The sequence below is a fragment of the Microtus oregoni genome, unplaced genomic scaffold (genome assembly GCF_018167655.1).
Source record: "Microtus oregoni isolate MIOR12 unplaced genomic scaffold, Mior012 000033F_ref0000390, whole genome shotgun sequence".
Classification (NCBI taxonomy): Eukaryota; Metazoa; Chordata; class Mammalia; order Rodentia; family Cricetidae; genus Microtus; species Microtus oregoni.
The window spans coordinates 27,953,469-28,025,557 of record NW_024543092.1 but is presented as its reverse complement, the minus strand read 5'-3'; the positions used below and the strand labels follow the sequence as shown (position 1 = coordinate 28,025,557).

General features: G+C 35.7%; 5 protein-coding genes and 2 pseudogenes across 6 annotated transcripts; 4 read left to right on the top strand and 3 right to left on the bottom strand.

Annotated features, from left to right (window-relative positions):
- Positions 1–4,442: 4,442 nt before the first annotated feature.
- LOC121466505 lies at positions 4,443–5,359 on the bottom strand (annotated as a pseudogene).
- A 13,164-nt stretch (positions 5,360–18,523) lies between these two features.
- On the top strand, positions 18,524–19,459 carry LOC121466581 (olfactory receptor 4P4-like). The gene has a single exon (XM_041680362.1). It carries the CDS (start codon positions 18,524–18,526, stop codon positions 19,457–19,459), a length of 936 nt encoding a protein of 311 aa, XP_041536296.1.
- A 13,710-nt stretch (positions 19,460–33,169) lies between these two features.
- On the top strand, positions 33,170–34,099 carry LOC121466512 (olfactory receptor 4C13-like). Its single transcript, XM_041680253.1, has one exon. The coding sequence runs from the start codon at positions 33,173–33,175 to the stop codon at positions 34,097–34,099; it is 927 nt and encodes a 308-aa protein (XP_041536187.1). The 5' UTR covers positions 33,170–33,172.
- A 2,759-nt stretch (positions 34,100–36,858) lies between these two features.
- LOC121466457 (olfactory receptor 4C46-like) lies at positions 36,859–40,367 on the top strand. 2 transcript variants are annotated; one of them, XM_041680183.1, is made up of 2 exons: positions 36,859–36,870; positions 39,450–40,367. In XM_041680183.1, exons 1-2 carry the CDS (start codon positions 36,859–36,861, stop codon positions 40,365–40,367), a joined length of 930 nt encoding a protein of 309 aa, XP_041536117.1. The 2 variants fall into 2 exon arrangements, with proteins under 2 accessions (XP_041536117.1, XP_041536118.1); XM_041680184.1 differs by lacking the exon at positions 36,859–36,870 and having other exon boundaries at positions 39,426–40,367.
- Positions 40,368–46,839: 6,472 nt separating this feature from the next.
- Positions 46,840–48,541, bottom strand: LOC121466416 (annotated as a pseudogene).
- A 7,119-nt stretch (positions 48,542–55,660) lies between these two features.
- Positions 55,661–57,981, top strand: LOC121466415 (olfactory receptor 4C46-like). Its single transcript, XM_041680110.1, has 2 exons — positions 55,661–56,558; positions 57,869–57,981. The coding sequence occupies exons 1-2, from the start codon at positions 55,661–55,663 to the stop codon at positions 57,979–57,981; spliced, it is 1,011 nt and encodes a 336-aa protein (XP_041536044.1).
- A 6,186-nt stretch (positions 57,982–64,167) lies between these two features.
- Positions 64,168–65,097, bottom strand: LOC121466570 (olfactory receptor 4C6-like). The gene has a single exon (XM_041680351.1). It carries the CDS (start codon positions 65,095–65,097, stop codon positions 64,168–64,170), a length of 930 nt encoding a protein of 309 aa, XP_041536285.1.
- Between the last annotated feature and the right edge of the window lie 6,992 nt (positions 65,098–72,089).

Below are 72,089 nucleotides of genomic sequence, written 5' to 3'. Positions count from 1 at the left end.
GCCTAATCAGGTTCTTTAGATAAAAAGAAATTCTATTCTGCATAGATAGATAACCTTCAACCACTTCAAAGAGCTGTAAAATATGACATTTAAATAACTTAGGGTTCTGTTGATATGAGACACAATTGCCCTTGGCAGCAACACACTGATGTATTTCCAAGAGAACGTTGAGCACCAAAGACACTCCACTTGGAGCATGTTTTCTTTTTGGCAAAACTGGTCTTTGGGCAAGAAATTGTCCATTCATCAACCACTGACAAAATGCACAAAGTCCAGATAGGATAAGTAGGATATAAGAAAATGACTGACAATTTTTACCAAGACATGGTAAGATGGTTTTAAGAATTTTCTGCCTCTGAAAATGGTCTGTCAGTTACTCTAGGCCTTATCCAAAGTTGGTTGCTCCAGCAATGCAAATGAGACTTTGGGTGTTTGCCCAGGTAGCCAGTCATTTGTTGCACATTTTGGAAGTTGCATGGACTCTTGTACTATAAATGCCGATGTAAAGTGCTCATCTGGACCTGTTCCGGCTGCTGGATTTGGTTTCTGCTCCCCATTCAAACAGAAGCAACAAGCATGAGAGTTCTTTCCCTGCCCCCTCACCTACATGCTGCAACACTCAGGAGAGCAGACCTTGCACTTCTCCAGGGTAGCACAATAGACCCAACCCTGTTGACAAAGTTGTCAGTGAGCCAAACTTGAAGGTGAGAGCATGGAAGAGCTAACCCCATTTCTCATCTCTCTGGTGACCACATAAATAATGAAAGATGTTCTTCCCCAGTCCACCAACACCTGAGACAGGTGAGAGAGCTGGTCTTGAAGTCAAAAGAGCTGAAGAGCAGGCCCTATACGTTACCAGGGTAGTACAATAATTCTACTTCTGTTAGAGCAGATGTGGGTGAGGCAGACCTGAATTTATAATCATGATAGAGCTGTCCCCATGACCCATTTGTCTTGTGACAGCATGAGCACAGGAGAGTTGCCCTCCTCCCTTCTGCCTATCAATGCCTGTGGAAGGAAGTAGAGCAGGCCTTGTGGTCAAAAGAGATGGAGAACCAACTGCATCAGGTAGGTGTGGGTGAGTCAGCCAAAAAGTTGTAAATATGGGAGAGCTTCTCCAATTGCTCATTTGGCAGACCAACCCTGTAGCTGCCTAGGCCCAGACCCATATTTATGATTTGGACTTCCCCACCATCTACTCCATCTATAACAACCTTCTGGAGCACAAGAAGGAACCTGACCACTGATCCAAAGATTCAGGACCTCTATAATATAGGGCAAAAAAAAAAAAGAATACCCAGGAATATTCTTAGTGAGCCCCAGGTTGATAGTGTAATATCAACCAGAGGTCTGAAAGCAGACCAATGATTCTTTGCAGTGCACATTGTAGTATACATTGAAAAGGGGGTCTACAGTGTAACTCATTGTATCACACTTCAGTTTCCATGATGACATTTTCTATTTTTCACTTTTTAATTCTTTCCTTTTTTCTTTTACCTCAGAAAGTAATACTTTATCTTAAATGAGATACAGTATAGTAATCACCATTTTGAAATCAATATTGTTTACTTTATTGGAATGGAAGCATTACTGACTTTCTCAAAAAAGTTTCTTAATGAGTATGGCTATTTACATTCTTCTGACTTTAGCTTTGCACAGTTGGTAATTGTCAAGACATTTCTGTATTTAAAAACTTAGTTTTTATAGGATTCACATTATCTTGATCATGTAGAATACCATTTACTAGATCAAATAATAATTGAAAAACACTGACATTTTCTCCAGTCAGTTGCTAAGTAACATGATTTAAAGCCAGCTGTGAAAATACCATGTGCTATTGATACCTTGGGTTCAATTTTTTCCTAGAGTACCTACAACTGTGAAATAGATCAAGGTTGCCAGAAAGCATGCTGCTTGCAGACATACTAGTACTGCTTGTAACATACAGGAGTGATGTTCTCTTTTTACTTAGATTCAAAATAAAAATTGAAATTTTAAATTTATGAAATCATATGTTACAATTTACATTAAACCAATAAACGTTTAACTTTAGGAAAATATATGGTTTTGTAACTATAGTAAGGATTTCAAAAAATAATGGCAAAAGTACAAAGCTAGGGATCATTCAATGAAGACTCTATTAAATGTGGCTTTTATAGGTGCAAGGTTCACTAAACTATTCAATGAAGTATTTAACTGAAGTATGAACCTATGATACTGAATGTTAAGTTACAGTTATTGTCAAATTAATGAAAATGAAACTAAATATTGAAATATGTTGCAGAGTTTATTTATTCTGTGTGTCTTTTACATCTTGTATCTTGATCCTCTTAGCAACAGCCTGTGGTTTCTAATCACTTTCAATCCACAGTTAGAAAGAAGAAAGTAAAAAGCACAATATCTTCTCCTCTTTTTATTGAATCCAAGAGATCCCAGGCTATGGAATTGGGTCACTCACAGTTAAGGTGTATCTTCCCAACTAAAGTAATGTAAGATAGATCATCCCTCATTGGCATGCCCAGACACCTATCTTCTAGGTGACTCCAGTACTTTGCATGATGACAATAAACATCACAGCTGGCATTTCTGCGCATAAAACGAGCTTGTAAATTTCTGGTGGAAGCATTGTTTACTATCTGGGGGATTTGGAACTCCCTGTTAACTTACAGTGAGAAGACTCTTCATAAAACCTTGTGAGTTTGCATTTATAGACAGGTAAACCGATTTTTCTTGCTATATGAAGTTTGAAGAAACAGGCAATGGTAAGAAATAAATGTCTATTTGTTTTCCGATCTACTCACTTAAGAGGCAATTACATTTAAACATCTTCATGGGTATTGAAAAGAAAACTCAGAGATATAAAATAATGAAAATTATAAATATTCATCTTGAAAAGATATAGACAAATTTGACATTAGTGGATGGGAAACTAGAAATTTTTAGAAATATCCTTTAAAGATATCAATGCCTACTGTGCTATCAGTTGTTCATAATAAAATTATTGGAAAAACTGGTGGTGCTATAACCCCTTGTTAAAATGAGAAATGCTTTTATGGAGATAGTACAGTGACTTTATCATCATCCTTTATCATTTTTGTTTATTTGCTGGTTTCTTTTTGTTCACAGTATGGAACCCATGGCCTTCTGCATGCAATCTAACCCACCTAGCTATGAATTTTATTACAGCAGACTATTATCACTTGAAGTGGTACTTCTATATACCAATGTAATCTATAACCTTTGATATGGAAAAATCATGGATATGTTTTATGAAGATTCCAGAGTATGAATTATAATATTATTGATTAGATATCATTAAATTTGAAAATATACCATTTAAAAGTATATTCATATAGCTAAAAGTCCAAAGGGGATAAACTATAGCTTTGACTTTCATTCTTGGAAATATGAATTCTAAATTTAAATGTACTATTTAAAGACAGAGAATCCTCCTCCCTCCATCATTTCTTGTACTCATGAGGTGCTAAGAAGTTAATCTATCTTAAAATATATTCACATAGCTAAAACAAGCAATAAGGAGTATGATGTTTGTTCTCTCCAGCCATAATCAGTGTTTCTATGCTCCTATCTTTTTCACCTTATTATACAATGGTCTTCCTTGATCTGCATATTCAGGCTGCCTAACTTTCTCTTTCTCTGACCCTACCTCTCCAAAAATATGAAAATCATTCCAATTCATATCCAAGTGAAAGGTTTCCCCTTCCATCACCATTGACAAAATTTGGCTAGCTTTTCAAAAAGGGTCTAGGTTTCACATGTATTTTCAAATTTTTCTGATAGTTCAATATGTATCACTGCATATCCACCAGCTAAGTAATAAGGTACACAGATTATCATTTTTAAAATTATGATTGATTCTTTGTTTGTCAAAATGAGAAATTTGCTCTGCAAGGTTTCTTATAGATTATTTTTATAAATATTTAAAATAAACTAGAATAAACTCTTTTAAAAGATTTATATACATATTTTCAAAAGCACAAAATGTTTATCAATTAATTTTTTACCTATTTATATGTACATGACTAATTATTTATTAATTTTTCTAACTGTATGTGAGGATTGAATTATATTATTATTTTAAGAACTTTTATTGCATATATTTATTGATTTACGGATTTATTTACTTATATCTGTATTTGTACACAACATGACACACGTGAAGAGGTCAGAAGACAATTTATGGGAATTTATTCTTTCCCTAATCATGTTGGTTCTAGGGATTGTACTCAAGTATGCAGGCTTGGCAGAAAAAAATCATTTACTTATTAAACCATCTCACTGGTCTGAGAGTATTATTTATACGAGACAGGTACCTTGTTTAAATAATCTCTGAAATACTTGGTCTTTCTAGTCCATGTATCTAAACAAAACTCTTAAGGAGCTATACTCTAGAATCATCATATATTGTTTATCAACTGAAGTCATACTTTATAACACCATAATTTTTTCATTGCATTTTTTACTTTTACATTCCTCAGAGTATAGATAAGAGGGTTGAGCAAAGGTGTCCCAATTGTATAAAACACAGCCACCATCTTGTCAACTGGAAAAGTGGTTGGGGGACGAGTGTATATAAATATACAGGGACCAAAAAATATGACCACCACAATGAAATGAGAAGTGCAAGTAGAAAGGGCCTTTCGTCTTCCTTCTGCACTGTGATTTCTCAGAGAGTATAAAATGATAATATAGGATATAAGCAATAGTATGAAACTTACCAAGCATATGGCACCACTATTAGACACAACTAGCAAATTTATCACATAGGTATCCATGCAGGCAAGTTTCAACAAGGGCTGCAAATCACAGAAATAGTGATCAATAACATTTGGGCCACAGAATGGTAATCTTAAGGCCAAGAAAAGCTGTGCTGAAGAGTGGATACAAGAACCTACCCAGGCAAGAATCACTAATACACCACAAATACGTTGGCTCATTAAAGTTGTATATCTTAGAGGCTTACAGATTGCTACATAGCGATCAAAGGCCATGAGGATGAGCACAAAGATCTCCATGCACCCAAAGAAGTGAGCTGCAAAGACCTGAGTCATACATTCATTGTAGGTAATGGTTTTTTTTTCTTAGAGAGGGAATCCACGATCAATCTAGGGGCTGTAGTTGTAGAAAAGCAAGCATCAGCAAAGGACAAATAGAAAAGAAAAAAGTACATGGGACTCCCAAGAGTCTGACTTATCTTAATGGTCACCACAATGAGAAAGTTCCCCATTAGTGTCATAAGGTAAAGAATCAAGAAGACTCCAAATACTGCCTTCTGTGTTTCTGGATCCTGTGTCAACCCAAACAAAATGAAGTCACTCACACTATTGTTATGTATCATGTTTGTGGTTGTAGTAGGAAGAAAGTGGTTGACAAATGTTTAACCTGCCAAAAAAAAAAATGGCATATTGAAATCAGTGCTCAGACCTTGATATTTTTGTTTCTACTGCAGGCTATTAGTCCCAGCCTTCTTTGTCATTAATTCCCTGAAGATTTCAGTTACCCCAATATCCACCCTTTAAAATTCCAGCATAGATCACTAGGTCTCAATGAGATTTACCATTGACTCAAAAGCTTATTGTACTGGATCAAAGCTTTTGGACTTTAGGGCTGAGAAATACAAATGTTGTTCAAGTGCTTTGGTCTTCATTGATGTTCCAAAGTGTAGAATTTGCTCCTTTTGTAAAAAAAAAATGGCTTACTGATTGGAAACTTATGAAAAATTTGTTTTGTTGGTTGGGTATGAGAACAAATACTTCCTCTACCTTATCCTGAATGTTTTGAAGAAATGAGAGTCTGCATGCATACAGAGATGCCTGTGTATGAAGAAATGTGTACATGCATGCATACTTACATAGACCCCATGGCTAATTATCTATTAGTGATTCCATCATATATTTATTTTTGTAATTATAGACTGGACTTTCATTTCCCTGTTACACAGAACTAAATAATCAAATACAAACTTTATTAACTATAACACTGTTTGGCCAAGGCTAAGAAATATCCTAGTTAGTGTTTATATCTTAAATTAACCCATTTCTATTAATCTATGTATTCCACAAGGCTGTGGCTTACCAGTAATGTTCTGGCATCTTTCTTGACTTTTACATGGCATATCTTTTAATATCTCTCTCTCTCTCTCTCTCTCTCTCTCTCTTTCTCTATCTCTGGCTTTACTCTGCTAATCCATTGGCCAAAACAACTTTATTCATCAACCAATAAAAATGACACATATAAAGAAGGACATCCCACATTGAATATTTATGTCTATTTTCCTTTAGTCATTTAGCCCCTGGATAAATTATACTCTGCAAAAATTTATTTAGTCATATTTTAATATTACATCTTATTTAAAAGAACATATTACTATGACCATGATCAAATAAGGTTTTTTTTAATACTTTAAGGCTGTGATAATCAAAGAAAACTATGTGATAATACTTTAAATAAATTTTTATTGAGTTAAAAATTAAAGTTTTGTACCTGGAAGCTTGAAATTTAATTAAATTTTTTTGATATCTTTAAACTAGAAAAAAATGTCCTTTAAAATGATAAATGTCCATATATACTTGTGTGTATACATATAATATATATATGTATATATATATATATGATTTCAATAGTTTATGAAAAAGCCCATTGTTGCAATGTTAAGTTTTGCATTTTCTTTCAGCTGCTTATTTAAACATTTGTAACTTATGTGATTGAAAAAAAATCTTCAATGTAATTTAATATTATTATTTTGACCGAGAATTTCTATAAAATTATTACCATATTTAATTGTGTTTATTCATGTGTTTCTCTCTAGGTGTGTATGTATATGTGTCTGTGTCTCTGTATGTTCTCATGCTATGGCACACATATGAAGGTCAGTCGACTTAAGTCTCTCCTTCAACCATGTGGGTCTAAAAATGGATCTCAGGTTGTCAGGATCTCTTCAACTGTTTCATCTCACTGAACTATGTTTTTATACCTTAGAATCTTATGTATTAATTGAAATTTAATGATGTCATAATATAGACATGTTTTCTTTTGAGAAACATGTTGCTTGTAACTTTTTATTTCATAAATAATAATTTTATAAGACAACAATTTCTGAAGTAGTAAGAATGTTACCTAATGCTAAAGGAATCATTGTTATTTGTAAATATTAACTGTTTTTCAATACTTTATATTACTTGGTTAGCTATTAACTTACCTGGAATAATTCATGGGCTTGATAAAATCACCAAAGCAAAGTAAACATTTAAATAGAACTAAAATGTAACTAACTTTGGATTTCACACTTGTGTTGTGCAGACAGAAGTACCTTAAATTTATTATAAATACTTCAATAGAGATTTACAGGTATATTTGTATCTGTGGTTTTGTGTATCTTACATACAATATGGCCATAATTACAAGACTGATGAATTTTCAGAAATGATAAATTTTATAACAAATTTTTCTTGTGACATCATTTTGTTAGTTGACTAATAAAAATTAATACTTATTTTATTATTGTTATGCAAAATTTCATGTAAATAACTTACATTTTAATATTTGATATATGTCATACTTCTGCTCATCTTTTTAAAGTTAATTTTCAATCTTGATATTTGCTTGAATAGACATCAATCTAGCAAAATAATGAAAGTTGTTAGTTAAAAATAATGTTTACAGTTATTTCTTTTGTTGTGACATCTTCACATGTCATGTAGTACAATTTGCTAATGCCTCTATTTTCATTTAGTCCTATAAAATATTTTTTAAAATACAATACTCATTCTTTACTCTTCCAGAATTATCTTCTGTTTCAAAGGATGAACCAAAATTTCTTGGAAGAAGACTATCCTGTTGTAACAATTGAGACTTGGCACATTTCTATTTCTGTTTGTTTATTTGTTTTGTCTTACTGACATTTATATGTTTTTATTTTATCTTACTTTATTTTATAATTCTTTCTTCTAGAAACCATTTTTCTTTCTAAGGAGAGTAAGCAAGAAAGGGTATAGGTTTGGGTGGATAAAGAGGTGCGTAGAATCTGGGAGGAGCTGTGGGAGGAGAAGCTAATGAGAATATACTGTATAAAAAACTCTTCAAGAAAAATAGATAAATGTAAATCAATTAATTATTTATTTAAGGTACTATTGGTTAGCATTAGAAGAACTTACATCAACTTCTTAAAAAAAAATAATGCCCCAAGTGCTATAATGTTCAGACATGAACTTGACATTACTTAAAGAAATTGAGGGCTGATGAGAAGCCAAGGACAATGGCACGGGTTTTTTTTTTTTTTTTTTTTTGAGAAAAGAGAAAAAAAAAACAAAAAAAAAACCAAATTTCCTCCTCCTCCCAGCCTCCCATTTCCCTCCCCCTCCTCCCACCCTTCTCCCCCTCCCCCCACTCCTCTCCCCCTCCCTGTCCAGCCCAAAGAGCAGTCAGGGTTCCCTGCCCTGTGGTAAGTCCTAGGTCCTCCCCCCTCCGTCCATATCTAGGAAGGTGAACATCCAAACTGGCTAGGCTCCCACAAAGACAGCACATTACGTAGGTAATCCCAGCACTCGGGAGGCAGAGGCAGGTGGATCTCTGGGAGTTCGAGGCCAGCCTGGTCTACAAGAGCTAGTTCCAGGACTGGAACCAAAAAGCTGCGGAGAAACCCTGTCTCGAAAATTAAAAATTAAAAAAAAAAACTGACATACCATTATTAAAGGCAAGGAACTTTTCAAAACTATCTTACCCTGTCTTGGCAGGATATGACAGTCCTGTTTTATCCATTGATGCACGCTTTGTATCTCGGTCAGTGGTTGAGGTATGGGCATTTCTTTGCCCAAAGGCCAGGTCTGCCAAAAAGAAAGGCTCCAGGTGGAGTGTCTTTGGTGCTCAACATTCTCTCGGGAATAGAGCAGTGTTATCTCTTTCTACCTATTAATACAGAAAATAAATTTGAATATCCCAGGAATTAATTAATAAAATCACTGACAGCCTTTAGTGATTTGTCTTTGCTATATCTCTAATCAGAAAACAAGGACCAGCATTTAGATTTTTACCTTCAGTTTTCCTATATTCTCTCCCTCTTTGCCTTTTCCCTGTCATCACTGTAAATGGACAAAGTAGCTTGTGAAATGAAATGATTCATGTGCTATAAAATTATTACTGTTTCAAATCACAGTGGCTGAGATACTCACTCTCGCTTTCAGCCTCACCGTTCCAGATGTGTCTCGCCGCTTGTCTCCATATAATCACTCCTGGACATTTTCTTTTTTCATAAGTTTTGCATGTTACAGTCTGATCAACTTTCCTTTTTTTGGTTTTTCGAGACAGGGTTTCTCTGTGGCTTTGGAGCCTGTCCTGGAACTAGCTCTGTAGACCAGGCTGGGCTCGAACTCACAGAGATCCACCTGCCTCTGCCTCCCGAGTGCTGGGATTAAAGGCATGTGCCACCATCGCCCGGCTCAACTTTCCTTTTCTAAAACCACTTGTCTCTCTTTTTGTCTGGACAGAGAGCACAATGCAAATACCATTTCCTCAGAACACCTACGTAGATTCACATAGTGGAGGACGGTATTCTAATATACTTCTGCTTTACAGTTTGTATGTGTGAATTTGTTGAGTTTTGTCATTCCTAGTCATGCTTGTCTCCTTTTTGTTTTAGCATTGTTTATTCAGTCCGTTTACTCAGTCAGTTTGAAATACCCAAATAGGACAAGTTTATGCTGCTCCAGTCTGCACACAATACAAAAAGTTGTGTTTATCAGGCATCAGCTAGAAAAGACCCAAAAACAGAAGCCAAGCTTTTGCTCTTCAAGTTTTATAACTTCTGTATCTGTACTGCAGTCATGTTTATCATAATTATGTCAAGAGTCATAGTGAAAAGGAAAAGTATATCGTTGCCAGTTATTGTCATAGGAGGAAGAACAGAATGTGAATCAGGGCAAATCTCATGAACGGGTAAACAAAGTACTATACACTGTTTTAAGATTTAAGTAGAGCCGCTTTCTATCCTTTGTTCCTTGTGTTAGGCCTTACATCAAATCCACGGGGAGAATTGTAAACAGAAAGTTTACCTGAAACCCCAACACTGATTTCATAGGCATTGTCATATGATCTCAGCAGCTTCAGTGCTGAGACCCATACCTCTTCCTGTCCTGACCCATCACTTTGCAAATAGGAAGTATGCAGATAACATGAGACACTGCCTAGTCTCAGAGGCCAGTCAGTGTACAATAAAGAAACACAAACTATTACCAACTTCTGATCAATGAGAAAAAAACATGTTTCTGCTATTTTAGGCTTCCCAGGATTCAAAATGAAGACAAGATGATCCTAAATGAAGAAAAGATAAATAAAATACTTAAAGTCACATCATAAAACTTACCCTCTTTTTTTGAGAGATAAAGATATTGTTTCCAATACTTTGCTCATAGTTTACTCTTCTTCAATTCTGATTTACTCTGATGACAAATCATAAACAAGATTATCAGCATCATGCAAATGGAGTACTGAGAATTTCAAGACAAAACTGTCTTGTAGATTCATTCACTGTTGCTTTCTGCTGTAGAAACTCTAGAGAAAAGAAAAAGTCCACAGATTCTCCTTCAGAATACCTGAGTTTGACAATCTGAAAGAGACTGAAATAATCTCTCTAGAAAAGAAAATCACTATTATCAATTTTACTATATAGAAATATTTGAAAAGTCAAAATAAACCTTACAGTGAAAAATTCACTGAGAGTAAAAGGGAAATGAACATCATTTTTCTTTACACAAAATATTTATAGGAATAAGGTATTTGGTAACATGTACAAATGCCCACCCTTGAGGGACCAAGACCATCTTCCTTTCTATTCACTCCTGAAGGATTTGCTAAATGAGCTATTAAACAGACTTAGTGTACTATCATAGCAACTTCACAGCCAATTATTTCTGGGAAATATTGTCACAGACATATTCTGCTCCCTACCTCTACCTCCTTGTTCTGAGGGACACTTCTCACATAATTTACTGATTATTCTTTCAAATGATACTTTCAAAGTCACATTGAAGCTTAGTACATAAAAAAAAATGCAGTAAACTTTTTGAATGGCTAGGAAACTCTAAGCCCAATTTAAGATTTGAATATGTATAGATATAGATATAATGAAATTGAGATCAGTATATTAAAGTATTTCAAACTCAGAAAGAAAAATAGACATATTCTTTATATGTAACATTTAGTTTCATTAATAGTAATATATTAAGCTTATCTTTACAAATGTATCTGTGACATGAAGCTAGAAGTGGACCATAAAGGAGAAGAAAACAGGTAAAGGGCGTGTATCTGGAACAGAGTGTGATGGAATGTATCTGACCTGACTAAAGCAGTAAAGACATTTGAATACAGGAAGGGAACATTGAGAAGGGTGGGAGAGAGAATAAAGCAACTGAGAGAAATAAGAACAAACTATACAAGCATTCATGTTTAAAAAAAATCACCAAGAAACATTCAATAAAATAAATAAGACCAAAATACTAATAATCTTAAAAATTCTAAGAATTTCTTAGCACTATGCCATCAGATAGTGAGTCGATTCATTTTTTAACTCTACCAAGGCTAATATGACATGATTTACTCAAATATGTGGTCTTAGGGCCTTGAAAATAATAAATGTTTACTGGAAAGGTATCAAATCTACTATTTCCCATTCTGTTTTTCCATAGATTGAATACTTTGGTTAGATATACATGATATAATTTAACTAAGATTGTCACAATGCAATATTTATTTACACATATTATTAAAATTTATAACATATTGAAAAAAGTATTTTTCTGAAAACATCAAATTTGTTTATAAATCACAGTGACCTTGTAAATATCAAAATGAAATAATATTTGAGATTATGCAATAAAGTGGGAATTTATTACCTATTCTGGTAACCATTCGATTAACCCACAAAATTTTAATATGTATGTTATTGATTAAGTTAACAAATGCTGCATAAACAAAAGTCACACCTTTTAATATTCCCAACAGTTTTAAAAGTTTTCACTCCCACTAATAATGGAGGAGCATTATTGTTCCATATCTTCAGGAGCACGAGCTGTCTCTCCTGTTATTCTTCTGAGACATTCTGACAGATGTAAAATAGAATCTCTAAGTCATTTTGATTTGCAATTCTCTGATGGTTGAGGATGTTGAACATTTCTTTAAGGCTTTCTCAGCCATTTGTGTTTCCTTTATAGGGAGTTCTCTGTTTACATCTGTAGCCCATTTTTATTTGATTTATTTTGTGTTTTCTATGTCCAGCTTCCTGAGTTCGTATATTTTAGATATTAGTCATCAATCATCAGAGAAGTTGGATTTTTTTTGTATTCTGTAGGCTGTCACTTTGTCTAAATGATGCTGTTCTTTACCTTACAGAAGCTTCTTCAGTTTCGTGAGGCCCCATTTATTAATTTTTGATACTAGTGCCTATATATGTTTCTGTTCAGAAGGTTGTCTCCTATGCCAACAGATTCAAGGCTATTTCCCACTTTTTCTTCTATCAGGTTCAGTGTGTCTGGTTTTATATTGAGTTATCTGTCCCACTTGGTCTTGAATTTTGTGGAGGGTGATAATTATGAATTTATTTGCATTCTGTTAATTACTGAAATCCAGTTTGACAGGACCATCTTTTTTTCCATTGTTTTTTTCTGGATGGACTCTCTCTCTCTCTCTCTCTCTCTCTCTCTCTCCATATATATATATATATATATATATATATATATATATGTTACTATTTGGATTGTTTAGAAGTGTGCTATATAATATCTAGGTATGTGAATATTTCCTAGGTTTCACAGTAACATTTCTATATACACACACACACACACACACACACACACAATCCATTACCATTAGTATTTTTTACAATATTACCGTACTATAACTAGAAATCAGAAATGGTTAAACTTGTGACAGTTGTTTTTTGTTGTTGTTGTTGTTCAGACTTGTTTTAGTTATCCTTTTTATTTTCTTCATGAAGTTGAGAATTGTCCTTTCAAAGTTTGTTAAGAGGTGTGGTAGAATTTTGATAGAGATTGCATTGAATCTGTGGACTGATTTATTTTTATTTATTTTACTATTTGGATTGTTTAGAAGTGTGCTATATAATATCTAGGTATGTGAATATTTCCTAGGTTTCACAGTAACATTTCTATTTAATTTCATTTTGGTCAAAGAGTCATTTACACCATATAAATCTTGTCTCATGACTCAGTCTTTGCTGCTTCATGGCAAGTATTCTGAGAGCTTTTGGAGCAGGTATTGCTTGCAGCTGAAAGTTATTGAGACAACTAGGTTAAGTAGTGGGTATTTACAAATCTTTTACTTTGTTACTTTTCTGTGTGTTTTTAGTGTTGACTGTGTAGAAATCTGGACCTATACCTACTAATTTGTTTACCATTAAGATTCAATGTTATTGGTTCATAAATTTAAAACTCTGCTATAATTATTTTAAACATTTATAGATAGAAAATCCAGATTATTTGAGTCTTTTACTACTGCTGTGCTTATAAAATTCTTTTTTTAAAATTCGATAGAGTTGATTTATTTTTAACACATATCAAAACAATAATACTTTAGATATATTATGTTAAGATAATAAATTTAATTTCTATCTTTCTGTGTTTCTTCTACTCTCCCTCCCTTCTTCCCTTTTCTTTTTTTTCCTTTTCCATTCAAAAATTTACATTTCCTTCCCTCCTCCCATTCCCCTCCTGCTCCTCCACTCACCCTCCTACCTCCTCCTCCCTCCTTAAGAGAGGGCAGGGAACTCTGCTCTGTGGGAAGTCCAATCCCCCCCCCCCCCCCCCCACACACACACACACATTCAGGCCTAGGAAGCTGTGCATCCAAATAGACTAGGGTCCCAAAAAGCCAGTACATGCAGTAGAAACAAGTCCCAGTGCCTTTATCAATGGCTTTTCAGTCAGCCCCCATTGTCAGCCACAATCAGAGAGTCCAGTTTGACCGCATGCTCATTCCCAGTCCAGCTGGATTTGGTGAGTTCCCATTAGAACAGGCACACTGTCGCAGTGGGTAGACCAACCCCTCATGGCCCAGACTTCCTTGCTCATCTTCTCCCTCCTTCTGCTCTTCAACTGGACCTTGGGGGCTCGGTCCGTTGCTCTGATGAGGGTCTCTGTCTCTATCTTCATCCGTCGCTGGACGAAGACTCTATGGTGATATTTGAGATAATCTTCATTGTGATAGTAGGGCAAGGCCAGTTCAGGCACCCTCTCCTCTGCTATCCAAGGACCTAGCTGGGGATATCCCTGTGGACACCTGGGATCCCCTCTAGAGCCAAGTTTCTTGCCAACCCTTATTTTTTTTCTTCTCATGTGTACATGGACACAGTGTGTAAGGTAAGGGTATATGCATGTCTTAAATTGTGTGGATGAAAGAAGAATTTAAGAAGAAAATATACTACTATTCCAAAAGTATTGTAGTTTCCAGCTGCCTTAATAAGTTATTTTATATACATATATATGTATCTGTGTACTGTATTTCATATATTCTCTCTCTATATATGTATATATACACTATACATATATGAGTATAATATATACACATATATGATGTATTTATACATATATGTTCATATATACATAATAATAAATGTTTACCTTAATTTCCCATAGAATATAATTTAATTTATATTTAAATTTATATTTTATATTTGTTTTATATTTAATTTTTTCCTTTCTCAATTCCTTCCAGAACTCCTTACCTGCCTACCCAATCAATTTTTTGTTCTCTCCACCCTTGAAAAAAAATGAGAGTATACAAGTAAAAAAAATTAAAAACAAGGTATCCATAAAAAAGAGTGCCAATTGGTTAGCACACACCATCAACAGTGAGCCAACAGTGAACACAATATTAAAATTGTAACAACTATACACACAGACACACACACACACACACACACACACACACACACACACACGTTATTGACTTTTTTCATCATCTACTACTTCCCCAAATAAATTTTGATCATCTCAGTAATCATTGGAATGGTGGTGCATAATAATTTTAACATGCATATCTCCTTTTTATTATTTTTCCATCTTTATTGATTTTCTTTATATACTGATTTTATTGAGCTATACCGGTTTTCCCCTCCCCTCCCTTCCTTTCCCCATGCTCCCAATTTCCTCAGGAGATGTTTCTTTTTCTAATCTCCATGTAGATTAGATTTAATATGTCTCTCTTAGAGTCCTCATTGTTGTCTAGTTTTCTGGGATGGTGAATTGTAGGCTGGTTTTCTTTGTTTATGCCTAAAAACCACTTATGAGTGAGTACATATGATAATTGTCTTTCTGGGTCCAGGTTACCTCACTCAATATGATGTTTCCTAGCTCCATCCATTTGCCTGCAAATTTCAAGATGCCATTATTTTTTTTTTCTGCCGTGTAGTACTCCATTGTGTAAATGTACTACATTTTCCTTATCCATTCTTCAGTCGAGGGACATTTAGGTTGTTTCCATGTTCTGGCTATGACAAGCAATGCTGCTATGAACATGGTCGAGCACATGTTCTTGTGGCACTATTGAGCATCCCTTGGGTATTGCTGGGTCTTGAGGAAGGATGTTTCCTAATTTTCTGAGAAATCGCCACACTGACATCCAAAGGGGCTGTACCAGTTTGCACTCCCACCAGCAATGGAGGAGTGCTCCTTTTGTCCCACATCCTCTCCAGCATAAGTTGTCATCAGTGTTTTTGATCCTGGCCATTCTTACAGGTGTAAGATGGAATCTCAGAATTGTTTTGATTTACATTTCTCTGATGGCTAAGGATGTTGAACATTTCCTTAAGTGTTTTTCAATCATTTTCCATTCCTCTGTTGAGCATTCTCTGTTTAGATCTGTACTCCATCTTTATATTGGATCATGCATTTCTTTTAATCTTTAAGTCAAAAAGAAAAATCAGTGAAGCCCATTGCTGTTCTGTGACAGCTGGTCAGAAATATCCAGATCCAAATTACAGAACTCATAAAAGACTGTCGTGTGTCTGTATATCCCTTTCTGATACTTCTTGATAGCATTCTGAAGTCTTTTTCTCTATCTTTCTTTTGGATACACAGGAACCTCCCCCCGTCCCCGCTCTCTCTCTCATCTTGATCTCTCCTTGTCAAAATCAAGAACTCCTCCAAAGGAAAATCAATGTTCCTTCAGTGATTCTCAAGCGTTCTTCATGTTCTTTAGAGAATATTATTCAAACAAGTGAAAAGTCCTTGAGGCTCTGTGAATCTCAACGATTATAGTGGCCTCTAGGGACACAGTGCTCAGAGAGTAGTTACTAGAGAGGAGGAAAGTAAATAGCAGCCTCAAAATTCACAAGAGGCCAGAGAGAAGAGTACCAAGTTGGACAACTGAGTGGTGCTGCACTGTAAACATCACTTAAGGAAAGCTCATGAAGAAAGTGGTAGCCTTGCATTCAAATATAAAGGTGGTATGATATATTTTGTTTATACTTGGTTCTTGTATACTTACAGAGCTAGCTATATATTGGTGAATATATGTGAACGGTATTTTCAAAATATTCTCATTATTCTTCTGTAGATGTAAATATAAAGGATTAACAGTTTTTAAAATACAGGATTATTTCCTTCTAGACTGAATAATACAGCAGTATGAACTAATAACTATTTAAATCTTATTCTTCCTATATATCAGTGGAATTTTACATATGAAAAAATAAATGAATCTTGACAATTTTTAAGAATTTGCATTTGTTAGACTGTTTAATTATCTTTTTATTTCAGGTATTTATGTCAAGCAAAGTCAGCAAAATGAACTACTGAGAATGGCAGATGTGTTATAAAGAGTAATAAAAATCTAATCTGAAGAGCATCTGTAATTCATGTGCAGGTAATTTTCATACTACTGCCACTATAGGTATTTAATGTTTATTTTGTTATTATTAAGTTATTAACTTTGGTGCTAACATAAATAATTGAACCAATGGACTTAGGGTAGTGTTTTTATTTGTAAGTTATTCTAATTTCTAGACATTTTATTTGCTTGTCCTCTGGAACACATTAACTCCACAAATAAAACAAAAAATATCAACTATAAATTTGATCCAACAAACTTAAAGATATAAGACATTGATATAATTTTCTGAGGTTCTATATCTTGCACACATTTTATTTTGAGTTAATTCTGTGGTTAAATGGTAGACAAAGAATTGTTAGGGAGATATTCCCAGAATGTGACTAATTTCAGACTTTCCATTGTTAATGTTAATATAAAAGAGCTAAAATTAAAATTTTAGTTAAATGTTCTACATAATGATATATAAATCTTCCCTTTTTAAGGCTTAGATAGTTGCAAAATAAATATTAGTCAATTTGTAACATATGGAAACTGTGCATCAATACTCCTTGCATGATTTGCAATGAATAGTTCTTCATGATTAATAAATTAGCAATTTAGGTTTCACGTACAAATTCCTTCTAGATGCTATTTAACTTTTGCCTGTAGAGCCAGATGGAGGAGTGTGTGCTTCCTTCCATTCTAATATTTTTACATGAATTGTTGCTGGGTAATAGAAAATAATAACACTTATTATAATATATTAATATATTCACACACAGATATATAAAATATTCAATAGCATACTATGAATGCACAAATGAGTCCTGAAATAAATACAAGCTAAGAGATATTTTTATCACACAGTTTGCACTTAGACTATGTACTATCAACTTTTCAAGTTGTTGTTTATGCATACATTCTATAGATTTTAAATTATCTGTGAGTTTCCACCACTTTTCCTAATGTGTTTACAGCCTCTAGAGTTTACTTAATGATAATATATTATACTAAAGTATACGTGAGAAATACAAGGAAATTTTCTTTCTTTTCAAAGTATCAACAATGAAAATTTAACTATATTTTACCCTAACTATCTTTAACTACAATAGTTAATTCTCATCTCTTGACATTTCTGATACCATGTTTTATTGGAATACTTCCTATCAGTGAGATAATTCACATTTAAAAATTTTAAACTTACAAACATAAATATATTCCTACAAAAAAAGTTCAGGTAGCTATTCTATTTCATGTTGGAGAGAGAATATAGTCCTAGAATTCATCATTGTTTCAAATCAAACATACAACTTAAAACAAAAATTAAATATATTCCCTATAATAAATTATTTTCTTGTTTCAAAATTTTGTATACAGCAATAGCACATTTTATTTTTATGGGGAAAATAGTAATTATAATTTATATTTTAACAGATAAGATTATTTTGATACTACTAATAAGACAAAATGTTAGGGAAAATTGATAAAGAACTGTTTAAAACATCAAATTTAATTTCCAAATACTAAGGCAATTTTAAATGATTTATAGGTTTTCTTCTATGTTTTTTACAGTAGTATCCAATACTTGTTTATGATGCTGACATAGCTGTGATCACACTGGAAATATTTTACTTACATACTTTTCCCATAGGTACTCAATTATTCTAGCACAGACTAAATGCAAATGGAATGCCAGAGAAATATATCAGAATTCATTCTCATGGGTCTGTCTTCTAAGCAGAACATACAAGTGTTTTTCTTCTTGTTCTTCTCATTCTGTTACCTCGCTATCTTGTCTGGGAATCTGCTGATCCTTATCTCAATTAGATGCAGTTCTTTGTTCAACCAACCAATGTACTATTTCCTGAGTCACCTATCTTCCATGGACATCTGCTATACATCCTGTGTGACACCCAAATTGATTGGGGATATGTTAGTGAGAAGAAAAACCATCACCTATGAAAAATGCATGCTACAGGTCTTTGCTATGCACTTCTTCGGAATTATTGAAGTCTTAATCCTGACAACCATGGCCTTCGACCGTTGTGTGGCCATCTGTAGACCTCTACACTACATGGTCATCATGAGCAGACCCAGGTGCCATGTCTTAATCTGGGTTTCCTGGGTTGGTGGAGCTTTCCACTCCTTTTCCCAGGTTTTTATGTTAATATGTTTGCCCTTCTGTGGCCCCAATGAAATTGACAACTACTACTGTGACATTTTCCCTTTACTGAAAGTTGCCTGTACTGACACCTATATCACTGGTGTCCTTGTGGTTGCCAATTCAGGACTAATTGCTTTGGTAACCTTTGTTCTCCTGTTTGGTTCATATGTGGTTATACTGTTCACGTTAAGGAACCACTCAGTAGAAGGAAGACGCAAAGCTCTTTCTACCTGTGGATCTCACATCACTGTGGTTATTTTATTCTTTGGGCCCTCCATCTTTGCCTACCTTAGACCTCCTACCACTTTCCCTGAAGACAAAATCTTTGCCCTATTTTACACCATTCTTGCTCCTATGTTCAACCCCCTCATCTACACCCTAAGGAATACAGAGATGAAGAACGCCATGAAGAAGGTTTGGTGTCAAAAGACATTTTCAGGAGAGAAACAAAATTAATTTGTATTATTCTAGGATGTAAAATTAAAATACTGCACAACTATTAAAGTGCCTTATTATCCAGGAGAACAAGTAATCTTTGAACTGTTCAAAGCTTTGCTCATTCATAAGTAGCAAATATAAGAATGTGGATACTAATTAGTAACAAATATTTCACTGTGCAATTGTAAGAAATTGTAAGAAATAGTAAGAAATTGTGTATTCAAATTATTCAAGGTTAAAAAATGATAGTTGTCTTGTATAACCAATTTCAGTGCTAATTTAAAATGTTACTAGTTATTTAATTTTATAAATTACATGATGATAAGGGTTTTTTAGCAAATTTTAGAAATAAATGGAAATTGCCTTCAAAAAAAGTAGGTTTAGTGATGAACGTTATATTCTGACAGGATTTGTAAATAATTTTTATATGGTGACCCTCTGAAAGAAATCATTCTATTGTTCTATGAAAAAGTGAAAAAAGAGAATTTGAGTGATTATAACACAAAAGGTTCATCATAAACCACCTGAAAGCTGCTAGCCTGTCTTCCTCTATAAATATCATAGGCACACAAAACAGCCTTATGGATGGCCACAGTCATATGCACGTATAATGGGTTTATAGATATTTCTTAGGTTTAGGGCGAATTTTTGAGTTGGTCTTTTCAACTCTCCTCAGCTTCTGGAAACAGTAAATGAGAAAATAAAACTTTTCTTCTTCACAGTAAAATTAAATTAGTTTAACTGTTCTGAGATTACACTACACATTTGGGAAGTACGGCACATGTCAGATTGTGTAGATACCCTTACATATGAAATGATTCAGGTCACCTTCATCAAATGATACCATGTTAAGAATTTATTTTCTGTTTTTCTTTTTATATTGTTTCATGTATTTGGTAACATATGAAGTAATGTTTTACAGTGTTGTATTTTGGTTCATTCCCTTCCTCTCAGTCCTCTTCTGGCCTCCTATCTACTTTCTATTTTTCTTTTTTTTATATACAATTTATTTTGAACATATTCTTTCCTGTTTCCACCTCCTCACAGAACTTCTGTCCTCTTTTTCCACTCAACTCTTCATGTTCTTCGTCTCTCTCTATCTCTATCTCCAAACTTGAAAATCCAAATCAAGACAAAACAAACAAACAACCCAAAAATAAGACAAAGATGCCAAAAATAAACAAAAAGCTTACAAAGAAACATGAAGTCCATTTAGAGTTGGACAACTACTCCTGGTAATGGGGCCTACATTGGAATTTGTTTGATATACTCAGGGACAACTCAATTGGGGAAAAACAAAGCAAAAAAGAACTTTTTCCATTTTCCAGTGTGTATCAATTAGAAATAGTCTCTTTGTTAAGGGAAATTTCATATCTACTTGTCATTTACCATTCTGGGATTTTGTCTGGAGTAATGTTATGCAGATCTTTAGTTGTTGTCATAGTCTCTGTGATTTGTGTATTAGTCCTTTTGTATCTGAATGATGCTCTTCTTAGCATCATTTGGCACCTCTGGTTCTTATAACCTTTCTTCTTGTCTTCAGCACATTCCCTAAGCCTTGAGGGGAAGAGTTTGATAAAGACATCTCTTTATGAGTTTGAATATATCAAAGTCTCTCATTATTGGCACATTTTATAGTCTCTCTCTCTCTCTCTCTCTCTCTCTCTCTCTCTCTCTCTCTCCCAACTAGTATAATAGGGGCTTTTCTGAAGATGCACTCACTGGTTGAGTGATTCGTTGATTTATAGATATAGCAATTTGTAATGGGGAGTAATTGCTATGTTCCCTTACCATAATAATTGTAACTGGTTCTCATCTTTCAAATGTTTGTTGTTGCATTGCCCTTGTTTGTTCCAAATTCCTTCTTCCTTTGCAGCTTATCTCTTCTTTTATATTTGCCTTTTCATGTTCCTATATTTATGTCATTGTCTGGGTTCATTCTTGATCCTTTTCTCTAAAACCACTTTTCCTCAGTTTTACTGTAGATCACTTACTTGCCAGATAACATGAAGCAACACACACATTTCATGGTTGAAAGTACCTTTTCACCAATTTGCAGAATATTCCATAATTGCTATTCCTAGGATCTAAATGAGCCCACTCCATCATATATCCAGACAGATATAATTAATTATAATAATGTAACAAAAGGATGCATTGTATTTACTTATATGGAAACTCTTACATTATCCAATACTGTATAAGTTTCCATCCCCTAGGATCCGCTAACCCCAGCCTATAGACATTTACTTTATTATCAATTTCAATTCCTATTCTCATAAATGTAGCAGCTTATTCTATTCATGTTTCTCAGGAAACATTCCACAGAACATTTAGTTCAATAGTCAGGCTCTTGAACATGTTGAACAAATACCTCATGTTGCTTAGAGCTAATTAAAAAATGATGTGTTGACAGACCATGGGGAGATAATATTGAGAACTTTCTCTCCCTATATTTCAGTAATTCTCTCATCCATTCCTTCCTTTCATTTCCTTTAGTCAGAAGGATAATGAGGTTTCAGTATAGAAGATAAGATAGATATGCCACTTCAGATTTTATGTATAAGTAGCAATTAAAACTAGAACAGGTGCTTATGAAAGGAAATATCGCTATAATATTTGGTAGTTGAACAAAGTATTCATTAAGCATAAAGATATTCACAGCCTACCAAGAAATTTAAAAGGAAAAATTGAAATATGAAATAGATTCTGAGCCACTTTATCTCTACTCCTCAGAGGCAAACATAGAGGAAAAAAAATCTCAAACTCAAATAAAAAGGGAATTAACTGTAGATAACCTAAGGAAGCATTAATTAGTCAAATGGAAACACTATAAACTTATCTGTTTTTAGTTGTCTCGTTTATTGTTAACTGTGTTGACTACTATTCAATTATTGAATAATATTTACACACTAATTAAATATCTGAAGTGATTTATTTTCATCATTTAACAAACATTTAAAGATTCATACTTAGCATTACTGAAATGATATCCACAAAAACAAGAAGACGGGGCAGAAATGTTTTAAATATCCTTACTGGACTGAGTTCCTCTCTCATTGATTTATCTAATAATTGAGTTAATTGTTTCAAACTAGCTAGTGCTAAAAGTGATGATTATAAATGTTCTTACCAGTACTCCTATTATCGAATGAAAACTATTACATGAAAAAAAAAATAACACAGAGACATGAGAGGTGGCTGGGATTCAAAAAGAAATACGTATAATTTTCTTAGTGTTTGTTGGATGCATGTAAGACATACCTCTTTTGTATGATTAAAATCATGAAAATAAAACACAGATCATGCTTCCAGCTACAAGGACATACAAGTAAATTCTTGGGGCATTCCACCTCTGTTCTATGTGATAGTAGTAATATATTTATTATACCATAGGTATCTAGAAATTTATGTTGCATTTCTTTATATTTAATTCTACTATTTAAATATATATAAACACAAGAAATCATTATATTATTCATGATTTAGTATGCACTTTGGTAAAATAGGTTTGCAAGCACTTTTTAGTGCTGCTGCTTTTAAAGTATTAATTCTTTTTATGATCTTAGAAACATGGATTATGGGAAGGATTAAGTACCAAGGTGTAGTTGTACCAACTGGTGCTTTAATGTTTTCAATAGCCTTTAAAGTTTGAAGGCTTTTTTTTATTATTAAACATATTTTTATTAATAATTTCCGCCTCCTCCCCGCCTCCCTTTTCCCTCCTCCTCCCTCCACTCCCCACACCCCACTCCCCTCCCCCTCCTTCTCCAGTCCAAAGAGCAGTCAGGGTTCCCTGCCCTGTGGGTAGTCCAAGGTCCTCCCCAACACATCCAGGTCTAGGAAGGTGAGTATCCAAACCGGCTAGGCTCCCACAAAGCCAGTACATGCAGTAGGATCAAAACTCAGTGCCATTGTCCTTGGCTTCTCAGCAGCCCTCATTGTCCACCATATTCAGAGAGTCCAGTTTTATCACATTCATTTTCAATCCCAGTCCAGCTGGCCTTGGTGAGATCCCAATAGAACAGCCCCACCGTCTCAGTGGGTGGGTGCCCCCCTCGCGGTCTTGAGGTAACCCAGACCCCAAAAGATGAATGTGGGATGTACTCACTCATAATTGGTTTTTAGCCATAAATATAGGACATTGAGCCTATAATTCGTGATCCTAGAGAAGCTAAATAAGAAAAACATATAGTTATCCTCCTGGATATTGGAAGTAGACAAGATTTCTGGGCAAAAATTGGGAACTGGGGGATGGGGTGGGATGGGGGAAAGGGGAGATAGGGAGAGAAATGTGAGAAGGGGAGGATGGGGAGAGCTTGGGGGAATGGGATGGTTGGGATAATGGAAGGAATGATATGGGAGCAGGGAAATATATATCTTAATTAAGGGAGCCATTTTAGGGTTGGCTAGAGTCTTGACTCTAGAGGGGTTCCCAGGGGTCCAGAGAGATGTCCCCAACTAGGTCCTTGGGCAGCTGAGGAGAGAGAGCCTGAAATGACCTGATGCTATAGCCATACTAATGAATATCTTAACATATCACCATAGAACCTTCATCTGGCGATGGATGGAGATAGAGACAGAGACCCACATTGGAGCAATGGACTGAGCTCCCAATGTCCAAATGAGGAGCAAAGGAGGGAGAACATGAGCAAGGAAGTCAAGTTTGAGGGTTTCTATCATCGTTTACTGTTGGGACCAATTGGAGTCCTGGCCTTCAGCTGTTCTTCCCTGCTAAAGCCTTCTGACTGAAGTTACTAAAAGCTGTGCCTTCCCTAGAGGATCAGAGGATGGGATTATCACCTGTTGGCCATTGACTGCTGGGATATACATATACTTATATATATATATATATATTACATCTTTTTTAAATATTTATTTGTTATGTGTACAATAGTCTATCTGTGTGTATGCCTGCAGGCCAGAAGAGGGCACCAGACCTTATTACAGATGGTTTTGAGCCACCATGCGGTTGCTGGAAATTGAACTCAGGACCTTTGGAAGAGCAGGCAATGCTCTTTACCGCTATGTTATTTATTTATTATGTATACAATATTTTGTCTGTGTGTATGCCTGATGGCCAGTAGAGGGCACCAGGCCTCATTACAGATGGTTGTGAGCCACCCTGTGGTTGCTGGAAATTGAACTCAGAACCTTTGGAAGAGCAGGCAATGCTCTTAACCTCTGAGCCATCTCTCCCTCTTGGTGATATACAAGATATTCATTAGAATGGCTATGGAATAGGGCCATTTCAGGCTCTGTCTCCTCAGCTGCCCAAGGACCTAGTTGGGGACATCTCTCTGGACCCCTGGGAACCCCTCTAGAGTCAAGGCTCTTGCCAACCCTAAAATGACTCTCTTAATTAAGATATATACTTCCCTGCTCCCATATCAATCCTTCCATTATCCCAACCATCCCATTTCCTGAAGCTCTCCCCATCCTCCCCTTCTCAAATTTCTCTCCCCATCTCCCTTTTCCCCCCTCCCACCCCACCCTTAAGATCCCGATTTTTGCCTGGCAATCTTGTCTACTTCCAGTATCCAGGATGATGACTATATGTTTTTCTTTGGGTTCACCTTCTTATTTAACTTCTCCAGGATCACAAATTATAGTCTCAATGTCCTTTATTTATGGCTAAAACCCAATTATGAGTGAGTACATCCCATGTTCATCTTTTTGGGTCTGGGTTACCTCACTCAGGATAGTGTTTTCTATTTCCATCCATTTGCATGCAAAATTCAAGAAGTCATTGTTTTTTACCGCTGAGTAGTACTCTAATATGTATACATTCCACACTTTCTTCATCCATTCTTCCATTGAAGGGCATCTAGGTTGTTTCCAGGTTCGGGCTATTACAATAATGCTGCTACGAACATAGTTGAACAAGTACTTTTGTAGTATGATAGGGCATCTCTTGGGTATATTCCCAATCTTTTTAAATTTATATTATTTTTTAAAGAAAACAAACTGTCTTATTTCATTTTACATATCAATCCCTGTTCCCATTCCCTCCCCTCTTCCCGTTTTATTCATCTAATCCCTCCGCACCCCACCACCATCCAGTGCTCAGAGAGTGTAAGGCACATTGCTTTGGGGAAGTTGCAAGGCCCACCCTACTATATCTAAGCTGAACAAGGAATCCATCCAAAGAGAATAGGTTCCCCAAAAGCCAGTACAAGCAGTAGGGATAAACACTGGCGCTGCTACCCATTGCCCCTCAGTCTGCCCCAGCCATCCACCTGTCTCCCACATTCAGAGGGGCTAGTTTGGACCTATGTTGATTCCTTTCTTGTCCAGCTGGAATTGGTGAGTTCCCATTTGCTCAGGTTAACTGTTTCAGTGGGTGAACCCATCATGGTCTTGAACTCTTTGCTCATATTCTCACCCCTTCCACCCTTCAACTGGACTTTGGGGGCTCAGCCCAGTGCTCCATTGTGGGTCTATGTCTCTGTTTCTATCAGTAGCTGAATTAAGGTTCTATGGTGACATTTAAGATAATTTTCAATCTGATTACAGGGTAAGGCCAATTCAGGCACCCTCTCCTCTATTGCTTAGGATTTTAGCTACGGGGTCCTCAAAATTTCTCTAGTGTGAGGTTTCTTGCTAGCCACATAATGGCTTCTTCAATCAAAATATCTCTTTCCTTGCTTTCATCTCTGTCCTTCTCCATGTTGACCCTCTGTTCCCTCAAGTTCTCCTCCCTCCTTCCTGTTCCCTTTCTCTTCCCTTCTGACCTCTCTTCTCACACCACCCCCATGCTTCCAATTTTATCAGGCAATCTTTTCTATTTCACCATTCTAGGTGGATCTATGTATGTTGTTGTTTTTTTTGTTTGTTTGTTTGTTTGCTTGTTTTTTTAGGGTTTACCTTGTTACTTAGCTTCTGTAGGATCATGAACTATAGGTTCATTATCTTTTTTTTTTTTACAGCTGGTATCCACTTATGAGTGAGTACATACCATGGCATATGGGCTTCTAATGTTCCCCCCTCCCTTTGGCTCTTTTTAAAAATTTTATTATTATTTTTTTATTAAAAATTCCCGCCTCCTCCCTGCCTCCCATTTCCCTCCCCCTCCCCTACTCCCCTTCCTCTCCCTCTCCAGTCCAAAGAACCCTGCTTTACTAGGTAGACAGACTTTACTGGTGTTTATCCAAGGCACAATTGGTCTCAAATTAAAATAGATTTTGTAAAACTACTTTTTCATGTAACATCAAAATGTTCAAATATGTAATTAAAATTGAGAGCTTTACAGTTTTTCATAACTTTGATTTTCTATGTGTGTTTTTGAAGACACAGCTATTTGCAACATTGTTTCTCATCTTGGATTTTCTATTCACTGTTGCACATCAACATTACCTATGGCATTAAATTCTTTTTGCATATTATTTTGCCCAAAGAAATGTTTATATCTAGTTGTAAGACATAGGATATATTCAAAGGCAAGGTAATGAAAATACAATTTATTTATTTATTTATTTTTATTTTTTTTATTGAGAAAAAAAATTTCCTGCTCCTCCCAGCCTCCCACTCCTCCCCCCTCACTCCTCTCCCCCTCCCCCACTCCTCTCTCCCTCCCTCTCCAGTCTGAAGAGCAGTCAGGGTTCCCTGCCCTGTGGAAAGTCCAAAGTCCTTCCCCCTCCATCCTGGTCTAGGAAGGAGAACATCCAAACTGGCTAGGCTCCCACAAAGCCAGCACATTTAAGTAGGATCAAAACCAGTGCCATTGTCCTTGGCTTCTCAGCAGCCCTCATTGTCCGCCATATTCAGAGAGTCCGGTTTTATCCCATGCTTTTTCAGTCACAGTCCAGCTGGCCTTGGTGAGCTCCAATAGATCAGCCCCACTCTCTCCGTGGGTGGGTGCACCCCTTGTGGTCCTGACTTCTTTGATCATGTTCTCCCTCCTTCTGTTCCTCATTGAGACTTTGGGAGCTCAGTCCAGTGCTCCAGTGTGGGTCTCTGTCTCTATCTCCATCCATCGCCAGATGAAGGTTCTATGGTAATATGCAAAATATTCATCAGTATGGCTATAGGATAGGATCATTTCAGGTTCCCTAACCTCAGCTACCCCAGGAACTAACTGGGGACCTCCCCTTGGGCACCTGGGAGCCCCTCTAGGTCCAAGTCTCTTGCCAACCCTAAGATGGCTCCCTTAATTAAGATATGTGCTTCCCTGCTCCCCTATCCAACCTTCCTTTATGCCAATCATCCCGTTGCCCCAAGTACTCCCCATCCTACCCTTCTCACTTTTCTCTCCCCATCTCCCCTTATCCCCCTCCCACCCCACCCTTAAGATCCCGATTTTTGCCTGGCAATCTTGTCTACTTCCAGTATCCAGGAGGATGACTATATGTTTTTCTTTGGGTTCACCTTCTTATCTAGCTTCTTTAGGATAACAAATTTTAGACTCACTGACCTTTATTAATGGATAGAACCCAATTATGAGTGAGTATATCCCTTGTTCATCTTTTTGGATCTGGATTACCTCACTCAGGATACTATTTTCTATTTCCATCCATTTGCATGCAATATTTGAGAAGTCATTGTTTTTTACCGCTGAGTAGTACTCTAATGTGTATATATATTCCACATTGAATAAATGGGACCTACTGAAACTGAGAAGCTTCTGTAAAGCAAAGGACACTGTCACTAAGACAAAAAGGCAACCCACTGACTGGGAGAAGATCTTCACCAATTCCGCAACAGACAAAGGTCTGATCTCCAAAATATATAAAGAACTCAGGAAACTAGACTTTAAAATGCTAATTAACCCAACTAAAAAATGGGGCACTGAATTGAACAGAGAATTCTCAACAGAAGAAGTTCAAATGGCAAAAGACACTTAAGGTCATGCTCAACCTCCTTAGCGATCAGGGAAATGCAAATCAAAAAAACTTTGAGATATCATCTTACACCTGTCAGATTGGCTAAAATCAAAAACACCAATGATAGCCTCTGCTGGAGAGGTTGTGGAGGAAGGGGTACACTCATCCATTGCTGGTGGGAATGCAAACTTGTGCAACCACTTTGGAAAGCAGTGTTTCGGTTTCTCAGGAAATTCAGGATCAACCTACCCCTGGACCCAGCAATACCACTCTTGGGAATATACCCAAGAGATGCCCAATCATATGACAAGGACATTTGTTCAACTTTGTTCATAGCAGCATTATTTGTAATAGCCAGAACCTCGAAACAACCTAGATGTCCTTCAATGGAAGAATGGGTGAAGAAAGTATGAAAATACAATTTAAAACAGCATTCTGTTAATGTATGACTTGTTCAAATAATCAGTTTAAAATAGACAAAATCTTTATCAGTTTGTCTTGTTAGAAAAAGTTTTGTAGAAGGACAGGAGGCTTAGAAATTTGTAGTATAAGAATGAGTACCACGTCACTCGGAAAAGCTGGAAGTGGTTGCATGTTTGTGGCCCCAGTACTAGGGTTGATTTGTGGCTGTGGCAGAGACAGAACAGTCTTGGTAAAATAGGGCAACATCCAGGTTCTGTGCTAATTGCTGCTGGTATGTAGATTTTTAACAAGAAAAACCTCAAATAAAAAATATGGAATAAAAACATAAACTTTTCAAGTACAGCAAATGCAGTTCTCAGCTGAAAACCTGCTGTTAGTCAAATAGACTTCCAGAACACCAACCTTTAAGAGAAATTCTTCAGATCACAGGAAATAATGAATTCCTGTGAGACAAGTCTGATATATAAAGCTGCAGAAATCTGAAAGCATACAGCTGTAAACACTCTTTTAAGGTCGGGCACCTCTGCTGCCTCACTGGAAGATCGACCAGGAGTGGATCCATTTGGATGTTTTGCAACTTTGCTACCTCTTATCTTACAGAACCAGATTCAGGAAACAAAAGTTATTTCTCTAGATTGCCCTACAAGCATCAAAGCCCATGTATTCTCTGAAATAATTTTAATTTGGGGGAATGGATGAAGAGTTTCCTTGTGAAGACACTTCTTCAACACAGGGCTATTTGACCGTAAGTTATCTGGGAGTTTCTTAGCAAATGTATTCATGTATTTCATAGAATATGAAAAGTTTCTTTTCTCTAAGCAAAGTTTCACTGAAGATGGTATTGATGTGAACACTGAACACTGACAACTATGGTCAAGATGATTCCCAACTATTAAGGTATGTTTTTCAAGTGTGCTTATTAGGTACTGTGATTTTTTTTTTTTTTTTTTTTTTTGGTTTTTCGAGACAGGGTTTCTCTGTGGTTTTGGAGCCTGTCCTGGAACTAGCTCTTGTAGACCAGGCTGGTCTCGAACTCACAGAGATCCGCCTGCCTCTGCCTCCCGAGTGCTGGGATTAAAGGCGTGCGCCACCACCGCCCGGCTTCTGTGAATTTTTTTGCATATAGGAATAATCGTCTCTCAGTGTTCATCAAATGCAGTCACAGAGGTTTTCATTTTCATTCTAATTTTTAAAATTTAAAAGATAAATATTTTATCATTATCATTGGGTATTGAGAAACTAACAAAAATAAAACAATGAATAAGACCCACCTATCTAATTTGTGAAATGTTATTTTGCCCTTTGACACTTCCTTTAATAATCAGAATAAATCATGAGAATACAAATGTAGTTGGACCTCTCCCCCAAGATTAATATTAATTGCATTATTATTAAGTTCTTGATTATAAGAACAAACACAGATAAATCACGGTGAGACCCATCTCTCCGGCTTCATAGAAAGTAATGATGGGGATGACTCTTCTTCAGTTCATGACAGGGTCTTCATTGCTTTGCCCACCCACTTAAGCTATCTGTTATTTATACACAACTATACAAAATATCTTGAAACTATATACTTGTTCCCTTTGTGCATGTTTTTCTATTTTAACCAATTCTCAAAATAACTTATAATTCAGGTTTTACGATACAGATAAATAATGAAGCAGCTTCATGAGGTGAGAGGTAATGAATGTAAAATGAGAGGAGTGAAAGGAGGGAAAGCTGGCTTCTTGCTTCTTTCAATTCTTAAATGGTTATGTCTGGTCACTACTGTGATAGTTCTTAGTGGGTTAGTAAAAAAAAGGTAGAAAGGGAGAGGGGAGGAATGGAGGGGAGGGGAGAAAATATATAGATCAATAAAACAATATAAAAAAGAGAATTTTGGGACCCCTCTTTATAATCATGTTAGAGAAAAGTGATCTTTAGTTAGCCCAAGATAAAATAACAAATTCCAGGCTCCAGCAGCATGTATTTCTTAGTACCTGGAATGTAAATATATCATGAAGCATCTAAATGTTCACTGTCAATATTGGTTAAATACAGTTTATTCCGCGCTACTAAGTACTAGCCTCAGCACTCACACAGGCTTCAGACTTCTACAAGTGAAAGCTGGCTTGGCAATAGGATCTGAGGTGTAGAACAAACTAACTGACTCAGCCACATTGGACCAGCATGATTCTTTACTCCTTGGGATAAGAAGAAAGAAAGGGGAACAAAAAGAAGAAACACAAGGGCATAGGCCTAAGGGTAAGGGGAGGGGTTAAGGCATAAGGATTGAAAATAAAGGGGTGATCTCCACAAAGCTTTTAGATTATAGAGGTGTACAGACAAGTTAACAATTCCCTAGTTGATGACAATACCATCAAGTATGCATTTTCACAGACTTACAAGAAACTAGTGAATCTAGCAAGGAGACACCTTATGTCTCAGAGAGGACATGACTGTGAAGTTACCCTGTAACTGGAAATACAGCATAGGTAGCTATTCTAACCTGCAGGCAGGCTTGATTTGCATTAACATCTTGATTTGCATTAACAGAGTCTCTTCTGAGGACACAGCTTTTGTTTTCAGCAAGGTGCCCAGGTGAGAATTTTTCTCTCTGAGACTAATTTTTCAACTCAGGCCTTTACCTTATATAAACAATTAATTTCCTGTGGAAGAATCCTGTTAATTGAAACCAATTTAAAAGTTAATGCAGAATATTTGTAATTTGTTAAATCAGAGCAGAAGACCAGCAGATTACACCTTTCTGAGTCTGCTGTTAGAGCAGACATAATACCTCTATGAACCTCTATGAGGCTCCTAACTTATTAGTGGCTGCTGTCAATAAAGTTTGTGGGGACTGATTTTATGTAGATTTTTGCTATGAGCATAGACTTGACTGAATCCTTTTCAAGTCTTTTCATGACATCATGGTGTGTGCGGAGATATTTGGTTGCCCTACAGGAAAAGTCAGGTTTATACACTCCTGGGATAGTACAAAAGGGAGAAATGCCATGATTCACAAGATTTTTACAGACTTGACAGTGACTTATTCAAAAGAAAAGTGTTGCTGTAGCTCTGCAAAAAAAAATGCATTATTCCAGGTGAAGTACACATATATACTTCCTGCGGATAGTCATGTAGAAGTGTCAGCTGTACATTTACTGTATAATATTTGTGGGCTCACAACAGATGTTGTCACTCAAGTCATATGAAATAAAGAAAACTGTTAGAATTCCACAAATTATAAACTAGTATTTGTATAAAATGACATTGTGGAGTTTAATGGTAAGACTTTTAATAATAATATCTGTTAAAAATTTGCCAGACAAAATTAAGTAAGAAAAAAATCAAAGTCATCATTTTTCTTATGATTTCCAGTATAGAAGCAGTAACTTTCTGGTTTTATATTATGTAACAATAAAACTCTTATACAATTGTATGTTATATAATTATAAAAATAACTATATAAATTGCAGAAAAATAATGCCATTAATCCAATTTCATTTACAAATGGGATTGAATAAGAAAATATACATAAGAAACTACTGCTATGAGACAGTATGTTTTGTCATTTTATTTAATATTGACCTTGAATTTATACTTGGTCCTATCCATCATTTCATTATCTCAAAAATAGACAAATTACAGCAGCTACACAGAGTTTTAAAAGTATTCAAGGAAATGAGGAATGACGTGTAGTACATAGAATACTTTCTTATACCTTTTACAAGGGATTCATATATACTATCAAAGATTATGCATTATTTTGTAGTAACTCATTTATTCCTTTATTAAGTAGTTTTGGTTATTACCCTGACTTTCTTCATGCCCACTATTGAGTTGTTTTACTTTCTTATTAATATTTATTTTGAGAAAGTAAATAAAGTGAAAAATTTTCCAGATCCTGGTAATTTGTTTGAAAAAGATAGAATCATATTTTATCTCTATTTGTTTTTTGTACAGGAAAATTTCATTATTAAATGATGAAAAGAAAACATGACAAATATTAATACCTGAGCTTCCTTCACTGGATTTTATTTAGAACTGAACTCAATTCTGTTTCTTCCAAGGCAATAAAGTCAATTAATTATATTGGTGCACAGGATTTCCTATTATTCCAGCGACTTGTTAGTTTTCAAGTTATATTTTCAAGTACCTTTTGTGGTTCCTTATCTCATAAGATTAAAAACAAAACACTTTAGCTTTATATTGGTGACCATTACTTAGATCCCCCACATATTTGAAACTCTCCATCTCCAGCCTTATTTATAAAAGTTGTTTTTGTTTTGCTTTGTTTTTTATAATCTTTAATGCAGTTAACTGGGAGTCAATTTGAATAACACAAAGAATGAAGACCTGTGAGAGCAGCACAACAATATTCACAAAACTTTAAACCTGAGTAGAATTTAAACATTCATTATGGGAAAGCTGAAGTTAAATGAAATTGATGACGCATTATTTTTCCTGACCAAAAAAAGTTATTAAATTAATAATAAAACAGATGGAAAAAAGGAATGTGACTGAGTTTGTTCTCCTTGGACTCACACAGAACCAAAACATGCAGAAAATTGTATTTGTTGGGTTTTTGATTATCTACATAGTCTCTGTGTTTGGAAATTTGCTCATTCTGTTCACCATCATATACCATCAAATGGTAAGGTCCCCGATGTACTTCTTCCTTGCCTATCTCTCCTTTATTGATGCATGCTATTCTTCTGTCAATAACCCTAAACTGATTTTTGATTCACTTCATGAAAAAAAGACCATTCAATTCAATGGATGCATGACCCAAGTCTTTGGAGAGCATTTCTTTGCAGGTGCTGAAATCATCCTGCTTATTATGATGGCTTATGATCGCTATGTGGCCATCTGCAAGCCCCTGCACTATGCAACCATCATGAACCAAGCAGTATGTAACCTGCTAGTGGGGGTGTCATGGATGGGAGGGTTTCTTCATGGAATCATACAGATCCTGTTCATTATTGATTTACCTTTCTGTGGCCCTAATGTCATAGATCACTTTATGTGTGATCTGAACCCTTTGCTTGAACTGGTCTGCACTGACACCCACATTCTGGGGCTCTTTGTTGCTGCCAACAGTGGGTTTATCTGTCTATTATTGTTTCTCCTTCTTCTGGGCTCCTATGCAATTATTCTGTACTCATTAAGAAACTACAGTGCAGAAGGGAGACACAAAGCTTTCTCCACTTGTATTTCCCACATCACAGTGGCTGGCTTTTTCTTTGTACCTTGCATTTTTGAGTATTTGAGGCCTGCAACTACTTTACCTATTGATAAGGTAGTTGCTGTGTTCTACACAATGATAACTCCCATGTTAAACCCTTTAATCTATACCTTGAGAAATGCTCAAATGAAAGATGCTATTAGGGGATTGTTCAATAGAAAAATACACCCAGAAGCCAAATAAATATGTTTTGATTCAAATTTGAAAATGATTGAGCGTACATTTTAGATTGACGTAATATAGAACATTTAAATCATGAAGAATAAAAGAGCTGTAATGTATGGGGTAGCCTTGAAGGAAACAGAAAATAAATACCATAGAATGGAGAAACCAACCCATTCTAGGTTAAAGTTGCACTATTATTAAAACACACATTTGCTGTTTCTAATGCCTATTTAGCACTACTGAATTACTCTGTACAATCTATGCCTTTTGAAGTTGAGATTTGCGATTTACACCTTCCACCTAAACTCCATTAAAAATCTTTCATTAATATTTTCTGGTTTTGTGATATCTTTCTTCTGTAAATTCCCACTAACAGTAAAGTTTTATAACAGAAAAATTCATGGTTCATCTTCTTGGTCAAAGCTGTCTTTCTCAAAGTTTTTGTCAAAATTAAGTCATCCAATCTCTGCTAAGTTGAATAGTAGGATTTACAAGACAAATGGCTCTAGCATTCCTATTTCATTGATCCTTGAACCTCTCCTTCCTCATCTTTACATGAAGGAGTTATCAACATTTGTAATTTACTCACTGTAGCCTCCTCTTTTATAGCCAAGTCACAAACATATACACAAACACAGACCTTATCACTTCCTAAGCAATGACATTAAATGAATGTTTTTGTTCTAGTGAGTCTTCATTGTTAAAGATGATTCCATATATTGGTTCCATTTTGTTCACACATATTCCTAGGTAAATTGAATAAATCATTAATTTCTTTGAAATGTAGTACACCAGGGTAACACTGTACTCATAGACTATTGCTTGAAGTAGAGTATAGTTATTGTTTCAGAAAAAAATTAGGGTTGTGGATATTTACATAAACTATTTTCTTTAAAATTATTGAATTAACTCTTATTATTTTGAGATTGTAATTACATCATTTACTCTTTGACAAAATGTTCGAGGAGTGCCGCTTGTTTGTCCTAGTTGCTGTAATTGGTTGCACATGTGTGTGACCCCAGTATTAGAGTGTGATTTGATGCTGTGGCAAACACAGGAAAGACTTGATAAAATATGACAACATCCAGGTTTTGTGCTAAGTGCTGCTGGTATGTGGATTCTTAACAAGACAAACTCAAATAAAAATTATGGAATAAAAACATAAACTTTTCAACTACAGAAAATTCAGTTCTCAGCTGAAAAACTGGCAAGTGTCAAATAAAGGTTTCCAGAACACCAATCTTTAAGAGAAGTTCTTTCTATCACAGGAGACAATGAATTCCTTTGAGACAAGTCTCAGATATAAAACTGCAGAAATTTGAAAGCATACAGCTTTAAACACTCTTTTAAGGTAGCGCACATCTGTTTCCTCACTGAAAGATTGACCAGGAGTGGATTGATTTAGATGGTTTGCAACTTTGCTACCTCTTATCTAGCAGAACCAGATTCAGGAAACAAAAGTCATTTCCTAGAGTCCCCAACAAGCATCTAAGATCATGATTTCTCTGAAATAATTTTGATTTGGGGGGAATGGAGAAAGAATTTTCTTGTGAATCACTTCCTTAATACAGTCCTATTTGATAGTAAGTTATCTAGGAATTTCTTAGCAAATGCATCCATATATTTCATAGAAAAAGTTTCTTTTCTCTAAAGAAAGTTTCACTGAAGGTGGTATTGTTATGAACACTGAACACCCACAACAATTGTCAAAACCATTTCCAGCTGTTAAGGTATGTTTTTCAAATATGCTTATTAAGTACTGTGATTTTTTTACATATGGACTAATCATCTCTCAATGTTCATCAAATACAGTCACAGAGGTTTTCCTCTTTATCATAATTTTAAAAATTTAATAGATAAATATTTTATCATTATCATTAAGTATTGTGAAACTAACATAAATAAAGCAATGAATAAGACCCACCTATCTTATGAAATATTATTTTGCCCTTTGACACTTCCTTTAATAATCAAAATAAATCATGAGAATGCAAATGTTTAGTTCGACCTCTCACTCATAAGTACCAGAGATTAGTATTAATTGCTTTATTATTAAGTTCTTTATTATGAGCACAAACACAGACAAATCACTGTGAGATCCATCTTTGTGGCATCTTAGAAAGTACGGTTAGGGATGACTCTTCTTTGGTTCATGACAGGGTCAAATGTTTCTCCACGTTGTTGCCCACCCACTAAGCTTGTCTGTTATGTGTACACAACTTTACAAAAACAACTTGAAACTATATACTTGTTAGCTTTGTGCATGTTTTTTTATTTTAACTAATTCTCAAAATAAATTACTAGGCAGGTTTTACTTTATAGACAAATGATGAAGCAGCTTCATGAGATGCGAGGTAATGAATGTAAAATGAGAGGAGTGAAAGCTGACTTGTTCCTTTCAATTCTTAAATGGTTATGTCTGGTCACTGCTGTGATAGTCTTAGTGGGTTAGAAAAGGAAGGTAGAAAGAGAAAGGGGAGAAAGGGAGGGGAGGGAAGAAAACATATAGATCAATAAAAACAATATATAAAAGAGAATTCTAGAACCCCTCTTTATATTATGTTAGAGAAAAGTGATCTTAAGTTAGGCCAAGATAAAATAACAAATTCTAGAATCCAGCAGCATGTATTACTTAGTATTTGGAATGTAAATATATCATGAAGCATCTACGTGTTCACTGACATAATAGGTCAAATGTTTATCTGGAGTTACTACGTACTAGCCTCAGCACTCCCACAAGCTTCAGACTTCTACAACAAATGAAAACTGGCTTGGGAATGGGATCTGAGGTGTAGAACAAACTAACTCAGGCAATTTGTACCTGCATGCTTCTTTATTTCTTGATTTAAGAAGAAAGAAGGAAACAAAGAAGAAACACAAGGGCTTAAGGCTTAAGGGTAAGGGCAAATCATAAGGGTAAGCGGAGGGGATAAGTCATAAGGGTGAAAATGAGGGGGTGGTCACCACTAAGGTTTTAGTTTATATAGACGTACAGACAAGATAACGATAGTATCAAGTATGCATTTTCACAGACTTACAAGAACCTGGTGGATATGTCAAAGAGACAATTTATGTCTCAGAGAGGACATGGCTGTGCAGTTCTGCTGTGGCTGAGAATACAGCATTGGAAGCTATACTAACCTGCAGGAAGGCTTGATTTGCATTAACATCTAGCTGGATGAGGTAAAAGGAGTCTCTTGTGAGGACCCTTCTTTTGTCTCCAGCATTGTGCCCACGTGAGAAGTTTTCCTCTCTGAATCTAATTTTACAACTTAGACCTTTTCCCTTTATAAACAGTTAATTTTCTGAGCTATGATCCTGTTAGTTGAAACCAAGGTGAAGGATAAATGCAGAATATAAGTAAACTGTTAACTCAGAGCAGACGACCAATAGATTACACCTTCTGAGGCTGCTGTTAGAGCAGACAAACTACCTCTGTGTGGCTCCTTTCTTACCAGTGACTACTGTCAATAAAGAAAGTTTATAGGGATTGTTTTACGTAGATTTTGGCTATGGGAACAAGACTTGGCTGAATCCTTTTCAAACCTTTTCAGGACTTCATGGTATGTGGGGGAAGGTATCTGGCTACCGTACAGGAAAAGTTAGGTTTATACACTCCTGGGCTACTACAGAAAGGAGAAATGCCATGATTTTACAAGATTTTTACAGACTTGACAATGACTTATTCAAAAAACAAATGTACCTGTAGGTCTCCAAGAAATGCATTACTCCAGGTGAAGTACACATATAGACTTCCTGGGGTTAGTCAAGTAGAAGTGTCAGCTGTATATTTACTGTATAATACTTGTGGGTTCAGAACTGATGTTGTCACCCAAATCATATGAAATGAAGCAAAATGTCAGAAGCCCATTTAAGGTAAATTATAAACCAATATTTGTATAAAATGACAATAATGGAGTTTAAATGTAAGACTTTTAATAATAATATCTGTTAAAAATTTCCAGACAAAATTAAGAAAAAAAAATCAAATTCATCATTTTTCTTCCAATTACCAGCAAGAAAACACTGCCTTTCTGGTTTTATATTATGTAACAATAAAATTGTTATATAATTATATGTTATATGATTATATGTAATGTTATATAATTATAAAAATACTATATAATTTGTAGAAAAAATTATTTTAATCAGCAATTTCATTTTAAATGTGATTGAATAAGGAAATAGCTATAGGAAAATGCTACTAAGGAACAGTATGTTTTATCAATTTATTTAATATTGACTTTGAAATTATACATGGTACTATCCTTTATTTGCTTATCTCAAAAATAGATAAATTACATCAGCCACAATGGATATTAAAAGTATTCAAGTAAATGAGAAATAATGTGAGTACATAGAAGAATTACTTTATTACAGCTTTTACAAGGGTTTCACATATACTTTCTGTTATTATATATTATTTTATAGTAACTCTTTTATCCCTTTACTAAGTAGTTTTGATTATTACCCTGACTTTCTTTATATCCATTATTGAGTTGTTTTATTTCTTATTAAATTTTATTTTGGAAAAGTAAATAAAGATGAATATTTTCACTACCCTGGTATTTATTTGAAAAAATAGAATCATAATTTATTTGTATTTGTTTTTGTAAAGCAAATTACCTTTATTACGTGATGAAAGAAAACATGACAAGTAGTGTAATATCTGAGCTTCCTTCTCTGAATTTGATTTAGAACTGAACTCAATTCTATTTCTTTCAAGGCATTAAAGTCAGTTTATTACATTGGTGTCCAGAGTTTCCTCTTATCCCAATGAGTTGTTAGTTTTCATGTCATATTTTCAATTTCCTTTTTAGGTTCCTTATCTCATAAGATTAAAAACAAAAAGCTTTAGCTTTATATTTGTGCCTACTACTTTGATCCTCCACATATTTGAAACTTTCCACCTCCAGCATTATTTACAAAAGTTCTTTTTGTTTTGTTTTCTTTTTTATATTCTTTGCAGTCATCTTAATTCAGTCATCCAGGTATCAATTGGAGTAACACAAAGTATGAAGAGCTGTATCTGTATATGAAAACAACAAACAACATATTCACAAAATTTTATACCTGAATAACTTTAAATTGCTTTTTTTTTTAATTTTCAAGACAGGGTTACTTGGTACCTTTTGGAGCTTGCCCTGGAACTAGCTCTTGTATACCAGGCTGGCTTCGAACTCACAGAGATCTGCCTGCCTCTGCCTCCTAAGTGCTGGGACTAAAGGCATGCACCACCACAACCTGGCCCTGAGTAACATTTAAATGTTAATTATGAGAACGCAGAAGTTAAAGGAAGTTGATGATGAATTATTCTTCCTGGCCAAAAAAAAAAGTGATTAACTTTTCAATGAAACAGATGGAAAAGAAGAATGTGACCGAGTTTGTTCTCCTGGGCCTCACACAGAACCAAAACATGCAAAAAATAGTATTTGTTGTGTTTTTGATTATTTACATAATCTCTGTGATTGGAAATTTGCTTATTTTGTTCACCATCATATACCATCAAATGGTAAGGTCCCCAATGTACTTCTTCCTTGCCTATCTCTCCTTTATTGATACATGCTATTCTTCTGTCAATAACCCTAAACTGATTTTTGATTCACTTCAAGAAAAAAAGACTATTCAGTTCAATGGATGCATGACCCAAGTCTTTGGAGAACATTTCTTTGGAGGAGCTGAAATCATCCTGCTTGCTGTGATGGCTTATGATCGCTACGTGGCCATCTGCAAGCCCCTGCACTATGTAACCATCATGAACCAAGCAGTATGTAACCTGCTAGTGGGGGTGTCATGGATGGGAGGGTTTCTTCATGGAATCATACAGATCCTGTTCATTATTGATTTACCTTTCTGTGGCCCTAATGTCATAGATCATTTTATGTGTGATCTTAACCCTTTGCTTGAACTGGTCTGCACTGATACCCACATTCTGGGGCTCTTTGTTGCTGCCAACAGTGGGTTTATCTGTGTATTCACATTTCTCCTTCTTCTGGGTTCCTACACAATTATCCTGTACTCATTAAGAAACCACAGTGCAGAAGGGAGACACAAAGCCTTCTCCACTTGTATTTCCCACATCACTGTGGTTGTTTTATTCTTTGTGCCCTGCATATTTGTGTACTTGAGGCCTGCAACTACTTTACGTATTGATAAGGCAGTTACTGTGTTTTACACAATGATAACTCCCATGTTAAACCCTTTAATCTATACCTTGAGAAATGCTCAAATGAAAGATGCTATTAGGGGATTGTTCAATAGGAAAATGCATGCAGGAGACAAATAAGTATATTGTGAGTCAAATCAGAAAATGGTTGTACATTTTAGATTGATATAATATAGAACATTTAACTCATGAAGAATAAATAAGCTGTAATTCATGGGCTGGCCTTGAAGGAATCAGAAAAAAAAATCCCATATTTTAAAGCAGATTCGAATCACATGTCAGTATGTTGTAACTTGTCTACATATATTATTCAACCCTTATAAATACATATCAGTTTAAAATATTTGAAACTTATTGCTTTCTTAGTCTGAGAGGAGAGACAATGTTCAGATTCCATTAAGACTGAGAAGCTCTTGTGGCTGTTTAAAGCTGTTTTTAAAAACAATAGGTACATGTACACATACATGCAGTTGAATTTTAATATCATGCACATGTACACAAACATACAAAGTTAAAACTAGCTTATATTTAAATATAAAGCTAAATAAAAAGTCACATGCATGCACACACACGTTTGAAAAAGGAATTGTGTAAAAGGGATGCTCTGGTGTTCATGCCAAAAACTTGGCATCACACAAATTACAATTCATAACTGAGCCAGTATGAGAAATTTAGAGACAGAAGTGAAAATAAAAAGAGAACAATGTCCTTAGAAAAGATGGCAACTAGTTTGCCCGACCTGTTCTTTACCTTGCACACTTTACATTGGCATTCATAGTATAAGAGGCTTTTCCCAAGTGGGAAGGTAGCTTAAAGTTGACTGACTGAAGGATTTCCTATAGCACCTCCCCCTTTGGTTTATATAAGAGAGTTCTAAGCCTAACACAAAATTATATGCAATAAGAACAAACATCAAGTAAAAAATTAAACTTACAGCCAGCATAAACAATATGAAGCAAATGATAAAAGTTTCAAAAATTATCCTATCTTAAGGACTCTAATTTTTGTTTTATAAATAAATTGGTCAAGTCATGAGAGGAAAGTAACTATGACTATCTAGTCTTCACCACCATTAAAGAGCCGAAAAGGAAAATAATATGACTCGAGTAAGCAGGAAGTTCATTCAAGCAACTTTCAAAATGAGCAACAAATGACAGAAACAACTGGCTACCTGGGCAATCATCCAAAGTCTCATTTGCAAAATTGGAGCAACCAACTATAGCTAAGGCCTAGAGTAACCGACAGACCATTTTCAGAGGTAGGAAATTTTTCAAAACTTTCTAACCCTGTCTTGGCGAGATTTGACAGTCTTTTTTTTCTATTTCGTGCTGGTCCTATCTGTACATCGTACATTTTGACAGTGGTCAATGCATAGGCAGTTCCTTGCCCAAAAGCCAGTTTTACCAAGAAAAAAAAGAAGCTCCAAATGGAGTGTCTTCAGTGCTCAGCATTCTCTTTGGAATAGATCGGTGCTGCCAAGAGCAATCGAGTCTCATATCAACAGAACCCTAAGTTATGTAAAAGCCATACACAGCTCTGTGAAGTTTTGAAGATTATCTATTATTCAGAATATAATTTGTATGTATCTAAAGATCCTAATTAGTCTGATTAAAAGTATAAAAATTATAAATGATTATTGACCTATTATTCTTAATATCTATATAACTGAAACATTAAGACTTCATATTAGAATATTAAACAATCTTTAAACAACTGTGAAACAAATAAGAACAATGATCTCAAAATGTAAACAATGTATAAGTATCTTATGAGAGGTAAAAATGTATATTGTAATATAATAAATATATCCTAAAATTGTATCAATATACCTTAAGGATAAACACAGCAAACAACATAAGGAAATTATTTTCAGGAGTTAAATTTTTCCCTTGATTCATCTGAATTTGAAAAGTATTGGATGTCAGTCACTTAATCTGACACCATAATGTAATTGAGCTGCCTCATGTGGAGGCAGCGAGCCACCGTGTGCATGGCTCACAAATTTGAAGCCATTTACCAGTCATCTGTTTCCAGAGGAAATGAGACGTTGTGGATACATTCTTGGTTAAGAAAAATAAGGTTTTATCAGGAAGACTCCCTGAAAAACCTTCAATGACAGCAGATGGTCCAGATGATTCAAAATTTTGAAACACCTCTGTTTCACTTTCCTCTGAATTCTGCATCTAGAACAGCTTCAAGGCTGCTTACTGAGATGGTCCAGCCTCACAGAATGTTCCAATCAGGACTTGACCACAAACCCAAATTTTCTTTGAATTTCTATAAGATTATCAGTGCACCTAAGCAATAGGAATTAGCCTAGAAATCTATACCTATATTCCCCTCCCAAAATGGTTTATGGAAATTTGTAATTGTTTAGCAAATCAGTTACATGGTACTCTGAATAATGTTCAGAAAGAAAAGAAACAAAAGAGATTAAATTCAGAGTTCTTGTTGTGAAAAGAAAAAAGGAGGAGTACTCTGGGATAATGCTCTTGTACATTGTAAAGATTTGTCACTCACACTGGTTTAATAAAACACTGGTTAGTTAGTAACCAGGTAGAATGTATAGGCAGGGCATCAAGACTAGAATTCTGAAAAGGGGAAAGAAAGGCAGAGAGACAGTTACAAGCCAGATGCAGAGGAAGCAAGATAAGAATGCCTTACTGAGAAATGATAACAGACCACATGGCTAAACATAGAGAAGAATTATGGGTGAATTTAAATCATAAGACCTAATTGGTAATAAGCCTGAATAATAATACAGTTTGTAATTAATATAAGCCTCTGGGTGTTTATTTTGGACTTAACAGCTATAGAACTGAGCAGAACAAAGTGTCTATCTACAGCTAGCCTGTTTTGGTCATCCTTTGTTCCTTTATTAGAACATATAATAGCCATAGACATGTGTATCACAAAGCATCATCTACTTGCCCATCAGTATCTAGTTATTATCTAGAACTCTCTTGATGGAAAGTTGGCTAAGAGGTGCATGGCATCTAGGTACATGCTGTCCCTTAATCCTTTATAAACACAAGCTTGTAATCAATTACAGATAAGATCTTTTTCCCTCCAAGAAGCCTAAGACATGATGGAATGTATGTATTGATGGGTAAGTCGGGAAGGTGAAAGAAGACAACCTAAGGTAGCACAGCAGTCTGTCCTATAGCAGAACCACAGGCCTTAATAGGTAAATTGAAATGGAGAGAATAGGTTAGAGAACACAGAAGTGAATTCAGTTTGTCTTGACCAAAGATTAGCATGTTCAAGCCTATTTTTGCATCTTCAAGTTTATGACAGGAGGTTTAGCACAGGTTGTGTCTGACTACATGCTGCTTGGGCTAAGGTGTGGTCACTGTATGTCCTGCCTAAACAACAGAATACTCAACCCAGCATATAGTTGTTTGATGTTTCAAGTATCGAAGAGGTAATTACTTTGTTTGCTCTTTGTTTATACCATGGTAAGGAAGTCTTGCCATATTCTACCCCTTTGAATTGAAGCATATAAACATATGAAAAATAATTGCAGGCAAACTTAGCATTCATTGGGTTATACTCCCAACTCTATTCTTGTCTCTGTCATTTTTTTTTATCTCTTGGTTGTCAGTCTAACTTTTCTAATCCACTTGCCCCTATCTTAGAACACACAAACCCATTGAAGCTCAACCCAACAGATGTTTTCTTAATATAGGGCTTGCAGCAAATCAATGCTATTAACTCTCCATTCAGAGGTTTCCTGAATGGGAAAGAATTTTTTATGGCCATCAATAATCAATTCGTCTTGACCTGAGGCAGAGCCATCAATGAAGATAAGTGCTGATGGAGGGGATAATGGATCTGATTTAGTTTTATAGGGAAATACAATAGGATGGAAATCTAGAAATTTTAATAAAAATTATTTGAAAAAATACCTATATACCTTAAATTGAGCAATTTGCCGTTCTGTGAACTCATAAGACAAAATATTATGTTGTTCAGCTGTGTAGAGAATAATTATCTCATGAGCATCTTGCCCCCAAAATTCTTTCTTTTTTTCTATTACCCAATAAGGAGGCAGTCGGAAGAATAAGCAGTCCACAGTTTTTCTATGAGTTGCAGGTAAGTGTAGCCATTCTAGTTGTCTCTTTTGCTAAAAGCAGGCCATGGGAGTGTACTCAGTATGTAGTATCTAACACTCCAAGGATTATTATTAGCTACATGAAGGAGCTTCTGAGTATTAAGTTTTCCTTTTATAAGAACCAAAGTGGTTTGACCTTCATGTGTTAAGTGGTGACCCTAGAATTAGGGTCACCTTGGAGAATTTTGAATAAAGGCTTGAATCTAGTCATGGGTATTTCTATATAGGAGCAAACCCAAATAACATCTCCAAGCAGTTTTTGACAATCATTTAAGGTTTTTAAATGATTCATCTGTAATTGGAAAGATTGGGGAGAAATGAAACCTGTATGAATAACATGCCTCAATTCGAAAAAGGAAGCTGAATTTGGATTTTTTTCCAGAGGCCACCTGAAACCCATATAAAGTTAACTGTTGAATCAGAAATTGTAATACATCTTGTAGGTAGGCTCTGTCAGCTCATGAAATCAATATATCATACATGCAGTCAATTAGATACAAGTCAGAGTATATTTTACAAACTTGTAAGAAGGCTGCATCCGTAAACAATTGACACAAGGTTGGACTGGTTTTACTTCCTTGTGGTAAAGTTTTCCATTGGAACATTTGCTAGAGTCTTTGAAAATTAGGTGAAGGCAAAATCTTGATATTCTTGTGAATGTAAGGCCACAGTAAAGAAGCAGTTTTGTAAGTCTATAACAATTAAATTATAATTTTTAGGAATAGCCAATGGAGATGGCAAGTCAGGTTGTAAAGTCCCATAGGCTTCATAATTTCACTTATCCTTTTTAAGATCTTGTAACAATCTTCATTTGCCTGATTTTTTTTAAATAACAAATGCTGGAGTATTCCCTGAGCTAGAGGAGGGCTTAATATGACCCATTTGTAATTGTTCTTCTACCAGAGAAGTAGCTGTTTGAATCTTTTGGAGAAAGTTCCCTTTAGAGAAAGAGAGTGCTTATGGCATCATAAGATATTCACTGCAAGAATGTTCATTATACAAAAGATGTTAGGACCAACATCTTGTAACTGGGTTAACTTTATCAGAACGTGTTCATTTTGGTGGGTCAATCTTCTGCTTTCTCAGCTGAAATCTCAGTACTTAATTCTTGTGGACCACAGCATTTAGGTATGTTCCTTGTGTTAGGTATGTGTTCTCTCCAAAACCTTTATCATGACTGGCGTTGGATTTTGTCAAAGACCTTTCCAAACTTCCAATGAGAAGATCATGTGTGTTTTTTTCTTTCAGTTTGTTTATAGAATGGATTACATTGACAGATTTTCATATGTTGAACTATCTCTGCATATCTGGGATGAGGCCAACTCAATAATGATTTTTTAAATGTGTTTTTTGGATTTGGTTTGACAGTATTTTATTGAGTATGTTTACATCAATGTTCATGAGGGAGATTATTCTATAATTCTCTTTGCTGCATCTTTGTTTTTTTTTGGGGGTAGGGTATTGGGTAACTATGAATTTGGCAATATTCTTTCTGTTTCTATTATGTGGAAGAATTTGAGCAGTATTATTTATTCTGATAGCTTTCTGCATTGAAACCATCAGACCCTGGGCTTTTTCTTTTTTTCTTTTTTTCTTTTTGGTTGGGTGATGTTAATTGACTGTTTTTATTTTCTTAGGTCTATTTAAATTGTTTATCTGGTCTTGATTTTATTTTGGTATGTGGTACCTCTTAAGGAGTTGGTCCATGCTGGTTCCTTCCCTGTCCATCTGAAGTAGGTGAGCTCCCATTAGCTCAGGTAAACTGTTTCAGTGGGTGTTGCCATCATGATTTTGAACTCTTTGCTCATATTCTCATTCACTCTTCAACTGGACTTTGAAAGCTCAGCCCAGTGCTCCACTGTGGGTCTCTGCGTCTGTTTCCATCAATTGCTGGATGGAGGCTTTTGGGCACTCTCTCCACTCTCGCTTATGTTCTTAGCTGGACTCATCCTTGAAGGTGGGTGACAGTTGTATGGCTGGGGCAGACTGCAGAGCCACCTGCAGTGCCATCAGAGTTTAACCCTACTGCTTGTACTGGATTTTGGAACCCATTGTCTTTGGATGGATACCCTACTAAGCCTAGATATAGTAGGGAGGGGTTTGGATCTTCCTCAGATCTATGTGACTTACCCTCTCTGAGGAGTGGATTAGGCTTAAGCATTTGGTGGGAGGAATAGGAGAGGGAACGGAAGGACGGGAGAGATGTAAAATAAAATAAAAAAAAAGATAGTTTGTTTTTCTTTTTCTCACAAATGCAGAAAGTATTTTTATCAGGTTAAAATATTTCTTGAGCAATAATTATCTACGTGGAGAGTTCAAAAAACTAACTTATGATTATTTGCCCTGTCCTTGATTAGAGACACGATTACACACACTCCTTCTAGTACTTTCTAAAGTCTAAGAGGCGTGTAGATCTGTCAGTCTGTTCTCATCCGATCACAGGAAAAAGTACAGGATGGACAGTGTTCTCTTCTGAACTTACATCTTTAGAACTAGAACGATTCGAATGCTTTTCCCTGAGTGCATCAGATCGAAGCCTTTATTGTTTTGGTCGAAGGACAGAGTGTCAGTTACAAATTCAACAACTTTTATCTTTTCTGACATATATTCAGACACCAGCTTTGGGACACTCTCTACACTCTTCCATCCTTCAAAAACAGTGCCTTTCCAGGTGCGTTCTATCACCAGCTGGAACGGGCGAGTGGCGATTTCTTCACCTGAAGCAGCTGCACCAACCACCATACTGACTCCCCAGCCTTTGTGCGCCCCCTAGAGGGCTGCTTTCATGACCTTCACATTGCCAATACCCTAGAAAGAGTAATCTACTCCTCCATCTGTCATCTCAATGAATACTTCTTGGATGGGTTTACTGAAATCCTGGGAGTTAATACATTCAAAGGCTTCAAATTCTTTGCAAATTTATCTTTATTGATGTCGATACCAGTGATCCGGGATGCACCAGCCACTTTACAGCCCATGATCACTGCCAATCCAACTCCTCCCTTGCCAAACATGGCAAAGGTAGAACCGTGCTCCACTTTGGCAGTGTTCACAGCAGCACCGTATCAAGGTGAAATGCCACACCCAAGAAGGCAGACTTTATCCAATGGTGCTGAAGGATCAGTTTTAGCAATGGAGATGTCAGCCACAACTGTGTGCTGGTTTCCATGAAATGAAAAATAGAGTTTCCTTTGAGGGTAAATCTGCTAGTGCCATCTGGTGTTAATCCTTTCCCCTGAGTAACTCTTAACTTCTGGCAAAGGTTTGTTTTAGGATTCAGACAAAATTTGCTTTCTCTACACTGTGGGGTGTAAAGCGGGAGTGACTGCATCACCTGCCTTCACTTTAGTAACCCCTTCACCAAGCTTTCCACATTCTCAACACCTTCATGTCCTAAGGTCACTGGGAAACACCCCTCCCCCAGGATCAGCTCCACTCAGAATACAGGCAGCAGTGTGGCAAAAATCCTCAATAAAATACTGGCAAACCAAATCCAAGAACACATTAGAAAAATTAGCCATTATGATCAAGTAGGCTTCATCCCAGAGATGCAGGGCTGGTTCAACATACAAAAATCTATCAATGTAATCCATCATATAAATAAACTGGAAGAAAAAAAACATACGATAATTTCATTAGATGCTGAAAAAGCATTTGACAAAATTCAACACCCCTTTATGATAAAGGTCTTGGAGAGATTAGGGATACAAGGGTCATACCTAAATATAATAAAAGCTATTTTTTATTCTGTGAGTTTCCTGTATCTTTAAAGGCTTACCTTTGTTTCTTTCATTCATTCTTTCTTTATTTTTTTAAGATAGGGTTTCACTTTGAAAACTTGTCCTGGAATTAGCTCGTGTAGACCAGAGTGGTCTTGAATTAAAAGAGATCTGTCTGCCTCTGCTTCCTGAGTGTTGGGATTAAAGGCATGCACCACCGCCACCCTGCAGTCCTGCCTTAGTTTATGTGGGAAAAGTTTTTTTCTATGATTCTGTTGAATATGTTTTTTGTAACTTTGAGCTGGTATTCTCTTCTTATTTTATCCCTATCATTCTTAAGTTTTGTCTTTTCATGGTGTCCATTGACATTTTGTGTTAAAAAAGATTTGAATTTAACATTTTCTTTGACTGATATATCTATTTACTCTCATATCTTCAAACCCTGAGATTCTGTCTTCCATTACTTATATTCTGTTGGTGATGCTTATGTCTGTAATATCTGTTCACTTCCCCAGATGTTCGCTTCCAAAATTTTCTTGGTTTTTGTTTTCTTTACTGTTTATAATTCAGTTTTTACATCTTGAACCATTTCTTTTATCTGTTTTTTTTTCTGGCTTTCTTTTAGGGATTTATTCATGTCTTCCAACTTTTTGTTTGATTTTTCCTTGACTTCTTTAAGGGATTATTTTTTCATTTACCCTTTAGAGCCTCTATCATCTTTGTAAAGTAATTTTTAGGTCCATTTAATTGTGTTTTAGCTGTATTTGAATATTCAGGTTTTGCTGTTGTAGGACCTCTGTTTTCTGGTGATGCCATATTGCTCTTTTGGTTGTTGAAGACCTTCTTACACCAGCATTCATGCTTTTTTTCTTCCAACTGGTACGGCTTGTGCCTGTGCCTATTCTTCCAAATGTTGTGGTTTGCACCTTTACATATGTAGTATCACGGGATTGTGGGGTGGGGCTGGTCATGGAGAAGGTGTTCAGGTTTGTTGAGGGTGGGTGGCAGAGTGGGTCTTGTTGATCCAAAGAGTATTTCTGAAGTACAATTATCATAAACTTTAAGGGTATAACCAAGATGTAGAAATAAAGATAACAGAAAAGAGGAACTAGAGAATGGGAGGATATAATTTTCTCTCTTTTCTAACAGATGTTCATCTCGAAATAGCAGGAATGTTAAAAATTTCTTTCTAGATTTCTTCTTTGACCCACTCATCATCAACTAATAAGTTGTTTAATTACTATTAGTTTGTGTTTACTAGAGATTGCTTTGCTATCAATTGAAAGGTGCATTGCCTTGTGATTAGGAAGAACAAAAGGAGTAATTTTAGTTATTTGAATTTGCAAAGATTTTTTTTTGTGCCCCAGGATTTTAGCTATTTTAAAAAGCTTTCATCTAGCATGTGCAGAAGTAGAACACACATTATTTTGTTATGGGCTAGAATATTCTAAACATACAGCATTTGAACATAAACTGGCCATACTTGTTTTCTGATATAACAGTTTTGCTCTATAATATTCCCTGTCAGAGGACACAAATGGATGGGGAATGGTGAAAATAGAAGAAAACCCTGTTTTTCTTACTTACTGGTGTTTATTTAATGCACAATTGGTCTCAAATTAAAATTACTTTTGTAAAACTACTTTTTCAGGTAACATCAAATGATGGAGGAAGGTCATTGGCTAATAAAGGAACTGCCCTGGCCCATTTTATTGGTTAGAGGATAGGTGGGAGGAGTAAACAGAACAAAATGCTGGGAGGAAGAGGAAGTGAGCAGAGACTCGACCGCTTTCCTCTCGGGAGCAGACGCCTCAGAGAGAGACGCCATGCCCCGATCCCGGGATGAAGCTCCGACCCAGGATGGACTAGGCTGGAATCTCCCAGGTAAGCGCACCTTGGGGTGCTACATACAGATGATTAGAGGTGGGCTAAATTAATATGTGAGAATTAGCCTAGAAGAGAATGAGCCAGGCAGTGTTTGGAGGAATACAGTGTCCGTGTAATTATTTCGGGGCATAAGCTAGCCGGGCAGGCGGCCGGGGTGTTGGGGACGCAGCTCCGCCGCCGCCCTTATTACTTCAATCAAAACTTTCCAAAATGTAATTAAAATAGAGAGCTTCACAGTGATGGGTATAAAATTATTTCCATTTTTTCTTTGCTTTGTTTTTCTGTGTGTGTGTGTGTGTTTGAAGCCACACCTATTTGCAACAGGGTTTCTCATCTTGGATTCCCTATTTAGTGTTGCACATCAACATTACCTATGCCATTAAAATTTTTGCTACTTATTATTTTGTCCAAGAAATCTTTATATCTAGTTGAAAGATATAGTATATATACACAGGCAAGGAAATTAAAAAAAATTGAAACATATCATTATATTAATGTATGTCTTCATCAAATAATCTGCTTAAAAGAGATAAAAATCAGTATCAGTTTGTTTTGTTAGAAAAAGTTTTCTAAGCCAGGCCATGGTGGCTCACGCCTTTAATCCCAGCACTTGGGAGTCAGAGGTAGGTAGATTTCTGTGAGTTTGAGGCCAACCTGGTCTACAAGAGCTAGTTCCAGGGCAGTCTCCAAAGCTACAGAGAAACATTGCCTTGAAAAACAAAAACAAACAAACAAACAAATAAAAAAGTTTTATAGAGGGACAGGAGGATTAGAAGCATGTAGTATAAGAATGAGTTCCACATCAACCAGAAAAGTTAGAAGTGATTGCACATGTGTGTGACCCCAGCAATAGTGTGTGATTTGAGGCTGTAGCAGAGACAGGACAGTTTTGATAAAATATGGCAACATCCAGGTTTTGAGCTAATTGCTGCTGGTATACGGATTCTTAACAAGAAAAACTCAAATAAAGAAAATAGAATAAAAACAAAAACAAGTACTGGAAATTAGTTTTCAGCTGAAAACCTGGCAAGTGTCAAATAAAGGTTTCTAGAACACCAGACTTTAAGAGACGTTCTTTCTACCACAGGAGATAATGAATTCCTATGAGACAAGTCTCAGATATAAAACTGCCGAAATCTGAAAGCATACAGCTTTAAACACTCTTTCTAGGAAGGACACAGTTGTTTCTCACTGTAAGATTGACCAAGAGTAGATCTATTTGGATGTGTTTTGCAACTTTGCTACCTCCTATCTTGCAGAACCAGAATCAGGAAACAGAAAATCATTTCTCTAGAGTGCCCAACAATCACCAAAGATTATGATTTCTCTGAAAGAATTTTAATTTGGGGGGAATGGAGGAAGAATTTTCTTATGAAGACACTTCCTTAACACAGGTCTGTTTGATAGTAAGTTACCTAAGGTGTTTCTTAGCAAATGTATTCATATATTTCATAGAAAAAGTTTCTTTTCTCTAAGGAAAGTTTCACTGAAGGTGATATTGATGTGAACACTGAACACTCACAACTATGGTCAAGATGATTCCCCAACCGTTAAGGTATGTTTTTCAAACGTGCTTATTAGATATTGTGATTTTTTTCACATATGGGAATAATCATCTCTCAATATTTTCAAATACAGTCACAGAGATTTTGCTCTTCAGACTAATTTTTAAAATTTAACAGATATATCTTTTATTATTTTCATTAGCTATCATGAAATTAATAGAAATAAATCAATAAGATCAACCTATCTATTTTATGAAATATTATTTTGCTCTTTGAAATTTCTACTAATAATCACAATAAATCACGATGATAAAAAATGATTAGTTGGACCTCTCACTCATAAGTCAAAGAGATTAGTATTAATTGCATCATTATTAAGTTCTAGATTTTAATACAAACACAGACAACTCACTGTGAGACCCATCTCTGTGGTTTCTTAGAAAGTAAGGTTGGGCATGACTTTTTCGGTTCATGACAGAGTCAAATGTTTCTCCACGTTGTTGCCCACCCACTAAGCTTATCTGTTATGTATATACCACCTTACAAAAATAACTTGAAGCGTTATACTTGTTACTTTTCTGCATGTTTTTTTTTCCTTTTAACCAATTCTCACAGGAAATTTTAAGTCAGGATTCACTTTATAGACAGATGATGAAGCAGTTTCACAGGTGCGAGGTAATGAATGTAAAATGAGAGGAGTGACAGGAGGGAGAACGGGCTTCTTACTTGCTGCTTTCAGTTCTTGAATGGATATGTTTGACCACTGCTGCAATATTTCTTAAAGGGTTACAAAAGAATTCTGGGATCCCCTTTTACAATGATGTCAGGGAAAAGTGACCTTAAGTTAGGCCAAAATACAATAACAAATTTAAGAATCCAGCAGCATGTATTTCTTAGTACTTAGAAGGTAAGTATGTCATGTAACATCTACATGTTCACTGACAAAATTGCTCGATGTAGTTTATGGAGTGCTCTTGCATAGCAGCCTCAGTACTCCCTAAGGCTTCAGACTTTTGCAGCAAGTGTAAATGGGCTTGGGAATGGGATGTGTGGTGTAGAAAAAACTAACTTACTTAGGCGTGTTTCTTTATTACTTGGGATAAGAAGAAGAAGAAGAAGAAGAAGAAGAAGAAGAAGAAGAAGAAGAAGAAGCACAAGAACATAAGGCCTAAGGGGAAGGGCAAATCATAAGGGTAAGGGTAGGGGATAAGGAATAAGGTTGAAAATGAGAGGGTGATCTCCACAAAGCTCTTAGTTTATATAGGGGTATAGACAAGTTAACAGTCCCATAGGTGATATCAATAGTACCAAGCGTGCCTTTTCACAGAGTTACAAGAAACCGGTGGCTCTGAAAAGGAGGCACCTTATGTCTCCGAGAGGACATGCTGTGCAGTTCTGCTGTGGCTGGGTATACAGCATTGTTAGCTATTCTAACCTACCAACAGGCTTGTTTTGCATTAACATCTAGCTGGTTGAGATCAAAGGAGTCCCTTCTGAGGATCCTGCATCCGCAGGGTGACCAAGAGAGATTTTTTTCTCTCCGAAGCTAATTTTTAGCAAGTCAAGCATTTTCACTGTATAAGAATTAATTTTTCTGAGCTATGAGCCCATGTTAGTTGTTCCCAAAGTGAAGGGTAAATACAGAAATTTAGTAGTTTGTTTAGTCAGTGTAGAATTACAACTCTCTGAGTCAGCTTTTAGAACAGACATAATACCTCTATGAGGCTCGTTTCTTATCAGTGACTACTCTCAATAAAGTTTGTGAAGACTATTTTATGTAGATTTCGGCTATGAGAACAAGGACTTGTCTGAATCCTTTTCTTTTTTTGTTGTTTCTTTCTTTCTTTTTTCTTTCTTTCTTTCTTTCTTTTTTTTTTGTTCCTTCTACAAAAGACTGAATCCTTTTAAAACCTTTTCAGGAATTCTTGGTGTGTGGGGAGGATTCTGGTTACCCAACAGGAAAAGTCAGGTTTATACACTCCTGGGATACTACAGAGGGTGAAATGCCATGATTTCACAAGATTTGTACAGACTTACTGACAGTGACTTATCCAAAGAAAATGTGTGCCTGCAGGTGAATGCACATATACACTTCCTGTGGATACATCAGTAGAAGTGTCAGCTGTTTCTTTACTGTATAATTCTTGTGGGCTCACAATAGTTGTTGTCATCCAAATCTTATTAAATAATAAAGTGTTAGAAGCCCATTCAGAGTAAATTATAAACCAATATTTGTATAAAATGATAATTTTGAAGTTTTTATTTTTAAATTTATTTATTTATTAAGGATTTCTGCCTCCTCCCCGCAACCGCTTCCCATTTCCCTCCCCCTCCCCCCATCAAGTCCCCCTCCCTCATCTGCTGGAAGAGCAATCAGGGTTCCCTGACCTGTGGGAAGCCCAAGGACTGCCCACCTCTATCCAGGTCTCCTAAGGTGAGCATCCAAACTGCCTAGGCTCCCACAAAGCCAGTACGTGCAGTAGGATCAAAAACCCACTGCCATTGTTCTTGAATTCTCAGTATTCCTCATTGTCCGCTATGTTCAGCAAGTCCGGATTTATCCCATGCTTTTTCAGACCTAGGCCAGCTGGCCTTGATGAGTTCCCGATAAAACATCCCCATTGTCTCAGTGTGTGGGTGCACCCCTCGCGGTCCTGAGTTCCTTGCTCGTGCTCAGTCTCCTTCTGCTCCTGATTTGGACCTTGAGATTTCTGTCTGGTGCTCCCATGTGGGTCTCTGTCTCTGTCTCCTTTCATCGCCTGATGAAGGTTAATAATCATGAGGATGCCTATGTGTTTGTCTTTGGATTCACCTTCTTATTTAGCTACTCTAGGAGCATGAATTATAAGCTCAATGTCCTTTATTTATGGTTAGAAACCAAATATGAGTGAGTACATCCCATGTTCCTCTTTTTGGGTCTGGCTTACCTCACTCAGGATAGTGTTTTCTATTTCCATCCATTTGTATGCAAAATTCAAGAAGTTTAATAATAATATCTGTTAAAAATTGCCAGACAGAATTAAGTATAAAAATAATGAAAGTTATCATTTTTCTTCTGATATTTTATATAACATAATAAAACTGTTACATAATTATATGTTTTATATGTAATGTTATATAATTATAAAATAACTATATGAATTGTAGAAAAAATAATGATATTAATCAGCAATTACATTTACAACTGGGATTAAATAAAGAAATACCTATAAGAAAGTACCACTAAAACACAATATGTTTTGTCAGTTTATTTAATATTGACCTTGAACTTATACATGATCCTATGCATCATTTTCTTATCTTTAAAATAGATAAATAAAAGCAGCTACACAGGATATTAAAAGTTTTAAAGAGAAATGAGGAATAATGTGCAGTACACAGAAGAATTACTTTATTATAAATTTTACAAGGCTTTCACATATACTATTAATTATTATGCATTATTTTATAGCAACTCTTTTATTTCTTTATTATATAGTTTTCATTATTACTCTGACTTCCTTTATACCCATTATTGAGTTGTCTTAATTTCTTATTAATATTTATTTTGGAAAAGTAAATAAAGATAAATATTTTTCCAGATCCTGGTAATTTCTTTGAAAAAGAATTATTATTTATTTTTATGTGCTTTATGGAAAACAAAATACCTTAATTAATTGATGAAAAAATAGGACAAATAGTCTAATACCTGAACTTCGTTCTTTGGATTTGACTTAAAACTGAACTCAATTCTGTTTCTTCCAAGGCACTAAAGTCAGATATTGGTGCCCAGAGTTTCTTCTTATCACAATAAATTGTTAGTTTTAGTGTTATATTTTCAATTAGCTTTTATGGTTCCTTATCTCATAAGATTAAAAACAAAAAGCTTTAGATTTATATTGTTTCCATTAATTTGATCACCCACCTATTTGAAACACTCCTCTTCCAGCATTATTTACAAAAGTTGTTTTTGTTTTGTTTTTTATATTCGTTGCAGTTATCTTAATCCAGTTATCTGGGAGTCAATTTGAGTAACACAAAGTATGAAGACCTGCATTCTGTATGTGAAAACAGCAATAACAATATTCACAAAATTTTTTACATGAGTAGCATTGAAATGTTAATTATGATAATGCCGAAGTTAAAGGAAGTTGATGATGCATTTTTTTTTCTGGCAAATAAAGAGCGATTAACTTTCCAATGAAACAAATGGAAAAGAGGAATGTGACCGAATTTGTTCTCCTGGGCCTCACACAGAACAAAAACATGGAGAAAATTATATTTGTTGTATTTTTAGTTATCTACGTAGTCTCTGTGATTGGAAATTTGCTCATTGTGGTCACCATCATATACCATCAATTGGTAAGGTCCCCTATGTACTTCTTCCTTGCCTATCTCTCCTTTATTGATGCATGCTATTCTTCTGTCAATAACCCTAAACTGATTTTTGATTCACTTCATGATAAAAAGACCATTCAATTCAATGGATGCATGACCCAAGTCTTTGGAGAACATTTCTTTGCAGGTGCTGAAGTCATCCTGCTAACTACAATGGCTTATGATCGCTATGTGGCCATCTGCAAGCCCCTGCACTATGTAACCATCATGAACCGAGCAGTATGTAACCTGCTAGTGGGGGTGTCATGGATGGGAGGGTTTCTTCATGGAATCATACAGATCCTGTTCATTATTGATTTACCTTTCTGTGGCCCTAATGTCATAGATCATTTTATGTGTGATCTTAACCCTTTGCTTGAACTGCTTTGCACTGATACCCACATTCTGGGGCTCTTTGTTGCTGCCAACAGTGGGTTTATCTGTCTTTTATTATTTCTCCTTCTTCTGGGCTCCTACACAGTTATCCTGTACTCATTAAGAAACCACAGTGCAGAAGGGAGACGCAAAGCTTTCTCCACTTGCATCTCCCACATCACAGTGGTTGTTTTATTCTTTGTGCCCTCCATATTTGTTTATTTGAGACCTGCAACTACTTTACCTATTGATAAGGCAGTTGCTGTGTTTTACACAATGATAACTCCCATGTTAAACCCTTTAATCTATACCTTGAGAAATGCTCAAATGAAAGATGCTATTCTGGTATTGTTCAATAGAAAAATACATGTAGAAGACAAAAATATATTTTGATTTAAATCAGAAAATTATTGACTGTAAATTTTACATAGAACATTCAAATCATGAAGAATAAAACAGCTGTCATTTATGGGGTGGCCTTGAAAGAGAAGAAAAAAAAATACTCTAGAATGGAGAAACCTTACCCAGTCTAGGTTATAGTTGTACTACTGTTAAAACACACATTTGGTTTTTCCAATGCCAACTCAGTACTAATGAATTATGTTATACAATCTAAGACTTTTGGAGCTGAATATTTGCAATTGACCCTTTCCACCTAAAAGCCATTAAAAATCTTTCATTGATATATTCTGGTTCTGTGATATTTTTCTTCCTTAAGTTCCCACTAATATAAAGTTTGATAACAGAAATGTTCAAGGTCCATCCTCTTGGTCAAGGCTATCTTTCTCAAAATTTTTATCAAAAGTAGGTCATCCAATCTCTGTGAGGTTGAATAGTAGGATTTACATGACAAATGGCACTAGCATTCCTATTTCATGGATCCTTGAATTTCTGCTTTGCCATCTTCTTCGTGAGGGAGGTATCACCATTTCTAATTTACTCACTATAGACTTTCCTTTTTTAGTCCTGTCAAAAGCAAATATATAAATCAAGACCTTATCACTGATGGAGGAAGGTCATTGGTTAAATAAAGAAACTGCCTTGACCCTGGTAGGTTAGAACATAGGTGGGTGGAGTAAACAGAACAAAATGCTGGGAGGAAGAGGAAGTGAGCTCAAAAGTCATGCAGGTCCTCTCAGAGCCAGATGCGATGAAGCTCTGACCCAGGATGGATGTAGGCTAGAATACTCCCGGTAAGTGCACCTTGGGGTGCTACACACATTAATAGAAATGGGCCAAGCAATTTTTAAAAGAATACAGTTTGTGTGTTGTTATTTCGGGGCATAAGCTAGCTAGGCGGCCGGGAGCTGGGTGACAGGAACTCAGCCCGCAGCTCCCGCTACAGAATCAGCTCTTTCAACATATCAATACCTGATTAATGACATTAAATGAATTTTCTTGTTCTAGTGAGTCTACACTGTTAAAGCTGATTTGATATAGCTTGAAGTTTGTTCCATTATGTTCACTCATGTTCTAGGTAAATTTACAATCATTAAGCTCTTTAAAATGTAGTACACCTGAGTAACACTGTTCTCATAGATTATGGCTTGGATAAAAGTATAGTTATAGTTTCCAAAAATCCAGTAGGGTTATGGGAGTGATTTACATAAGATAGTTTCTTTAAGTTTTTTGAATTATCTCTTTTTATTTTGAGATTATAATAACATCGTCTAATATATGGCCTCAATATCACTGACTTCAAAATCTATTTTGAAAATAATATTTTTTCCCATACATTGAATTGTGTCATTAATAAAATAAGATTAGAACAATTTTAAAATATGATCATTGGAAATGTGAGAACACAACAAAGTAGCCAGGCATGGTGGTGAATGCTTTTCATTCCAACACTCACTTGGGAAGCACAGGCAGGCGGATCTACAAAGTGAGTGAGGCTGATCTCATCTACAAAGTTAATTCCAGGACTATGCATCTACACAGAGAAACTCTGTCCTAAACAAAACAAAATATGTAGAGACAGAAAACAACAATGTGTTCCCAGAAAAAAAATTAATTGATTTCACATAGGTTCTTCAACAGATAAATAGTATGCTCACAAGTGTACTTTTAGTTCTTATTTTGTGATGGTGGAGAACCCATGGGGAGTCTTAAAAGTTCTAGCTAAAGCTTCCATTCAGGGTTCAATTAAAGATCCCAGAATGAGCTAAAGGGGGGGGGGGGGCTAAAAATCTGAGGGCAAAGATCTGAGGGGTAAAAATTCTACTCAAAACAGGAATTGTTTGTCTGTATGTATTTATTATTTTCTCTTCAATTTATCATTTCTCATTGTTACATCTTGTTCTCTCTTGTTCTACACTGTTCTTAGATCTTAACCCTTCTACCTGTTACAAATGTTCCCAGTCATACATACCCTTAAAACTAGCAAAGCCCTAGCAGATTCCAGGACTGGAAATCTTTTGCCCCATAAAAGTCAGATAAGGGTTTTCACATAAACACACACACACACACACACACACACACACACACACACACACACACACAAAGAGAGAGGAGGAGAGAGGGGGAGGAAGGGAGAGGGAGGGAGGAAGGTTCACAGGAGTGGCTAGTGTATATCTGGTGAGCTCCTAAATGGAGAAAGTTAAGAAAGGAATTAAAACATCAGGGAATTCTCAAAAGGAAGGTTAGTTAAGTAAACTCCATTTATCGGTGGTAGATAAAACTTAAAACGTTCATGTTCAGTAAAATTATGAATGGGGCACAGATTTCTTAAATCAGTCTTCTGCTTCTTTTCTCCCAGCAAGCACAGAGGCTGCCAACAAACTAGGCAACCTACATAAACAGTCAGGCTGAAATCATGGCCCTTGATCGGATTAGCACATACACCAGAGGCTGCAGTTTCTACCGGACTATGTCCCATAGTGAAGAAGAGACACAGGTCTCTAAATTATCAGTACCGGGGTATGCTGTTTTCAGCCATTGTGATCATGGGCATTGTGAGTCTGTGGCCGAGATCTCTTCTGCTGTCCTTGAGATGAAAACACAAACTATAAATTTCCTGAACTAAAGTCATCAGTAAACTGAGGTGAAGGTGAGCTTAATGAGTTAAGAATCTTTAGAGAGAGGTAAAACCAGAGAGGCAGCTTGGACAAGCAATGTTCTATGCCTGGACCCTAAGCACTGTTATGCCTGCTGATAAAGATAACTGCAAGGAGTACGATTTCCACCGCATTTACCTAAGAGAGAACAAGGTCTGACGATGGGAAACTGTTGTGAAATATGGAACTAATTCCCAAATATGTAACAGAAAGGAAGTTAGCTGCAACAAAATCTACACTAAAGGACAATCACTCATTCATGAAGTAATGACAACAAATTCCTTACCTCTTAGTTTAAAAACATTTACCAAAACCATTGGCTTTGATAAGTCAATCAAAAAAGATGATTGAGCAATTACTGTATGATATTGTGGCTTGTAACAAGAACTGAGCTCAGGACCTTACCAATAACGATGTACTCTATCAATGCATTCTAGAGCAGTCTAGTTGGTGTCTAGAAGAACAGGTCTTTCATTTGTGCAACACATCCACAAAACTCTGAAACATTTGTGTTGAGCTAGTTAAAACTTAATTTCTTTCTGAATAACAAGATTTTAAAAAATGCCTGTGTTTCACACCTGTACATGACAATTCTCATTTCAGTGTAACTAAGACGATTGATGAGGGGATTAGGCATGGGGACAATCATCTGTAAAACACAGGCATGACCTTATCCTTGATCTCACATCCTACAATTAACATGTAGGTATAAATTTCAGGCAATTAAAGTAGAACTACCACCATTATGTCAGAACTATAGGATGAGAGGGTTTTGTATAATCATCTTGTGCTCAGATTATACAAAAATGAAAATATATCCACATATACATCTCCCCTGTGGTTCTGATGCTCATCAGAGACTTGGCTACAGCAAAGAAAGCTTTTCCTAAAAGGGATAAGTGACTCAGCTCTTCATTGCTCACTTATTGGCAGATGTCGAAATCTTCATTGTCAAAGTCATGCACTACATGGTCATCATAAATGAAAAGTGATGCTGCAATGATTTCATTTCTATACTTTATCTTCCATCAGGTTCAGGATATATGATTTTGCACTGATTTTTTTTTTTTTTTTTTTTTTTTTTTTTTTTTTTTTTGGTTTTGGTTTTTTGAGACAGGGTTTCACTGTGGCTTTTGGAGTCTGCCCTGGAACTAGCTCTTGTAGACCAGGCTGACCTCAAACTCACTGAGATCCACCTGCCTCTGCCTCATGAGTACTGGCATTAAAGGCATGCGCCACCACCACCTGGCTGCACTGAAGTTCTTGATCCATATTTTTTACTGTGTTTTATGCTCGGTTATAGGTATAGGATGTCTTCATATTTTCTGCATATAACTACCCAATTTGATCAGCACCATTTTAAAAGATATATTTTCTACAGTACAACTTTTGAACCTCATTTAAAAAATAATGTAACACTTGGTTTATGAAATAATGTCTTCATCTTCAATTCTATTCTAACAAATATTGTTGCTGTTTTGGTTATTATAGCTCTGTAACACAGTCTTAAATATGTGATTGTGATGTCTCCAGGGTTTTATTTATCATGCAGGATTATTTTAGCTATTCTGTTTTCTTTTATTGTTTTTTTCTATTTTTGCAAGTGTTTCTATGTGAATTTGAACATTTTTCTTTATTTCTTTTTGTGAAGACTTGTGCTGGATGTTGAGGTTCATTTCATTGAATTTATAGAAGTTTCTTTTTGTTGTTGTTCAATCTAAGACTTCAAATACTATAATAAGCAGGTATCAAAAGAGCAGATATCCATTTCTTGTTCCTGATTTTAGTGGAAAATGTTATTCTTTTGGTCCCTGCCCTAGCCACGCCCACTCCTTTTAACTCCTGACCTCCCCCTTGCCACCTCTCTTCCTGCTTTTCCTCTCACACGGGGCTTTTGCCTCTCTCTTTCCTCTCTCTCCCTTCTTTTCTCTCTCTCTTCTCCTCTCTCTCTCTCTCTCCCTCTCTCCTTCTCTCTCTCTCTCTCTCTCTCTCTCTCTCTCTCTCTCTCCCTTCCCCTTTTTAATAAACATTTATGGCTATTTCCTGTGTTTATATGTCTGACCCGCCGCCACCGCTGCCGACTGTAGTCGCTTGCGCACCCGCTGGAGTTTGCTGCAGGGCAGGGGGACCCCAAGGGATATTTTTTAAAGAATAAGAGAAACACTTACTGGTTTTCTCTACTTAGTTTGATATTGGCTGTTATCTCACCTGCTTCCATGCTGTTGGGGACTGCCCCAGAGCAGTAGAGTTCCACCACAGGTGGAGGCAGAGTTCAGCTGCTTTCCCGGTGCTGGGATGAGAGGGGAGAGGCACAGAATGTGCCCTGAGGTTTAGTTAGGGTCTAAATTTTGGAACAGTCAACCTGAGAGGTCAGTCACTCATCTTTTTTCAACTGTTGTGTTTAAGTGTGTACCCATGTAGTCTTTTGTAGTTAATGGGAAAGGCTGTGCCTAGGCATGATGTCAAAGTGCTTGGGTACACTAGGGATGAAAGGGAGAGAAAGAAATTAAATCATTGCTCAGTATAATTGAAGTTTTCTCTTGTCACCACTGGTGTTGAGACTACAAATGTTGCACAGCAAGCTTGGGGTTTTGTGGGAGGAAAGGGGTGAAAGATTCCATCCTCAAATCAGTTTCCCTGCTCAAGGTAGTAGATACCAACAGAGGGAAACTTCCTGGATCCTAACACTCAACAGGTTTTATAGATGAAGTCGGGTCCAGAGCTTTCCAGTTCAGCAGAGCCTTTAGGTCATTAATCCTCCACTTAAAGCTACATATTTTCTTCTTATTTGTAGTGGTTGTGTTTTCATTTCATACTTTTTAGTAATTTTTAAAATTTCTTTCTAGAGTTCTTTTTTAACCTAGTCATTATTCAGTAATGAGTTGCTTAATTTCTATGACATTATGTATTTATTGGAGATTGCTTTGCTATCAGTTTTAAGTTTTATTACTTTGCAGTTATGTAGGATAAAAGGAGTGATTTCAGTCTTTTTGAATTTGCACAAATTTGTTTTGTGTTGTTGTAATATGAGCGGCGGGGCTGCGTCCCCAGCACCCCGGCTGCCTGGCTAGCTTATACCCCAAAATAATTACATGGACACTGCATTCTTTTAAACACTGCTTGGCCCATTTCTATCTAGCCTCTTCAAGGCTAATTCTCACATATTAATTTAGCCCATTTCTAATCATCTGTGTAGCCCATGAGGTGGCTTACCAGAGAGATTCTAGCCTACGTCCATCCTGGGATGGAGCTTCATCGTGTGTGCCCGGGAGAGGGGGGAGCATGGCGTCTCTGAGCTCACTTCCTCTTCCTCCCAGCATTCTGTTCTGTTTACTCCTCCCACCTATGTTTTAACCTATCAGGGCCAAGCAGTTTCTTTATTGCTTAACCAATGAAATCAACAGATTGATATATGACACTCCCACATCATTGTGTCCTAGAATTTTGTCTATCTTAGAAATTTTCAATCCTGTGTGTGCTGATAAGAGAACACGCTTTCTTTTGTTTTGGTTTAGAATATTCTACAGACATATATTAGTCATTTGATATATAATGTCAATTAGTTCTCTTGTTTTTCTGTTTAATTTTTGTTCAAATGACTTGCCTTGATTAATATAGAATGTTGAGTTTTGAAATCACCTATTGTTACTGGATTGATGTTAATCTGCATTTTTAAATTTAGTAGTACAAATCTTTTATGAAATTAGATACAGCAGAATTTGGTTCATGTATGTTTAGGATACTAATAACTTCTTCTTTAACTGTTTCCTTGATCAGAGTGAAGTATCCCTCTTTGTCTCTTTTGATTAGCTTTAGTTTCAAGTCCATTTTGTCAGATATATGCATTACATTTTTTTAATGATTAACCCTGAGTTACCAAAAATACATGGAGTCACATTAAGGAAAGAAATATAAGCACTTCCCCCAGAGTCTTTTAACCAAGAATGAATCCAGACTTGGATACTCTATGTCATGCTTCTTGTGTTTTCTGTCCTCTGTCTGTTGTATACTTCTGAATCTCTGCCTGCCTGAAGGTTGTATGTGATTCTGTGAAGTTCTGACATGTTTGTTTCTGCCTGTGACTGTGTATCTCTTTGTTCTGATGTTTGTTTGAGACTATGAATGGTGCTTATTTCTCTGTGTGTGACTGGAAATGCATCTGGGTCTCTGTCCTTAGAAAAATTACTACACAATGTTTATTGAACAGCACAGAAAGCATCACATACAGGAAGGAATGGGCTATTTTACAAAATTCTTAACCAAGTTTTACAAGGTATTAAATGACTGAATCAAATTGATTCCAATTGATCTAGACAAGAAACAACACTCTTTATCAAAGAACATCCATGAATAGTCATTTTCAAACTTTATGACAGATTTTAGGATGTTGATTTAAACTTTTGTATTTGCTGCTTTCAGCAAATGAAACATACATTGTCTAGGTCAGAGGCATAGAAGCATAAGCAATTAAGGTTTTAACTATGTATTAGCTTATGTTTTAATAGTTGATTACATGGGAAATCTAGAATAGCAACAGTCATAAATGTTAAGAAAGTTCAAGATAGATTATTTATTTTGGATATGATGTTCAGTAAAATTTCTAGTGTCTTAGAGTTTTCAGAATGTTTCCAAAGTCACATATTTGATAGTAATACCAAATACTTTTCAAAAATAAAGGTTTTACTTTGGTTTTGTTTCCTAGAGACTTAGGATAAAAAGATGTAGTATAAATTTGATGGTTTGATTTGCTGGGGACAAGACACTAACCAGAATAGAGAGGAACATTGTATCATTAACTGGTTGTTAAGTTTGAAAGACATCCATGGGGCTGGATTCACAATGGAGTAGAGTAGTGCAGAGGAGAGATCTCTTTTAGCTTTTTGGGCAGTATTACTTCCTGAGTATAAGCTAATGACTACTCAATGTCCCCTGTTTCCTTAGAAGCTTCCTTAGGGCATTTTTAACCTCTGCATTTCTCAAGGTGTATATCAAAGGATTTAACATTGGCTCAATGACAGTGAAGGACACAGCCATTATCTTGTCTACTGGGTAAGTGACCACAGGTCTGACATACAAGAAAATACAAGGCACAAAGAAGAGTACAACCACTGTGAAGTGTGAAGTACATGTTGAGAGGGCTTTACGCCTTCCTTCAGAGCTAGAGGACTTTAGGGAGCAGAGGATGATCACATAGGAAGCAGTAAGAATAAGGAAAATAGCCATACACATCACTCCACTGTTGAGAATGACTAAGAGACCTAGAATATAGGTGTCCATGCAGGCCAGTTTTAACAGTGGAAATAAATCACACATAAAGTGATCTATGATATTCGGGCCACAGAAAGGTATTTGGTACATGAAGAGAAGCTGAATGGTTGCGTGTGCACATCCACCAACCCAAGTACCTCCTACCATAAGGCAACATACTCTGGGACTCATGATTGTCATATAATGCAGAGGTTTATATATGGCCACATAGCGATCATACGCCATCACAATGAGAAGAATTATCACCACACCACCAAAGAAGTGGTCCACAAAGAGCTGAGTCATGCAACCTTTCAATGAAATGGAAATGTTCTCAGAGAAAGAGTCCACAATTAACTTGGGGGTAATGATAGAAGAGTAAGTGACCTCCATGAGGGATAAAGACTTAAGGAAGAAATACATGGGAGACCTCAGACCAGGACTTCTCGTTATTGTTACCACAATCAATATGTTTCCTAACATTGTAGCTACATACATGAGTAGGAACAAAACTGATAATATTTTTCTTAATTCTAGATTCTTTGTAATTCCCAAAAGAATAAATTCAGTCACATTGTTCAGCTTCTCCATTTGATGTGAGTTGATAAAATCATGGAATTCTAAACTCGAGAATCTGCAGGAGAAATTTTTTTTTTATCAGTAATTATTGTTTTTTGGGGGGCAGTTTGGGGGCACTGTCTAATACTATCTTTATCATTCTTTTCTCCATCTTGTACTACAAAAAAACTAGGCATTAACAATAAAAGCTTTATGACAGTTTCAACTCTACTGGTCTAGGACCATCCAAGCTTTACACTCATGCTTAGACTCGAACTCTTGTTATTATTCTACTGTATAATATTCTTAAGATATTTACAAAGTTAATATTCTAGGACAAGCTTTGACCAACTTATGATTACCCGTTTCAAGTTTTTTTCCGTTAATTTTACCATTCTATTTCCATTCTCTTATACCATCCTTTTATTTTTTTTTATAAACAACAAAAAGAAAATCTACTTAATATGAAAGACCTATTTAGTGTTTGCATTTTTAAACTTGAAGTTAGGATGCTGAATTATATTTATTCATTAGATAATCAAAACACTTGGAAAATATAATAATTTTCATTTGTTCATTTCTTGTCAACACTGTCTTTTTAGAATGTCCTAGCTGAAGAACCATATGCAAAACTCTTCACTTGCATGACTCTTCAAATTGTATGTCATCTAAAATTGAATCATCAATATTACTAATATACATTGCTGATATCCACTGAGTTTCTACTATGTCTCATAAACAGGAATCACTTTTGAGATTAGCATATAAGTCTAAAGAAGTGAAAGAAAACCTAAATTTCACATTGCCAGTAACACTGAAGCCAAATTCAAATCAAGGTTTTGTTACTTTTAAATTAATACTAATAAAATATGTATTGTGGACCTTATGATAATATCAAATAGACAACATCAATAAGTTATTGTGCTTCTTTATATTCTTTCACTTTAAAAACTATCTAACATAATAGATTCAATTATCAGCTAATAATTGGAGAAACAAATTCAGTAATAGCCATGTATCAAACTCCAAAATATAATTCCGTACATATAATTATTATCTGAGTTATCATACAGTCTCATCATTTTCTGGATAAGTTTTTAAGAAATTGTACCCAATACCCCCACAATTGAAATAACATCATCATATAATGAGCCAGTGTCGATTGGATGATATTAATAATATATCATTAAAGATATGGTAACTCCATTGGTACTCCTCCATCATAACTAACTTTTTTGCCTCTTTGTGAAGTGATATTTCCAGATAAAGGTAAGAAAAAAATAAAAATTAATAGCAAGAATAAAAGCAAGATTATTCTAAATAATAATGAAAGTATCAATTAAAAATCCTTTGCACATAATTATATTTTAAGAAGAGTTTAAGCTGATTTATCAATTATCAGATTTATGTTTTATATTACATGATAGTACTATTACTAGATCTCCTTACTCAAGAATGAGGAAACTAAACCTTAGAAGCCTAAACATATCATCAGAGAAACATGGGAATTATGAATCAAGCTGTCTCAGCTTTCTTTCTTTCTTTCTTTCTTTCTTTCTTTCTTTCGTTCATTCTTTCTTTCTTCAGCAGGGTTTAGGGTTTCTCTGTATAGCTTTTGTTCTTGTTCTGGAACTAGCTCTTGTAGATCAGACAGGTCTCGAACACACAGATCCATTTGCTTCTGCCTTCTGCGTGCTGGGATTAAAGGCAGGCACCATCACTCCCCATCTAGGCTATCTCAGTTTAAAGTGATATCTCTTCATCATTACACTAACCTTTTAAAGAGCAGCACTAAGATCTCTGCACTCTAAATAATTTCCTGCCAGAGCAGATCTGTAGAATAAAAGTATTTTTTCAGTAAGTAGTAACCCTATGATATGTAGACAGTACAAAACATTTGTCATTTGACTTAAATATATATGAGAGAGCTTTACTCTAAAGTCTCTGCTTCTTTGTAAACCTGCGATACAGACTAATCCCAATTTCCCATATCTTTCTTACAAGAATTACAAACATTTTTGTTAGGCTCCTTTTTTGTTATTTTGTTTAAATGTTTTTGAAATTAAAATATAATTACATTATTGCATCCCTTTTATTTCCTCCTTAATGCTACCATTTAGCTCCTTAACATTAAGTCTTATTTTCTTTAATTGCTGTTATACACACACACATACCCACACAAATACACACACATAAATACAGTCTTTTCAGTCCATGTAATGTTTCTTATATGTACATGACTTCAGTGCTGACACTTGACATTGGTTATCTTACTTTTATTCTTAATGAAGTTGATGGAGCGCATTCTTATATATTAAAGCTGAATTTTATTTTTGACTCTGACTTGTAAAATATGTTGATAATTTGATTCTGCTCTGGGTCTCAGAATGTTTGTCATGAAATGTTTAATAGCTAAGAGCTTGAAGGAGTGATCTAAAGCTTTAATTTTCACAGCAATTTCTATGTAGTGCTTGTGTTCTATGCAATCACACTGTCTAACATATATAGAAACCCCATGTATTAGGTAATATTCACAACACTGCCTTTTTGGAAAGAATAAATAATTAGTGAACTTACCATGATTTTGTTTTTATTATTACACATCTCCCTACCCTGACATAATCAATTTTTCCCTGTAGATAAATTTTCTGTTTTGGTGTTCTCTCCCTCCCAATGAAATCTAGCATATCTCTTTATAAAGAATCAAACAGTTCAATTAATTGATTCCTCTATTAGAGTAAAGAGACTTAGTTTTCTTTTGTTCTGAGGTCAATTACTGATAACTGGAATAATTGGACATGGTGTTGCACAAAGATAAACTTTGCTCAAGGAAACCTGACTTTTGTGATAAACTTGGTTTACAGATTGAGATGGAGGTAAGCTTGAGATACAGAGTGAATCTTAATCTTAAAAAGCAACCAAGAAACAACCAAAAAAAAAAAAAACAGGCTGTGTGAGATAAGAACTATTGTTATCTTAATATCAAACTCAGCAAAAAAAAAAAAAAGGTTTGGATATCTTGTAAATGAAAATCAACTTAACCAAAGGAACAAATTAGAGGAACATGGGATGTACTCACTCATATTTGGTTTCTAGCCATAAATAAAGGACATTGAGCTTATAATTCATGTTCCTAGAGAAGCTAAATAAGGTGAATCCAAAGACAAACACATAGGCATCCTCAGGAATATTAACCTTCATCAGGCGATGAAAGGAGACAGAGACAGAGACCCACACGGGAGCACCGGACAGAAATCTCAAGGTCCAAATCAGGAGCAGAAGGAGACGGAGCACGAGCAAGGAACTCAGGACCACGAGGGGTGCACCCACACACTAAGACAATGGGGATGTTCTATTGGGATCTCACCAAGGCCAGCTGGCCTAGGTCTGAAAAAGCATGGGATAAATCCGGACTAGCTGAACATAGCGGACAATGAGGAATACTGAGAATTCAAGAACAATTGCAGTGGGTTTTTGATCCTACTGCACGTACTGGCTTTGTGGGAGCCTAGGCAGTTTGAATGCTCACCTTATGAGACCTGGATAGAGGTGGGCAGTCCTTGGGCTTCCCACAGGTCAGGGAACCCTGATTGCTCTTCGAGCAGATGAGGGAGGGGGACTTGATCGGGGGAGGGGGAGGGAAATGGGAAGCGGTTGTGGGGACGAGGCAGAAATCCTTAATAAATAAATTTAAAAAAAAAAGGAACAAATTACTCTTCATCATTACTCTTCGAATTGTGTCCTACCTTGTAGAATGTTCATATTATGAATAAAGTTACAGGTTAGTGAATCATTACCCATATTTTTTTTTCTTTCCTCTTATCTTCTGCTGCCTCTGTTCATCCCCTGTTATAAGTCATCCTCTCCATAACCACTTACCTGGTACCCTCCTCATCATGTCATCCATGGAATTTGTTACATGAACTTGAAAGGTGGCATCTATGTAGCACAGCAATAATATTATTTGGTCTCCAGTTTTTCTAATTTCATGTTCAGTTTATCATCTAAAGAACTGCTAAGGATGACTCATTTTCTTTCCATCACTTTCAATTCTGTGATATTTGTACACTAACAGCTTAATTAAACTCAATTTATTCTTTAAAATCAACACCATTCTGGGGAAACTGCATCGAACCGTGAGCACTTAGCAAGTCTGGTGTCAGGTTTGACTCTAATACTGAAAGAGGTCTCAACAGGGTGCGACCACTGTATACATCTTTAAATACACAACTTAACACTTTCATCTCTACTATTTCATCTAATTAACATGATGTGACCAAGCATCAGAGCTGAATCTTACCTTGGTTACCAATTCTGTGTTGAGACACTGTTATCAGATCTCTATTATTTGATGTTTTTCAATAACTTCCCCAAGTACACTAAAAAATAAGACAAAACAAAAACACCTGAAATCATTGTTAGATCAGAACTCTTCACTCTGAGGTGATTATGCACACAAATATAAAAAAGAAGTGATTTATTTACACATTAAAGTACAATTATGAGTTTGTTGGGTGAGTTAATTATTGTAAAAATATCAAATAGCATCTTAGATTAATAGTAACATCAATAAAACTCAGGTAAATGTTAACATTTCCTCAGTTTCATTTCTATGTTACCTCTGTGACCTCAAAAAAAAAAGAGTTTCCTGATAATCCCAGTGGGAAAATATAAAAACTGTAAATACTGAACACATAAATGTCTAAGCTGACATCAAGACAACCAAAAATCTGGCCCTAGCAGTGATGTTCTCACGTGAGACAAATCTTTCCAGGAATGTGTTGTAAATCAGAACAGCAACAAACAACTGATAACACATTGGAAATTTTCTTGATAGGAACAGAGTTCCCAAAGAATTAAGGGTAAAAATTACACAAAGGTACACTGTAGGTTCTTTGACATAGATAGTAAAACAACCTATATTTTCATTAAATAGGAACAATTCCCTAGAACAACAGTCACCTGAGCTTGTCAAAAACCCATCCATGGTACTCTGCCCTGGAGAGTTTGGTGGTATTTTGAGCTTATCTTTGTAAACAACATTCAAACAATATTTTAGAAGAACCACATTTACCATGCCCTCTCTTGGGTAGTAGTCTCAGGGGAAAGAAGTCAGACAGTAAGGTGGGATCGGCAGAGATTTCCAAGATGATAATGATTGCATCATTCCAACTGCATCCCTTTGTGACTGTATCTCCATTGACTCAGGATCTAATGACTTTACCATAAATTCTCTCCATCCACTCTGAGATCAGGGTTTTCCCAGGGGTAGAAGCACACTAGATGAAGACCAGCCAAGATTGTATGAGTAAAGACCAAGCAAACAATACAAACACAATAAAGAGATCATAGGATGACCCATCTGGTTCCTAGCTCCAAACATAAACAGTCTTTCAGGAATTGAACAGCCTTACAATGATGCCTCTTCCTAAAATCAGATAAATGAAAGCAAATCCTACTTATACTGCTCATTTAGCAAGTGCCCTGGAACAAGATTTACTCTCACACCTGCAATCTCTTTACTTTTTTAGACTACTGTTGAAATTGTACTCACTAACATTTAACTCTAGGCTAGCTGAATATGTATATTGAATATATATATATATGTATATATATATATATATATATATCCTTAGCTAATATTAAAGACTAAATTCTTTTTCATATTAAAAGAAATAATGTTCTACAGTGTTTTCAATTAGAAATATTTAGAGCAACTTCCAGACACAAATACTCAAACATATGTGAAGTCAGACACTGTACCAGCTTGCATGAGATCTACACAGGTTTAAAACAGACAAAAATCCCAGCACTCAGAGGGGGAAGTGAACACAAAATTACACACCTAACCAAGAAGTAATTTGAAATTCATACCTGCTGGAAAGGAAAAATCAGTTTCTCCAATAGAGTGTATCCACTACACTGCATAGTAGACCCCATGATCAGGAATGGTTGAACCAAGGCAAAATGAGCTGTGTGTGTGTGTGTGTGTGTGTGTGTGTGTGTGTGTGTGTGTGTGTTTGGGGTTTGTTTTGGTAATCGTTTTCTTACTAGATTTCTTGTTTTTTTCAGTTTGTAATCCATACTACTGATTACCCTTCCATACCTCACACAGTGGAATACCTTGCAACAAAACCAACATATATTTTTCATTTAGTGTTTAGAAAATTAGGCTTGTAAGGGAAAGAAAAAATGACATAGAGTTGATTTAAAATATGTAGGAGTTTTTGTATCTACAACTTGACTGACATGATCCCCATGTGTGTACAAACCATAGAGATGACATAAATATCATACCAAAGGACATAATGAGACCATGATCAGACCTCCTTAATACAAATTCCTGCTTCTACTTTTGCATATTAATTTTGTCTCCACATGAAAGAAATAGTTATGAAAAATAATGACTATATCTACACAAAATTTTTCAGTGTTTTAACATTTAAGCATTACATCATGATTCAAGATCCATTTAGTGCATTATCAAATCATTTCAATTCCCATGATGGAAATGAGAAAACTGAGCCTGAGGATCATCTCCTCTAAAATTAGCATTGATTATGAATTTTCCAATAATTTTAAAATACAGTAAATAGTACTTTAAGCCTCTGAAAAAGTGAAAACAAACATGAAAAGGCAGATACCTAATTATCCCAGTAAGCAAAAAACAAAAATTTTGAAAGTAAGTTTCAAAGTAAGGTACACTGTTTAGCTAAAAACTTTCATCTTTTGCCAGCTCCCTGGTAAATAACATTTTCTTTCAATTCACCTTCTAAGCCAACTTGTAAGCAGTTTTCATATGGAAACTAAGTATTAAGAAACTATGTACAATGAAATTGTTTTGTGAGCATGTGTACTTTCAAAAACATCTGCATTTATTTTTCAATGATTTTGAAATACAATATGACACTGATTATAATACATAAACAGGACGTGTTTTTATTTTACAACTATAATCAAAAACTACACTTTCATATAACAAAGACAGCAGAAACTATTAGCTGAGAATGTTTTGGCTCAAGTCT

Bases quoted from the DNA above. Each gene is read 5' to 3' on its own strand.
- LOC121466581 (XM_041680362.1), top strand. From the start codon at position 18,524: ATGGAATGCCAGAGAAATATATCAGAATTCATTCTCATGGGTCTGTCT.
- LOC121466512 (XM_041680253.1), top strand. From the start codon at position 33,173: ATGGAAAAAAGGAATGTGACTGAGTTTGTTCTCCTTGGACTCACACAG.
- LOC121466457 (XM_041680184.1), top strand. From the start codon at position 39,432: ATGAAACAGATGGAAAAGAAGAATGTGACCGAGTTTGTTCTCCTGGGC.
- LOC121466415 (XM_041680110.1), top strand. From the start codon at position 55,661: ATGGAAAAGAGGAATGTGACCGAATTTGTTCTCCTGGGCCTCACACAG. The intron at 56,559-57,868 runs ATAGAAAAATAC...GATTATAATAAC, and splicing joins TGCTATTCTGGTATTGTTCA to ATCGTCTAATATATGGCCTC.
- LOC121466570 (XM_041680351.1), bottom strand. From the start codon at position 65,097: ATGGAGAAGCTGAACAATGTGACTGAATTTATTCTTTTGGGAATTACA.